General features: G+C 41.6%; 3 protein-coding genes across 7 annotated transcripts; 2 read left to right on the top strand and 1 right to left on the bottom strand.

The window, feature by feature from the left end:
• Window positions 1-2,896: 2,896 nt before the first annotated feature.
• On the top strand, window positions 2,897-17,727 carry LOC112260449 (laminin subunit gamma-2). The gene is made up of 22 exons (XM_024435563.2): window positions 2,897-3,190; window positions 4,575-4,748; window positions 4,951-5,071; window positions 5,261-5,385; window positions 5,486-5,617; window positions 7,994-8,183; window positions 9,976-10,088; window positions 10,353-10,568; window positions 10,829-11,005; window positions 11,184-11,399; window positions 11,547-11,683; window positions 12,678-12,834; window positions 13,090-13,295; window positions 13,440-13,519; window positions 13,611-13,748; window positions 13,895-14,039; window positions 14,499-14,645; window positions 14,897-15,011; window positions 15,425-15,621; window positions 15,871-16,032; window positions 16,209-16,308; window positions 16,507-17,727. The coding sequence occupies exons 1-22, from the start codon at window positions 3,064-3,066 to the stop codon at window positions 16,758-16,760; spliced, it is 3,429 nt and encodes a 1,142-aa protein (XP_024291331.1). The 5' UTR covers window positions 2,897-3,063; the 3' UTR covers window positions 16,761-17,727.
• Window positions 17,253-30,943, bottom strand: LOC112260450 (nicotinamide/nicotinic acid mononucleotide adenylyltransferase 2). Its single transcript, XM_024435564.2, has 11 exons — window positions 30,723-30,943; window positions 27,525-27,613; window positions 26,767-26,834; window positions 26,194-26,272; window positions 23,067-23,196; window positions 22,790-22,870; window positions 22,524-22,568; window positions 22,176-22,252; window positions 21,711-21,812; window positions 21,448-21,515; window positions 17,253-20,777 (listed from the first exon to the last, which is right to left on the bottom strand). The coding sequence occupies exons 1-11, from the start codon at window positions 30,805-30,807 to the stop codon at window positions 20,675-20,677; spliced, it is 927 nt and encodes a 308-aa protein (XP_024291332.1). The 5' UTR covers window positions 30,808-30,943; the 3' UTR covers window positions 17,253-20,674.
• Window positions 30,944-32,052: 1,109 nt separating this feature from the next.
• Window positions 32,053-59,996, top strand: LOC112260446 (protein SMG7-like). 5 transcript variants are annotated; one of them, XM_042328766.1, is made up of 25 exons: window positions 32,053-32,160; window positions 32,272-32,389; window positions 34,094-34,125; window positions 40,575-40,692; window positions 43,289-43,421; window positions 45,243-45,414; window positions 45,533-45,604; window positions 45,779-45,929; window positions 47,437-47,572; window positions 47,853-48,015; window positions 48,318-48,477; window positions 48,683-48,753; window positions 48,848-48,908; window positions 49,025-49,144; window positions 52,014-52,431; window positions 52,626-52,764; window positions 52,942-53,081; window positions 53,308-53,565; window positions 53,742-54,113; window positions 55,049-55,195; window positions 55,886-55,960; window positions 56,211-56,364; window positions 56,512-56,682; window positions 56,883-57,049; window positions 57,232-59,996. In XM_042328766.1, exons 2-25 carry the CDS (start codon window positions 32,364-32,366, stop codon window positions 57,343-57,345), a joined length of 3,570 nt encoding a protein of 1,189 aa, XP_042184700.1. In that variant the 5' UTR covers window positions 32,053-32,160; window positions 32,272-32,363; the 3' UTR covers window positions 57,346-59,996. The 5 variants fall into 5 exon arrangements, with proteins under 5 accessions (XP_042184700.1, XP_042184702.1, XP_042184701.1 ...); XM_042328768.1 differs by having other exon boundaries at window positions 34,091-34,125; window positions 53,754-54,113; XM_042328767.1 differs by having other exon boundaries at window positions 34,091-34,125; window positions 53,745-54,113.
• The last annotated feature ends 2,784 nt before the right edge of the window (window positions 59,997-62,780 follow it).

Genomic DNA, 62,780 nt, shown 5'->3' with positions numbered 1-62,780 from the left:
AGATGCAACACTTATTTTCAGCTGCTGCATTCATGATCCCCAAAAAAGATCCAGAAAAATCCCCTCGTTCACCCTCCAAATTAGTTAAGCAGCCAGATCTAGACTGCACATGTTCAGCAGTGTATTAGAAAAGTACATGGGTTACATTATTTCCTCTGAATTTCAATGTTGGGTTCACCGTATTGGTTTGTCACATGACTCGGAAGCTGATAGAGTGCTTCTGTTTTATACTTTTTAAGACACATTTAATTGAAGTGTTTTAGTTTGGAACAATGATGTTTGTGCTGCTGTTAATGCACTGTGTTAGCTGGATCCTGGAAATAACGTTAGCAGGTTAGCCCCGGGTAGTTCCGACTAGCTAGGTTACTGGGCTGTCACTGGCAAAGCTGTTTGCTCAAGTAGCCGGGACCGCTATTTCTGACTCGAGTATAAGCATGTCAGATTCAATTATTTCTGGTACCATCCCCAGGGTCTGGAGAGATACTCCCCCTTCGCATACTACCCCTTTACAAAGGTGGTGACCTGTGTGAATTAAATAATGATCGCCCCATTTTCAAACTCTCTTGCCTAGCAAAAATGAGAGTCCTTCGTAAATTCTTAACTTAGATCCCATTCTTAACTTAGATCCTAAATACGAAATGTATTCTAAATGTTCACCAGTCATGTTTTAGACCAGGTCATAGCACTATCTGCCTCTTCTTTGGTGGTTTGCTGGTTTGAAAAATGATTTAAAGGACAGAACACAGTGTGTATTTACTCATGGTATTAAGTCATGTTTTCTGGACATGACAAAGGGTGTCCCACAGGGATCGATTCTTGGTCCAGTTCTTTTCACTATTTACACAATATTGTTAATCTGTTAAATAAATATATATATATATATACTTTCACCTGTATGCAGATGACACTGTGGTGTATGCTATTGCCCCCACAGCTGACCAGGCTCTGTCAGAGCTTCAATTTTCCATTATTTGTTGAACTGAAATGGGTATCGTACTAAAAATGTATCTGCTTATTTGTGCATATGCACGTTGGAGGGTGCCCTCATTGATCGTGTCCTTGTTTATGAATATCTGGGCATCTGAATTGATAAAAAGCTCTTTCAAAAAGCATGTTGATGAATTAGTTAAGAAATTAAGAATTAAAATAGACTTCATTCTGGTTATTGACTATGGCAATATTGTCTATATGAATGCCGCTGTCACTGTATTGAAGCCATTGGACACAGTTTAGCGCATTTCGCATCATTGACTTGACACAGTCTTAATGTGTCACTGCACAGATAAGAAATGTCTAACTGCTTTCTTGTATGTGTCGTCTACATGTTTTCCTGTATTACAGCAAATCACTGCCACAGAGCTTCTGTGTGTTTGTGTGTCTATGAGCTGAGGGTGTGGTGTTGGCAGGGGCCTGTGCGTGTCGGGAATGGTGTGGCTTTTAGGGCGCGGTTGTGTCTGTGTGTGAGTATGAGTGTGTGTGTGTATGACTTGCATACACTGTGTCAGACAATGACATAAGGGTGTGGCAGCCATTTGCAAACAGTACTAAACTCATAGCCCTTAGGCACCTTTTTTCACTTATCAGGAATCTACTCATCGCTGATGGATGTGTCTATTGCTGTTTGTCTGGCCACACGTCTGATACCAAGGGTGTGGCTATAGAACAATGAAAGATACATTCAATGAATCTGTACAGTATTTCAATCATGGGTAACTTATTTCCAAGGAGGCAAAAGAAAAATATCAGATTGAATGAACAGGTGACTAAAAAAGTTGCCTTGTAAATTGAACAAATATGATTAAATACTGTATACAGTATGATGTGAAATTAGTTTTGAATTTGTCTTTCAGTTCTTTCACCTGTAACTGACTCATTCCTTTTTGTCGTGTTATTAGGCGTAATTGTTTTACAGAGTTTTCCCCAACCAAAGCCAAACAATACTGTCCATATGCTCAGACACAAAGTGGGTGAATCATTCTCATTGTGGATTGGTAAATAAACTGCCAACCATTTGAGGAGATGGGAAAGGCTATTATTACTTCAGGGAATGTTGTCTCTCCAAAGTGCTGTTGCTCAGGAACATATTCAGGTTTCAAAATAAAACAGACCCTCGCAGATTATAGACATTGGATTTAACAGTTCCCACATCTCTGTTATAAAATAGATTTTCTGACGTCAATGGGACTTCCTGGATTTAAAAAAACAATCAAGTTGAGCCATTTATTGAAAACCATTAAACACATTATTGAAGAAAAGTACAGGTTCAACTGTTGGTTTGTAGTAGGTGCCTCATGTTAGATTTAAGCAAAAAGGCCCAAGTGGGTGTGGTATATTGGCCATATACCACAAACTCCAGAGGTGCCTTAATGCTATTATCTACAGGTTATCAACTTAAATAAAACAGTAATCAAGTATTTTTGTGTCATATCTGTGGTATATTGCCTGATATACACATGGCTGAAATGCTCTATCAGCATCCAGGACCCAAGCAACCCGGTTTATAATTTGTTATATAGCAGCTTTTACAGGTTCTTTCTCAGGATGTTCTTGGCTACTCAGTTGTAATCATCAGCAGAACAATACCAAACTCCTTCATAATAATTGGCAACAATTACCTATGTCAGATATGTTGGTTTGAGATGATTAGAAATTATGCTTTTGCTGAAAAGGTGAAGATACACAAAAGCATTATAAGCGTTGATTCACATTCTGACATTGTCTTACAGAGTGTCTACTGAATTGTAAAGCGGACGTAAAAATGGATTTACAAACCCTGAGTGAGTGACTGTGTCTGTTTCATGCTGCATCAAACAACGCTCCCCTTTATTCACGTCCTGACAATTTCCACAATAGCGACACAGAGCCAGCCATTTCCTGTGAGAGAGTGAGCCCAGCCAGTGTGTTGGCTCTGAATCACAAGTGAGTAACCTTCCAGCTGAGAGACTGTGCCCGACGTGTCACAGCCTGCCACAGGGGAGGTGTTAAAAGAAGCTCACCTGGGTGTCTTGGGCAGAAGCATCAGGTGTAGCCGGCCTGATAAGCCCATTAGTTGATTCTACTTATATGAGACTATTGATGTACTTAATTCCTATTAGATTTTCTGCGACCATGAAGAGCAGTTGGATATTTCTGTGTGGACTTTCTCTTTGTACCTGGTTGTCTGTCCAAGGAACCTACAGCTATGGAGGATGTGAGTGTTTACTACCTTTTTATCTTTCCTCTCTGCTGGCTTTGAATAATTATTGGATTGTAATAAATATTGAATTGTAAAAAAAAAAAAAATCCTTAAATAGGTTGTTGCTTTCGAGTTGGGGACATGCATTTAGAATTATTTGACTTCTTTCAGACTCAGACGATAGGAGGTACCCTACAAAACACTATTGTAGCTAATTGGCCTACCTGCAGCATTTGTTGTATTCCTATATACCTGTATTTGTATATTCTGCCTCTGTAACTATAGCAGTAGATATCAAAATGGCACATTTCCTCTAATGATATTTAATACAGGTAAGCATTTAGGAGAAAGGGGTTTGTGTTTATAAGAAACATGATAATACTACAGAGCCTCTATAGTCTATGAAGGTCTCACAGTAGATCTTTATGTGAAAGTGGATATGTTTATATGTGGTACTCTCGGCGAAGAGAGTAAATCATCAACACTTTCTGATGTTACTTACTCTGTGGTGAGGTGATAAGGTGGGGCAGATATAGGTATTAAGTCCTGGAGCTGCTGAGCTGAGTGTTGTTAATCCTTTGGGCAACCATATCGACCTGGAGGCACTGAATCACTGCATTGCTGATGACTCTGTCCCTAAAGGCATCCTATTCCCTATGTTGTGCACTACTATGGGCCCTGCCCAATAGTAGTGCACTAAATAGGAATAGGGTGCCATTTGGGATGCAGGCAATGACTCATGTGGTAATGGGTAAAGTCTATCTCCTCTTAGGGCATGACGACTTTAGGTTCTGAGCTCTGTGTACCTTTCTATATTACCCAATCGACAAAAACAGCTACATGCAGCAGCCTGTCATTACCACAGGAACTCCTCAAAGTGATCATTTAGTGTGTGAAATGAGAACTTGATATCCTCAGGATAGGTTATGCTCGGGATCATGGTTGTCAAATATTTGTGGCAGTATGTGTTTGCTATGATGATAAAAACCATTACCGTATCAAACAAACAGACATTTGCTTGATTGCAAACATGGTGTTGGCCACAGTGGGAGTAATTAATATTATTGTGAGAATCTCTCATTTCTCATCACTTGGGTATAAGGTTTTATGAGATCTGGGCCTCTGACAGTAGTTTACATCACTGTGAGAAAAGACTGAGGCTGTGCTACTGCCAACCCCTCCTTAGATTGTATAAAGATGGTGGCCTACATAATAATACAATTCCCCATTTTATGTGACTGTCAAAGTGCAATAGCTAACTCTTCACGGTGTTCAAGAGACTTTATGAGGGGGGAAACTGCTTATCCCACAGGCTGATAAATATTCTCAAATGATTGTTTTTATGATTCTGTACACAGTGCTCACAAATGTCCAAACAATGTGTATGTCACCCCTGTAGCAGACATCTGTAAATGCAATGGAAAGTCACGTTATTGCTTGCCTGACTCTGGGGGCCTCCATTGTGTGGACTGCCAAGACAACACTGAGGGAAGGCATTGTGAGAGGTGCAAGGAGGGGTTCCACCACCAGAGGGCAGGAAACAGGTGTCTGCCGTGTAACTGCAGCCGTATAGGTGAGTGAACAGAACAGGAGGGAACATGGAATGATAACAATACCTGGGCCCATGTTCAAAAGTGTCTGCTGATCTAGGAACAGTTTCGCCTTTTCGATCATAATGAGTAAGATTACATGGAACAGATCCTAGTTCGGCACTCCTACTCTGAGACTTTATGAATACGGCACCTGATGTTTTGTGTCTATGTGGTTTCTTCCAGGTTCTGTAGGATCACACTGTGACAGTAGAGGACATTGCAGCTGTAGAATGGGAGCACAAGGGGATAAATGTGACCGATGCCCCAATGGAACACCTATCAGCTCAAATGGCTGTGCTAACAGGTAACATACATTTGACATTTCCTTACATTGTACTGTTTGGTAAGTACAAGAATGGAATTATAGGGGCATAAAATGAAAGGACTGAGAGGACTACTGCTGTATTGCCTTGCCTTTCGTGATTGAATTTTAGAATAAAGATGGACTAATTATTGACTAATTCAAATGTGTGTTCATGTTTTTCTTATGCAGTGGTCAGCTCACTGACAACTCAGTGACCGCTCAATCTCTACCTTGCTTTTGCTATGGACACTCGACCCAGTGCTCCCCAGCAAAGGGCTACTCAGTCCACACAATCACCTCAACATTCGACAATGGTAAGTTAACACCCATACTCTTGATCAGAACATAAAATAAACACCTGAAATATATTTAATTTTAAGTTATTTAAATGTGTGTGAATCTTCTGTTTTTCAGGGCCTGAGGGTTGGCGAGCGGCCACAGCTCATGGTGTGACCCCATCCCAAGTCCACTTCCGCTGGTCCCCCACTCACAAAGACGTTGAGGTCATCTCCAAAGACATCATGCCTGCTTACCTCTATGCCCCTGGTGAGTGCTGCTTTTCCTGCTCCCTGCTTTCAGCTCTTAGTCCTGACTTCTGTACCCTCTTATTTTTGGAGAAACTTTACCTTTCGTTTATATACAAAAGTATGTGGACACCCCTTCAAGTTAGTGGATTCGGCTATTTCAGCCACACCTGTTGCTGATAGGTGTATAGACTTCTGTACCCTTTTATTTTTGGAGAAACTTTACCTTTCGTTTATATACAAAAGTATGTGGACACCCCTTCAAATTAGTGGATTCGGCTATTTCAGCCACACCTGTTGTTGATAGGTGTATAGAATCGAGCACACAGCCATTTAATCTCCATAGACAAACATTGGCAGTAGAATGACATTACTGAAAGAGCTCAGTGACTTTCAACATGGCACGGTCATAGGATGCCACCCTTCCAACAAGTCAATTAGGCAAATTTCTGCCATGCTAGAGCCACCCTAAGCAACTATAAGTGCTGATATTGTGAAGTGGAAAAGTCTAGGCGCAACAACAACTCAGCTGCGTAGTGGTAGAACACAAGCTCACAAATAGGAACCGCCATGCGCTGAAGCCAGTAGCGCGTAAAAATCTTCTGTCCTCGGTTGCAACACTCCCTGCCGAGTTCTGAACTGCCTCTGGAAGCAAAGTGCCTCTGGAAGCAATGTCAGCACAAGAACTGTTCGTCAGGTTGCTTCATGAAATAGGTTTCCATGGCCGAGCAGCCTCGCTCAAGCCTAAGATCACCATGCGCAATGCCAAGCGTCGGCTGGAGTGGTGCTCGCCACCATTGGACACTGGAGCAGTGGAAATGTGTTCTCTGGAGTGATGAATCCCGCTTCATCATCTGACAGTCTGACGGACAAATCTGGGTTTGGCGCATGCCAGGAACACGCTACCTGCCCCAATGCATAGTGCCAAATGTAAAGTTTGGTGGATGAGGAATAATAGTCTCGGGCTGTTTTTCATGGTTTGGGCTAGGCCCCTTAGTTCCAGTGAAGGGAAATCTTAACACTACAGCATCCAATTACATTTTAGACGTTTCTGTGCTTCCAACTTTGTGGCAACAATTTGATGAAGGCCCATTCGCGTTTCAGCATGACAATGCCCCCGTGCACAGAGCGAGGTCCATACAGAAATGGTTTGTCGAGATCGGTGTTGAAGAACTTGTCTGGCCTGCACAGAGTCCTCAACCCCATCAAACACCTTTTGGATGAATTGGAATGCCGACTGCAAACCAGACCTAATCGCCCAACATCAGTGCCCAACCTCACTTTTGCTCTTGTGGCTGAATGAAAGCAAGTCCCCACAGCAATGTTCCAACATCTAGTGGAAAGCCTTCCCAGAAGAGTAGAGGCTGTTATAACAGCTAAGGGGGGACCAACTCCATATTAATGATTTTGGAATTAGATGTTTTGCTCATGTAGTGTATATGTTACATCACATGCTTCCACAATAATAACCCCCTAGAGTCAATGTCTGCGCCCCCACGGAAATCAAATTAGCATAATACAAAAATCCCCATAAGAATCTGCCAATTTAAGCTAGAGATATATATGTTTTGCATTGCATGCGTCTCAATTCAACGCATCCACCAATGTCCGCCTTCTGCATCTGCGGTGAAAGATGACAGAGCTAGAGCTATGTTTGTCAGACCATGAGACATCCCAAAAATGTGTCTGCTCACAAAATCATATGTAACGTTAGAACGGTTCTGCCTAAAAACTATTATGACCCCTGTATGGAAAGATGAGACTCCCATGAACACGATGGTGTTCTCGGTTTTGCTAAAAACCCCACAAGCATCTTGGGACTCGTGTGAAGTCGGTACAGCCGATCTGCCAATTTCTGTCTGAAAACCTACACACTAATATGACCCCTCTGTGGAAAGGTATGATTCTCACAAATACGTACATGTTGGTTGATTTGCTCTCGGAAGCCCACAGGCCTCACAAGACTCATCTGAAGTTCCCCTAGTACCAGTTGGAAACATTTATGGAAGCATACATAGAGACTGTTTAGTGGAATAAAATAGAGGGTTAAATACAAATGTTTCCTGATCTTTCTTCTATCCCTCAGTAATTGGACAGACACTTCAGAATAAACTTCCTTTTCATTATTGGGGGAGACAATCTGTTCCATGTTCCATGTAGTGAATCTGTCATTCAATGCGTTTGTATGTGCTAATAGCAGTAAAGCCGAATAACATGTTTAATAAGATAGATTTTTTATATCGATTTAAGACAAGGGGTCTTAAAATTCTAAATCAAATAGCTAAATGGTCCCCCTCCAGCTTAGACAGGGCATGGACTGTAATGGGTTTTAAGTCCCCATTCATCAATTATTATGTTTCTAAAAATTCTTGATCTTGTTCTATTTTGTGATGGCTAGACTCTTACCTGCGCAACCAGGAGCTGAGCTACGGTCAGAACATATCCTTCTCCCTGAGGCTGGACCGAGGGGTTCGCCACCCGTCCACGGCCGATGTGGTGCTGGAGGGATCTGGGCTGAGAGTGGCAGCTTCCCTGGGAGACCTGAGGACCATCGTCCCCTGTGGACAGAAGATCACCTACACATTCAGGTGGGAATCAGGCAGAGCATTGTAGTAGACAGATGAATAGTTCCTTCAGAATGTATTCACCATCCCTTCACTTTTTTTCACATTTTGTTGTGTTACAAAGTGGGATTTAAAATGGATTGAATTATCATTTGTTTTGCCCAACGATCTAATCAAAATACTCTGTAATATCAAAGTGTTTTTTAATTTTTTTAAATTCATGGAAAATTAAACACTAATATATCTTGATTAGATAAGTATTCAAGCCCCTGAGTCAATACATGTTACCATCACCTTTGGCAGCGATTACAGCTGTGAGTCTGGGAAAGTCTCTAAGAGATTTAACACCTGAACTGTACAATATTTGCACATTATTCTTTTAAAAAATTGTCAAGCTCTGTCAAGTTGGTTGTTGATCATTGCTAGACAGCCATTTTCAAGTCTTGCCATAGATTTTCAAGCTGATTTAAGTCAAAACGGTAAGTACGCCACTCAGGAACATGGTTTTTCAAATATTTTAATTTTGTAACAGGCTTCCTTCTTTTCACTCTGTCAATTAGATTAGTATTGTGGAGTAACTACAATGTTGTTAATCCATCCTCAGTTTTCTCCTATCACAGCTATTAAACTGTAACTCTTTTAAAAATCACCATTGGCCTCATGGTGAAATCACTGAGCGGCTTTCTTCCTCTCCGGCAACTGATTTAGGAAGGGCACCTGTATCTGCTAAGTGACTGTGTGCATTGATACACCATCCAAAGTGTAAAGTTAATAACTGCATCATGCTCAAAGGTATATGCAATGTCTGCTTTTTTTGTTTTATCCAACTAGGTGCCCTTCTTTGCAAACCATAGGAAAAACTCAGTTGTCTTTGTGGTTGAATCTGTGCTTGAAATTCACTGCTTGACTTACGGACGTTACAGTTAATTGTGTGTGTGGGATACAGAGATGAGGTAGTCATTTAAAAAGCACGTTAAACACTACAGTATTAACGCACACAAGCCGAGTCCATGCATCTTATTATGTGACCTGTTAAGCATATTCTTACTCCTGCACTTATTTAGGCCATAACAAAAGCGTTGAATACTTATTGACTGAAGACATTTCAGGTCTTCATTTTTTTAAATGAATTGATAAACATTTCAAAAAAACAAAAATCCACTTTAACATTATGGTCTATTATGTGTAGATCAGTGACACTCAAAATGTAACTGAACAAAATGTGAAAAAAAAGTCAAGTTGTGTACAACACACAGCTATGGAGGTACCAAGTGTACCGACTGATAGGAAGCAGTCCATCTCAGGGCAGATACAAACATAATTTGATCTGCAGGAGATAAGTATGCAGGCGTGAATAGTGAGATGGATGCCAAAGATAACAATTGAGAAACACATTATAGACCATTTCACATTGTGAATGTGGAGTGTGAAGGGGTCAATGTTTTTCTCACACTGATTGAATGTAAAAGCTTGATAACAGCTAGTAAGCCAGAGGGTCATCTGCTTGTCTGATCCAAATGGATTACAATTAAGGGGAAATGGCTGGTTGCCAAGCAGCTCATCTCTAATTGGTCAAATCCAATCCTGTCTCACAACAAACTGCACCATCGTGACCATAATAGTAGCCAAATACAGTAACACCACTGGTTTTTGCTTCCATCAAAATACGTTTCCATATTTATTCTCATATTCATGATAAGCAAAATATACAGTGTAACGATGAATAATTACAATAGCTACAATGTAATTACAGCAATAACCACAGTAGTAAGGACATGGTGGTGTAAACATTGCATGCTGTGTCTTTCATTCTCAGACTGGATGAGCAACGGAGCAGTAAATGGAGGCCCCTCCTGTCATCTTTCCAGTTTCAAAAACTCCTCCAGAATCTGACTGCCATCAAAATCCGTGGGACATTTGGGGAAAATGGTAAGTGTTTATTTTTGTATGACTCAGACTATGAGATTGGTTACTGTTTTGCATAAACGGATCCTTAGAGTCATTCCTTGGTCGTAAAAATAAGTGCTTTGGAACAGTTTTATATCGAGTTTATTTCAGTATTTGTATTTTTATTTTGTAATCTTTCTAAATAAATTGTCAAAAATGACACTGGTACACATCCTCAACACATTGCCTTCTCTTCATCTCTTGTCAATCCCTCAATTAAGCTCAATACCTTATTGTCCTTTGCAGGGCGCGGTTACCTTGACAATGTACGTATGGAGTCTGCACGTCAGGGGGCCGGTACCCCTGCTGCCTGGGTCCAGAACTGTAACTGCCCAGTGGGATACGAGGGACAGTTCTGTGAGAGGTGTGCGTCAGGGTATAAGAGAAGTTCTCCGAACAAAGGTCCATACAGCTCCTGTGAGCCCTGCAGCTGTAGAGGAGGAAGCTGTGACTCTGAAACAGGTTGATGACGTTTTAACTTTGTCCAAGTGTTACTGTATGTTTGTGTTAATATATTTTGTATTGTCGCTATTAATGATGAGATTTGGTTGATTTTCATCAGGACAAACCTCCTTTTGCAATATGCCATTCCCTGGATAGAAGTTCAAATCAATGCTTGAAATACAATGTTCATATAAAATGAAAATAATGTAATGCAGGACAAATCATGTCTTGTTGAAAGTGTGTGTGTGTGTCTGATTTTGTGTTGTGCCATTCCACAGGCGATTGCTACTCTGCAGATGAGACCCCTGGTCGCCAGACCTGCCAGCTGGGGTATTATAATGACCCTGCCCAGCCACGGTCCTGTCTGAAATGTCCCTGTCCCAATGGAGCTGCCTGCTCTGTGAGCCCAGGAACCGTGAAGGTCAAGTGTGACCTCTGTCCACCTGGCACCACTGGTGAGTCATTGTCACAAATCGTCAAAGTAGTGCACTATATAGGGAATAGGATGCCATTTGGGACACAGTCACAGACCATGGCTGTTAGATGGGATAGAGTACTAGGGCATTCATCATTCAATGTCAGCTATTTGCATATTTGATATTTCATATTGTACCTCTTCCTCACTCTCAATAGGCTCACTTTGCGACACCTGCCAGGATGGTTTCTATGGCAATCCCTTGGGGGAAAATGGCGTCCAGAGGCCTTGTCGGCGCTGCCGGTGCAACAGTGTCAGTAGCTGTGACCCGCAGACAGGGGAGTGCCTGAAATGTCTGAATCATACCACTGGCTTCTTCTGTGAGAGCTGTCTGGATGGATATCACCACAGCATGTCATCAGAGGCATGCAAACGTACGGACAGCACCTTGTTTGCTCCCCATATCCAGCTCGTTCACACGTAGACACAAGGCACATAGCTCCTCCTTTATATTCTAACAGTCAAATATTGTCTGCAATTTTCTATACATTTTAACAACTGTTTTTCCTTTTGCGTTCTAGCTTGTGGCTGCAATTCCCAGGGTTCTCTGTACAACAAATGCGGTGACCAGGGCCAGTGTTCATGCAGAGAAGGCTTTGAGGGTCTGAAGTGCCAGCGTTCTGCGTGTCCCTCCTGCTTCAACCCTGTCAAGACCAAGGTAAAAATCCACTGGGATGATTTGATCAATGTCTTCTTTTTCCATTCAGGTCCAACATGTCATTGTGCTCTCTCCAATTATTAAATGGCAGCACAGTATGCATCCCAAATGGCACTCTATTCCCTATATACAGACCTTGATCAAAAGTAGTACACTAGGCTATACTGTATAGGGAATAGGATTCCTTTTGAGATGCGGACACAATAACTGGACCAGAAATAAGGCTACAGGCTGGGGTATTTGTTCTGGCTTCACTGTGCTCACCTTGTCGCTGATTCAACATCCTTAAAGCTTAGTGGGAAAGAACGAAAGAATAGCTGTACAAGGATTTTGTTACGAGAGGAAGAGGTTTAGAGTGTCTTCATACAAGTTGTGATCTGGCATTAGTATTTTTGCAAGAACATTTCTTCATCAGGTCCTCTCAGTAAATATACTTCCTCTACCTGGGAGGGGAAAGTACTTGACAGGTAAATGAAATATTTGTGTGGGGTGTGTTCTCTCTGGCATTGCCTACTTATCCTGTGAACTAAGATGAATGGCACCCAATTCCATATATTGTATAGTGCACTAATGTCCACCAGAACGCAAGGGTCCTGGTCAAAAGTAGTGCACTAAATAGGGAACAGGGTGACATTTGGGGTGCTCCCTCCCCTCAGGCTGTAGTGTGGGAGGAGGAATTGAAAGGAGAACTAGTTGAAGTATTGAAACACAACAGTTAACCTATGAAGTTATTTCTCTTTCATAATGAATACCTTTGAGGGTTTGAATCTACTGCTCCATCTCACTCTTTGCCTCCAATTACATATTCTGAATGTACTATGTAGGCCTACAGTAAAGTAAGGTTTTTGTTAACCTTTAATTAATCTCACCAATCTAGACCAAAATATTGTGAGAGTGCTGGCCTCCAGCCAGCTATCTTTTCATCTATCACCAGAGAATAACCTTTCATAAGCTCTATTTAAGCTTTCCTATCGCATTGGGTCATGTGTCACAGGTGGAGGGGTACACTCGTAAACTGCGGGAGATAGAAACTCTGTTTACGGGGACGGAGAGTGGCAGTCTCCCAGTGAACGACGCCCAGATGGAGAGAGCCATCAGAGCAGCAGAGGACATAGTCACTGACTTGCAGAGAAATGCACAGACACTCTCTGGTAAGTATTTTATAATAGTTATACATCCTTGATACTTAAAGGATCAGAGGATCAGTCATTTTCTAATTAGTCAACATATGTCAATACCATTCAGGATGGTTACCAGGCTTCTGAAACATGGTGAAGCACCGTCCATGCACTGTGTCTCTGTCACACCCGAATGCATCTCACATTCAGTTTGTGAAGCTTTCGGTTTATATGTGAAGTGCAAAGATTTCCTGTTGGTGACTTTTCTTGTTTTGTTCTATTGAATAGAATCGGAGAAAGACTTACAGGCCCGGCTCTCAGACATCAGTACAACCCAGCTGAGTGAAGGCAGAGACATCCAGGCGATCTCCAACACCATCAACAACATAAAGCTGCAGGACCAGAGGTACCAACGACAGGTCTCTGATATCCAGACACTCATTCATGATGTGCGGCGCAAACTAGAAGAGGCCAGACTCAACATCAAACAAGCTGTGAGTTATATAGTAGTACAGTGGTATTCTACTTTTTTATCACTGATGTCATCAAATGAGGAGAGAGGAAGGGGATATGAATATGTCAATGTATGCGTGTTAGTGATCTGTTTCATTCGTGTTTACCTTCCACCCCGATGTTAGGAATTCCCTTTAAGTGATGCAGAAGTGGACACAGACAGCCTCTCTACTCTGGTTCAGAGAGCAACAGGCCTGGCTGAAAAGTGAGTACTGCACCCCTCCATGTCCCATTCATACAGACTGGAAAATCCCATGCCGTGCTCAGGATGACTCTATGTTGTAACTGTTTATTAGACATCAGAGCAAAGCGGCGACAGTGGAGAAGACAGCAAACAGTGCTCTTGCAGAGTCAGAGAAGTCCCTGGCACTCATGAGAACTGTCATGACAGGGGAAAACAAGATCAGAGAGCTTATCGGTGACCTCAAAACCAAGTAAGAAACTCATGTCAATCTCCTGTGAAAATACAGTAGACGATATGTCGTCTAAGACCAGCCATGTAATGTTCTGCATAATAACATCATTGATGAACCGTTGTTGTTATATTGATATTAGTTATATTTGGTTTTCCTCTGGTCAGGTATGATAAGAACTCAGCCCAGGTGAAGGCCATGGAGAGCCTGGCCACTCGCCTAAGCAGCTCTGCCCAAGATGAGAGCAGGATGGCGGCTGACACCCTGGAGCAGATATCCTCCCTGGATCTGAACATCCCTGGTCCTCTCAAGGTATTGAGCAGAACAGGCCTCTCAGCAGGCTCTTTTCTCTGGTCTCTATTTGGTGACTGCTCTCAGGTCAAGTCTTCCAAAATATCTTAAAAATCATAATAGGTAAATATTGATAGATATACAGTGTCTCCATCCTGGAAATGAGGGAGAGAAGGATTCCCCCACAATGTGCTTGTGTCCTAGAGAGCTGAAAAAAGCATTCAATTTCAACACCGTTCATTATGAAATCATTGTGTCTAACCATTGGCAACTGAACCTGTCTCATGGCATGTTTGTAAAGCTTGCTAATTTACATGTAAACATAACAAAGCAATTAACAATCGAGGACATGAGTCAGCAAAAAATGCAAAGAGGGGGATGAGATCTAATTAAACCCTGACTGGTGAGGAATCTAGTGCGTATGTAATTACACTTGCACAACTCGCTGAGTCTGAATGAGCTCCTGTTTTCTGGCAAAAGGACATTGACAGTGTGGTGGCTAAATTGGATGGCCTGAGTGAACAGGTGGAGGAAAACCTCACAGAGTACCAGGCGCTACAAGAGGAGACCCAAGAGGACAAGGCTGCAGTAGAGGACCTCCTGGCCCTAGGGAAGGCAGCTCAACAGGTACACTTGAGGCCTTTCACTATTCACTCATCAGCTTTCAGAAAACGTTCTGTGTAGGATTGGTAGTATATCATATCTCATATTCCAACTTCAAAGGTTTCTGAGAAATACTTTCCTGCAACGTGTGAAATTCACTGATAGATTATCCAACTGAAGTATTTCAATAGTGTATAATTAGCTAATGACTTCACTAACCCTTATAAATGGTAATAACTGGCACGATGTTGATTGTTGGTATTTCTCTCGTACAGGAATATTACCAGCTCCTTGCTAGAGCGAATGCAGCGAAGGCTGACACAGAACTGGCCCTGAAGGCCATCACAGACAACATTGATGGGGTGGATGATGCGCTGGAGATGCTCAGAGGTATAACTTTCACATTTCAATAGGTCTTATTCCAACTACAGCACAGTAGAAATATGAATAAACTACTAGCATATTATATGACAAGGCCGGCCCACATATTAGAAAGGCACAGACACACAGTAACTGTAATTATATCTGAGCTATATATTTCTCAGTTGAATCAATAATGACGTTCAACAGCACTACAGGCAGTTACAGCAGGTGTAAGTTAATCAATAACATTTTATTGTGTGTCCTTTGCACCGAATACAACGATTCTCTCATCTAAAAAGCACATTTATTGCGTAGTATCTAGAACATAGCAAATATATTTAAAACTGTATAACAAAAAAAGATATCTCGATACTGATACACTACAGATAAACCTGCCAGAAAAGACTGATGGTTATGTCTAAATCTCTTGTATCCTACAGGGTTTGACGGCCAGATCAGCAAGAACAAGGCTTTGGCAGACGAGGCCATAAAGAGACTCCCTGGCATAAATGCCACCATTCAGCAAGCTGTTGGCAACAACTCAGAGACCTTATTCATCATAGGCAGTGTGTCTGATGACTACAATGATGCACTGGGCACATTCAGCAGGCTGGAAGCTGTGGTCTCTCGACTGGAGGTACCCTAACTAACAGACTCTTTCCTTTCAATGGAAATATCCAACTGGGGTTCATATGCTAATCCACAGCTTGTGCATTTAGCTCGAGTCTCTAGAAGGAAAATGTCTGTTGGGAAAACAATGAGGTTAATGTTTCGAGTCACTTATGCACATGAGCCCATTCAATTCCAGACATGACCTATTCACAACCAAAATACTCGCATGGAAACTTCAAAATGAGCTCATTTGACTGTTTCTTGTTGTCCACAGGGAATGTCCGGCTCTTTACCAGTAGCTCCCGCTGATCTACTGAAGGACGCCACCAAGCTGAAAGGGGACGTGCAGGACCTGAAGACCCAGGCAGTAGCCACTGTTTCCAAAGTGGCGGCGGAGAGGGCCAATGCTGAGGGACAGAGAGACAAAGCTGCAGAGGTCCGTTTTAGTGTGATGCCCTCAGATATGATATGTTATACCTTAACAAACCTGTGTCAATATAACGGATTCATGTGAAACACTCCAGTACACACAAATGGTTCTTAAAATAAATACATTTTTCCAAATGAAAGGTCTGTAATATTTATAATGCTTTGCAATGTTCTTTCCCTCAGGCTTTAATGGGAGGAACGGGTGCCTACGTCAATGCCAAGCACACTAGAGAGGCAGTGGGAGAAACACTCCTGGTCATCAATAACCTCCTGAGCATGATCGGTAAATTCCCCCAACAACTACAATCAGCAAACTCAAACAAAACAAAACCACTTGTGTTTTGTCTAATTTCACTCACCGTCCTATCTTCATATTAATGTCATAAAAACACATATTTATGACATTATGATTTAAACTGGTGCTGACCATTGGTCTTCTCCTCTCCTCTCCACCCTTCCCCCTCTTCTCCTTTCCTAACAGGTAAGCCAGGCAGTGTGGACGAGGAGAGGCTTGGTGAGTTGGAGCAGTCCATCTCCAGTGCTCGTGACCAGGTCAACCAGCAGCTCCGGCCTCGGCTTCAGGACCTGGAGGAGAAGGAGGCCGGCCAGAGGGCCAGGTTGTCTGGCCTCAACCTAGATATTGATATGATCCTGGATGACATCAGGAACCTGGAGGACATCCACGCCAACATCCCTAAGGGCTGCTTCAACACCCCACCAATTGAGAAACCTTAATCACCCCTATTCAAAGATCTAATGTTCCGTCCCAAATGGCACCCTATTTCCTATATAGTGCTTAAGGGCCCAAAGGGCTCTGGTCAAAAGGTAATGCACTATATAGGGAGAAAGGCTCCATTTGGGATGCCTAATTGTTTGGAAAATAACTCTGAATGTGTTATGGTATTACGTGTTTTTACGTGTGAGAAAAATGTGTGTTAAACTAAATGTATTTATAACTGTCTGCAAAAAAATGTTTTCTGTGAAGTTTCAGACTCAAGAGAAGCAATATTTTCAGTGATCTAGGAAGTGTTGAAAACAATGTATTTTCTGTTGTATTCTGTAAAATAAACTGCAATATTTATTCATTTCTTAACAATACAAACCTGGTGCCACTTAATGCAACACAAACAAATTGAATGAATGTCAATTAACATGAATGTGTTTCATGTGTCCTTCTTTTGCTCTTCAACTGAGGGACTTACTAACAATGTAAGCAACTACAAAATATATATTGTTACACACTTGGTTTATTATGGAGGTATTAATAAACTCAGAGTAGATGTTATATTGTGTCAGTCCACAGTTGAAGACGAGAAAATACAAATAATTTCTAACCCAGCGCATATTACATAGGATTCCCCAAAAAATCATTTTCAGGACTCCTATCCAAATAAATCAATGAACAGAATAAAATCAAACATCTCTATCTATAAGTCATCTAAACCCACTCAGCTCGAATTAAAGCCGCAGGTTCTATGAAACCTTCTCTGAGACTATAGTATAGTAAAATCGGTCCATATTAACTAGGACCACGACGATGCTTATTTTTCATATCAGATTTCCCACTACATCTAGTTTATCTAAACCAGTCTTTGAAGAACACAAAGTAACTGATGTTGTGTATGTAAGGCGTATCCTGCTGAGATGTGTTTTGTAGAAAGACTCAAGGGATGCATGAATAAAGACCATCGACTTGAAGGGATATTGGGACCCAGTTCAGTTTGTACATAAAGTATTACATTTGTAGCACACATAAAGAAGCAGTGTTGTGAGTCTGGAGCATCTTACACAGTGTACTACTGACAGTATGTTTTGTAATCAGCTATGAAACTAGCAGACAGATTAGTCTGTAAAATAACATTACTTGCATCCTTTCTATAGCCTCCTGCTGTTTGCACTGGACTCTAAGTTCATTCTCAAATTAACCAGTCCTTCTGATCTCCATTCCACCCCTCAGATGTCCACAGACTAGCCCGTCTTTCCCAGTACACTACCATTTGACTATTTCCTTTTGCAATACATCCTTCTATTTTACTGTGATGTCTTACTAAGAGTCTTGAACCTCTCTATTTGTACCATTTCTACCACGATTGCCCTCAAATTAAATACTTCAGCTAAGCATATAATCATATTTCCCATTGATTGATTGTGGTCTATCAGATCTCCGAACAGTACTGTTTGTAGGTCCATCTGAACACAGACATTATGACTCAGCAACCACTCCTGGACCTGACTCCAAAAGCGAGCCACCGAAGCACAGCGCAAAAATAAATTATCTATTGATTCTATTTCTCAGTTGCAGTCTGCACAAGGCTGACTGTTCAATGCCCCTTATAGTGAACATTATTTTTGTGCCAAGAATTTTATATAATAGTTTAAATGGAAAAGAACACATTGTGTCAAGTGTTGTTTTATATATCAGTTCATAAACCCAATGCCGTGGTATTGAAACATCAAAAATCTGTTCCCAACTATCTTGAATTCTATGCGGTATAGTTGTCAAACCTCTCAAGCTTAAATAAAACGGATATACATTTTACGATTTATACTAGTCATTTTAAGCCATGCATGGTTTTTGATTGGCGGCAAACAAACTAATTTATCCTTTTCTCTTATGAGTTATTGCTCCATCCATTTTTAATGTGGGAGCTGCAATTTGGTTATACTTGTATATTGCGCCCACATCTCCATAGACCTTTGTTAATTGCTTGTGTGACAACATTTGACTGTCCTTATTTACAATGTCATTCATAAACACGATACCTTCCTTGTACATTTTCTCAAAAACAATGTTCCTTTCCTCTATCAGTACATTGGAGTTTAGCCATATTATTTTCTGTAATATTTGTTACGCCTCTTCTGGAGGATGAAATTGGAATTGGAACCAATTCTGTATGGCTTTTAAACAGGGTTCCATTTACAAGCATTTCGCTACACTCGCATTAACATCTGCTAACCATGTGTATGTGACCAATAACATTTGATTTGATTGTCAAATGGTTTGTTTTAATGGCAAAGAGCCCGCTTTTGAACATTGGATGTGCCTCTCTTAGTAGCCTACTCAAAAACCATTTTGGATCTAGATATAATTTTGATATAAAGGAGTCTTTAAGTGAGAGGTTTAATGCCTTAATATTAAATCATTTTAACCCTCCAACTCATGTTTGTTTTATAAATATGCCCGTTTTAATGTTTTCTGGCCATTCCAGATCCAATTAAATATGACTTTCGACACGACTTGAAAATTGTCTATTGATAGTCTTGCGTCATGTCAGACTTCCATGTTCTCCACAAGGCTGGAGAACGAGATTACTACATGGACAACTAGCACTTGTATGTCTATTTCTTTAAAATCATGAACCAGGAGATTTCCGGAAATAGTGGAATGCATTTTACTTTTGCTTCATCGGCTATTAAAATGGAATAACCTAATAATCTTAGCCAAATGGACACATAAAGCTACTGTAAATATGTATGCAAGATGCTTTGGTCACAATTAAAGACACTTATTAAACCAAAATGTGCGCACCTATTTACCCTTCCTTGCAGTAAGACTGTCTAAAGCAACGGTTACATACAATGCTCATTAAAATACACTGTCAAAAGCGTCTTGGCCCTGACCATGAGGAGTTTCAGTAAGAAACTACTGATCAAAGGCCACGTCCTTTGCAGTACAACATTAGAACACATTTATTTCAGATCGATGTTATTATGACAGAGTGTTATGTGCAAGGAGAGTGAGAGACTTGCATATGTGAACTCATCCCCAGGGCACATGAAATGCACTTCTATAGTTTCTGCTGTTGTTTTTTTCCTCTAAATGTAAAAGAATCTAGCTACATAGCACACGGTAAGAAACAGGTTCATTGCATTTGTTTTGGGAGGCGTGGTCATTTTCTCGGTGGCAAGCAGAAGAAACGTGTAAAAATCCTTTGCACACAAAAATAAATGAACGTTCAAATCATTCTCTTATGTGCAAACAGATGTACATCTTGCGTCAATGCCCACTGAAAACCAAACATTTAGGCATTGATGTGCAGTCGCAGGTACATTAATACAGATACTGTACATAAAGTAGACTTGGAGTGAACAGAAAATGAAGTGAGAGGTGGATACCCACTATATGTTTGTTTTTTTGCAAACACTTTCACAACATCTATCTACAAAGTGAGTAAGTACTCATGCCAAAACAGAAACATTCTAAGCATGCAGTCTAAAAACATACAGATTTGAAATCAACAGCAAAGGCCCAAATTCAATAGGTTACCATCTCTGCACCCTCTCTTAATGACACCAAGGTAGCATCCCAAATTGCACCCTATTCCCTATAAAGTGCACTATTGTTGACCGGGTCAAATGTAGTGCACAATAGGGAAAGTTGTGCTATTTGGGACACGCCCAAAACTCCATCCCCCCTCTCTATCCCGCCCGGCCGGCGCAGCCTACACAAAGTCAGTTGTGAAGGTGGTCCACACATACACACAGCTCTCAGGCACCTCGCTGTACATCCACAGGTCAGATGAGTCACCATGATACAGTAAGAAGGGATATGGATATCTTTAAATGGAAAAGCAGTAGCTCAAGAGGAGTATACGTTTCACATGAAAGACAGACAGGGACAATATGCCAGCAGGCCAAAGCAGTAGTTCCTATCCAGAAGCATTGATGTAGAGCTGACTCTGCAGGATGTAGTCGATGACTGGCTGGTTCAGGTAGTCCACTACATGGCCGTCACCATGCTGCAGGGCCAGTCTGAGGGAAGGGAACAGCCATAGAATTACAATGATTCTAATGTTCTACGGGAACAGCTTAGTTCATCTTCTAGGGGCGGTTTCTTGGACACAGACTAAGCCTAGTCCTGGACTAAAAAGCAAGCTTAATGGAGAATCTCCATTGAAATAGCCTTTTAGTCTACGACTAGGCAGAATCTGTGTTTGGGAAACTGCCCCCTAATGTTTAGCAAATGTTGTGGTTACACCCAAGAGACACTGAACAGCAACCAAAGTGGTACATTAAGAGACATCCATATTTGTGAAAAATAACCAAACTTTTCCAGGGTCCACAGTGAAAAATAGACAATAATAGAACAGTCCATAATTATTTCTTAAATATTCCTAATGGAGGCCCAAAGGATGGTAGATAAATTATAATTAAGCGATAAGGCCCGAGGAGGTGTGGTATATCGCCAATAAACCACAGCTGAGGGCTGTTCTTAAACACAACGCAACACGGAGTGCCTGGATATACAGTAGCCCTTAGCTGTGGTATATTGGCCATATACCACAAACCCCCAAGGTACCTTATTGCTATTATAAACTGGTTACCAACGTAATTAGAGCAGTAAAATACATGTTTTCTCATGCCCTTGGTCAGCCAATCAGCATTCAGAGCTCGAACCACCCAGCTTATAATTCACACTAACCTGCTCTTGGTTGAACTGACAATGGACATAGGGTGGTTGGCATCATCTTTTACGACAGTGATGTTATCCTGGAAATCACAAAGAGAGCATCTTTTACACATTATACAATTAATACATTAACATTTCTAATTATCTATGGTACAGAGTTGATTATATGTTAAGACATTAACATAATAAGCTTCTTACAGATTACATTATCAAGCTTATTGGTTTCCTACTTTTCACCAAGCTCATGACTCATACGCTCACAATGTAGTTATTACCTTGTACTTGCGCAGCACAGAGGAATGGTTCATTATCCTTTCTGTATCAACTCCGTCCCGAGGCACAACAACAATCCCAAAGTCTCCCACAATCACCTCCATCTGCAAACCATTTGTATGACACATTGCAGTATTTCCTCGCAATGCTAATGAAATGGGTGACTGTAATAGTTTTGGTAAAGTATCTTAGATGCAGCATTATGCTCATTAGGGTATTACATCATTTGCATTCATGCCTCTAAGTGGACACTGGATAGATTCAAATGTCGTCCTTATTTAAAACTATTCGTCTTGCAGTGTCTCCTTTGACCTCTACAGGTCTGCCTATGTCTGCTTTAATATAACTTTAGCGCATGCCAATAGGCAAGAATGTATTCTATGCAAAGTATGAACATAATTCTTCCGTGAATGACAGTCTCACAACAGACCTAAGAAGATGGGGAAGAGAAAGGACGAGGGGCTTACATCACTGTCTTTCCATAGGCCAGGGATGCAGAATGACTCCAGAAGATCACTGCCACATAGGAGCAAGATGCGCAACTCTGGACAATAGAGAGGAAGACAGAAATTAGACACCCAATAAACAAAGAGTTGGATAAGACAACTTCCTGTTCAATGATTTGTGAAGATTGTGATGATTTGATAATGAAGAAAGTTCTTATGGGTTGTTGAGTGAAAATCGAATGACATAAGCAAAAGCTTTTGTATTCTGACGATATACAGACTGTATGCAATATTACCTATACAATATTACCTATGCAATATTGGTAATACATAAATCTTATGGAGACATACAAAAGAGTGTTAACTCACCAATTTCCTCATATCGCATTGCAGTACCAAGGTTGGCATTTTCATCTTTTGAGATAAAATTAAAAAGATACAAGAAAATGTTATAATTTAATTCATCAATCATTGTGAACTCACATTGTGTTTACTTGATAGCTACCTAAACAAATAGCTAGCTAGAACAAAGTGTTAAGATAAATTCATTGAAAACAAAAGTTGTCCAGTAGGCATCTACAGAGGGAGCTAAGAAATGTATGTTTTTCAGGAAGTTGCTTGTGTAGCCTACTTACCTACAAAGGTGAAACGGTCCATGTGTGGACGAACACAGCAAATTTTACCCAAGCTCTCACTCATCTTCCCCCACAGCTTAACTGTTTAGGTATATGGAAGAAAACATCCAACATTTTCTAGCAGCAAATTACATCCATTGAAAAATATTTACAGACCAGACAATTCCTCTTTTCCATCAATCATACATTTTCAAGATATTAGACCTAGATTCTCATCCTAATCGAAATGGCATAAACGTTATCTCAAATACGTTTGTGTATGTACACCATCACTCACTGGCAGTGGGCTTGTTGTTCACTGTGTTGTGGTTCTGATAGATGGCAGTCTGAGTCTTATTCTGTGGTTGGCCGATCACTGGAGTTGTGGACGGTGTGTTCACATTGGATAGAATACACCCTGTGACTCTCTGTGGACAGGAAAACACCAGAATTTACATTTTCAGTCCCAGAGAATTGCATTTGAGCCAGCTTAGGTCAGCAGCACAAACAGATTGACTACATTCTGACGGAAGAATTGGATTTGTCACATACTACCAACATGATTGAAAAGTGTCAATCTGGTAGGTTTGTAGCAAAAAGATACACATCAAAGAAACATGACGCGTATGTGTATACATTATGTTCAATTGGGGGAAGATTAGTGTCACAATATTGATGCCTACAAACAAAGCTCTCTCTCTCGCTCACTCTCGCTCTCTCTCTCTGCCTCCTCTTTATTCCCTCTCCTCTTCTCTCTCTCCCTCCCTTCTTTCACCCCTCCACCACCCCCCCTTCTCTCTCTCCCTCTCTCTCCCCCACCTTTTCTCTCCCTCCTCTTCATCTCTCTTCTCTCCCCCTCCATTCTTCTCGTTCTCTTTCTCTCCCTCCCTCTATCGCTCTATCTCTCTATTCACCAACCCTCTCCATCGCTCCATCCCTCCCTCTATTTGCCTTCCTCTGTCTCTCGCTCTGTTTATCCCCTCTCTCTCTCTCTCCCTTCTCTCTTTCTCTCTCTCTCTCTTGTCTCTTTCCCTACCCCCGACTCCCCCCCTCTCTCCCCCTCTCTATCTCTCGCCTCTTTCCCTATCCCTCAACTCTCTCTCTCTTTCTCCCTTCTCTCTCTCTCTCTCTCTCTCTCACTCTCTCTCCCCCGACTCGCTTTCTCCTCTCTCTCTCTCTTTCTCTCACCCCTCTCTCTCTATTCTCTAATCCCCTCTCCATCTCCCCCTTCTCTCTCTTCCTCCCTCCTACTCTTTCTCTCTATTTGCCTCCTTATCTCTCTCTACCTCTTCTTTATCCCACCTCCTTAACTTCTCTCTCCATCCCCCTTCTTTCATCCCCCTCTCTCTCTCTTTCTCTCTTCTCTCTCCCACCTCCACCTCTCGCTCCTCTCTCCCACCTCCACAGACTAGATATTGACACATAGATATTGACACATAAGTCAATACATTGCATTCAAGGCAAAGAAGTTGGTGATAAATTAGAAATGTGTAATTTGGTGAAAGACAGGCAGACTGACAGACAGACTTATACACTCACAGGCAGATAGACCCTCTGGTACTGCAAGACCATTGTGTCCAATGAAGGTCAAAAAAGTTGTTCTGCCCCTGAGCAAGGCAGTTAACCCACTGTTCCCTGGGTGCCGAAGATGTGGATGTCGGTTAAGGCAGCCCCCAGCACCTCTCTGATTCAGAGGGGTTGGGTTAAATGCGGAAGACACATTTCAGTTGAATACATTCAGCTCGACTGACTAGGTATCCCCTTTCCCCTTTCCCCAATTTAGTAACTTCCTATAATAGCAGGACGCTGAAATTCAATATACGGCCTCCTGGGGTCACTTGCGCCAGTTTAAATGCCCCAGTTTCAAGCTTTGACATTAAGAACTGACTGTTTTACAGAGGACGGAATGCAGTATTTTTGTGTAACTACAGGGTGAGTATCAAGGACCATCTTGAGGATGAATTAAGCCACTCCCATTGCCATAGGAAGCTGAACCTCATCACGAGGCATCCCTGTAAGGTCGCGATCGGTTGTCTGCAAGGATGGTTAGCTAGCTCTATCACAGTCCACGGGGGCATCATGGTTATGTAATGGCTGAACGTAATGTTTTTTTATGGTAAAAAGCTGTGTTCTCTGTGGGGCGAAGTTTTCACTGTGAAGAGTTTCACATGGTCAGGTGTAGGCTTGTGTTCATCAGGAGTGTCTGCTGAACTATCCCAGATGTGAATTGTGTTTCTAGCCTCAATCAATCTAACAATGTCAATCAAAAGCACCTTAACTCTAGGAATTGTACACATTTGTGACCGGGCGACTGTTATGACCCGGCATATGAAATTTGAAGTAAATGGGCACAAAATTATTTTTTACCTCCATTGGACACAATGTTCTTGCAATACTAGATATACTGTCTGTGAGTGTGTCTGTCTGTCTTTCACCAAATGACACATTTCAAATTTAGCACCAACTTTCTTGCTATATAGAGGGGGGATTATAGAATAGAGATAGATAGAGTTGAAAGGAAAGCGAGAGAGAGAATGAGGGAGAGAAGAGGGAGAATGAGAGAGATAGAAGACAAAAAGAGAGAGAGGGAGGGAAGGGGAGTGGGTGGAGGGGGGAAATAAGGGGGAGGGGTGAGAAGAAAAGGAAAGGGGATAAAGATGAGGCAGAGGGAGGCAAAGAAAGGGAGGGAGGGAAACCAACAGACATGAACGCAATTGACTTATGTGTCAACTACTTGCTTTCAATCTTATTGAAAGTAATGTATTCCCTTAGGCATCAAGACCCTGAAGCTTATCTCGAGGCTTCAATATTGTGACACTAATCTCCCCCCCCGCCCATTGAATGCAATGTATTCACTTAGGCATCGTGTATATGATGCTTATCCCGAGGCATCAATACCATGACACTAATTTTCCCCCCATTAAATGCAATGTATTCACTTAGGCATCATTTATCTGATGTTTAACTCTAGGCATCAATATTGTGACACTAATTCCCCCAGTGAATGCAATGTATTCACATAAACCAGATTTACGCTTTTCTGCTGATACCAGGCTTATACTACAGTAGATGTTCGAAAATAACGTAATATTTAGTTGCCTTTTAAACAATCCCAGCATACAGTAAAGGTACAGGTCATTTATAAAAGCAGTTCAAATTGCTCTTAGTCCTTATACATACTTCCACTACGCATGTCAACTAGCCAGTGGGCCGTGCATTAATTCAACATCTATGAATAAATTCCATACACAGTAGCTAAGTCTGATGCATTTAGTGTAGGCTACCTTGAACTCTCTTCTCTCTGAACTACCACATATTTGATCAAATTGCTCTAGATATTGTCCTTCAGTGCCAAATGTACAGCTCATGCAATACAGTGTGGTCTGAGTAACCGTAGCCAGTCATTATTCCATGGCCTGGCTTACCTTCATGAGGTCACGATGATGCTCCAGCACGCTGCACGTAGTCTGCCATGTGTCCTGGTAGCACTCCCAGGGATCCACTCTGCAGGAAAATGACACATAATAGATGAACAGCTGTGTACTCCTGGGCCTGTATTCATAAAGTGTCTCAGAGAAGAAGTCCTGATCTAGGATCAGGTCCCCCTGTCCATGCATCATAATCTAAAAGGCAAACTGATCCTAGATCAGCACTCCTACTCACGCTTTATGAATACGGGTACTGATCTCTATCCTTCTCATTAGCAGGATAATAGGACTGATGATATTGCACATCTGCTAAATACCTCACACACTGTGTTTTGTTAATGACATTGCCAGAAACACATCCTGTCTCAAGGGGCTAATAGAGGCCATTCAAGATACTTACTGCCAATCAAGATTCACTTGGACTGCATCCCAAATGGCACCCTATTCCCTAGTACACAACTTTTGTCTAGGGCCCATAGGGTTCTGGTCAAAAGTAGTGCACAATGTAGGGAATAGGGTGCCATTTGGACGCAGTCTTGTTGTTCTGATCGGATATATCCACTGACTCACCTGATCCAGTCAGAGGACTGGACTGCCAGTTGACACATGGTGAGACGATGTCTGCTGGGGACCAGACCCTGTGAACACACAGGGGATCGATAAGCTGCTGACATTGTGTTCGTTGTGTGTATCCCAAATCGCACCCTATTCCCTTTATAGTGCAATATTTGGGGAATAAGGTGCCATTTGTGATGCAGGCATTGTGTTCATTCTCTCTATTGTGTGCCTCTGCATGGTAATCAACTGGTTTTACATGTTTTATCTATGAGGAACATATATTTGTGTAAAATGGCTGAAGATGACATTCTATAGCTGATGTCAATAATTTGTGCAACCACAACAATGATAACATACTAATCCAATCCTCATTTGTGCTAGAGACACAATGATGAAAAAAATGTGCAGAAGATTCATGATCTGACTGAAACAGCATTTCTCTTACATTTATTATTCATGTTTTCTGTTTCTTATAGAGAGAGAAACTGGGACAAGCTTTTAATTTATTCCAGAAATGGCTAGGGAGAATAGATGACGATAGAATTAGAGGTGGCTTATATAATCTGAATGCAGCAACAACACCTACACAGGAGGACCACCCAAAGCAATCACTCATTCATAAAAATAACCCCAGTTAATTTTCTCTACATTGCACTCCTGTCACTCATATCAGACAATTGGTTGAGGTGGTTGTTTGTTAGCTAATCAAACAAATCCCTTCGTAGATACCAAACAAAGCAGTCTGTGAATATACTGTAAGAAGTTCGTACCGGTTTGCCATAGGAGTCATGTACAGGAGAGATGATGCCCCCAATCACAATGAACTTCCCTGTTTTGTGCAGGTATTCTTTGGCTTTCTCTGTGAAGCAGATGCAGTACATACTTGTCAACATACTTAATATAGTTCATAGTGTGCACAACATTACAGTTTTAATCAGCTAACCTATGTCTTATTGTCTGCCATCAGCTAAATGTTTCCATTTCTGTCATGAGAAGTTTGGTCACTGAATTTCTGCTTATAATAAACAGTCTATAACAGTGTTGTCATTCATTCATTCATAAATTGTTTTCCATAGGGCACTATTGTGAATGAACCTGATGTGTTGCTGAATATTTTGCTTAGTTACAGTACAAAAAGAAATTAACCCTGACTCGCCAGTGGATCCGTGCAAATTACAATTTTTACAGTTCATCTCCAGGGAAACAGATCAAGGAATTCCAGACGCCTTTTTCAGCCTTTTTGAAGTTGATTGATGAGGACTTTTTGTTTCGACCACTGAGTAAGCATTCATCTATTCATTATGTTGTTGTTGTGGAGTTACTGCCTGCATGCCACCAATAGAGAAACTCATTGTTTCAGCCCTCTTCAAGCCTGTATGTGAATGTGGAAACCTACTGGAGCCTACGTGTTGCAAGTCATCAGCTCAGTTCAAAGTGTGTGATGTACAGTGCCTGTGTAAATTGACCAGAGCCATTATAGATGTAGAGTCATAAACATCAATATGATTGGAAAATGCATTATTTATTAAGGAAGAGAGGGTAAACTCTTAGAAAAGAAGGTGCTATTTAGAAAAGGGTAATTTGGCTGTCCCCATAGGAGAACCCTTTGAAGAACCCTTTTTGGATCCAGGAAGAACCATTGTGGTTCCCTTTACACAGAGGGTTCTACATGAAAGCCAAAAGGGTTCTACCTGGAACCCAAAATGGTTCTGCTATGGGGACAGCCAAAGAACCCTTTAGGAACCCTTTTTTTGTGTATGCGATAGAAAGTTAAGATCATGGGAACACTAGTGTATGATTTGAGGAGAGTGTTAATGAGAAAATAAAAAAATAGAATAGTTTGGGGTTGTGCATCAAAGCGGATGGTGTGGGGCAAATAATGAACTAAAGGAATGAGTTCCAAATGGCACCCTATATAGTGCATTACTTTTGAAAGTACATTCTTAGAAAAAAGGGTTCCAGTTTTGGTTGCAGGTAGAATCATTTTGGGGTCCATGTAGACCACTCTGTGAAAAGGTTTCTACATGGAACCCAAAAGTGTTCTACCTGGAAACAACAAGGGTAATTCAAAGGGTTCTCCTATGGGGACAGCCAAAGAACCCTTTTAGATTCTAGAAAGAAAAAAAGGTGCTAAGAGTGTAGTGCACTATATATGGAATAGGGTGCCATTTGGAACATAGGCAAGGGTTCTACTAGTGAAGATATGCGACTTTGAATGAGGTATTAATGAGCTACATGCCCCCACCATTACCGTCTCAAGAGAAGAATCGCAATCCAATGACTTACAACATAGATGAAACTGAATCTGTATCGAAAATGTATGATGATCTGACACCATCCACAAGTTTTTATATTCTGTAGTCTTAGTCCATGATACATGCATTTGTCTGTGAGCTTCTTCACATTCTGTTGTTTCATGTAATCCCTTTATGACTCAGAAGGGCTCACTGGGGTAGTTTTCATTCCACTCATGTGCAGCTAGAGTACTTTCTTTTTTCTATAACAGCCACTGCAAGGCATGCAGAGAGGTGGTTTGGAAAATAGGTCATGGAAAAAGTGATGCTTTTTCCCTCTGCCTCATGATATTCCAGGTTCACTCACTACTGCTGCAGCATAATCATTTCACTCACTCTATTCTAATGACTATCTCTTAGGATTTAGTCATTTTCAGGGTACTAGCCTATGGTGCATCCTCGTATTCCTGATTTTGGATGGCAGTAATTTTAACTAACTTTTATATAAATTGTTTGCCTCCGTTAGAGGTGCATTCATTTTTTATAGCATATTGACATTACTATATATTGATGGGCAAGATAGCTTATGTGTATTATAAAATACAATACTTTACTAGTTCTACTGTGATTGTTTTCATCAATATACTGATGCATTTGGCTGACTGTTGTAATGTGATCTCCCTAATTGTAGCATTGTGCCATTACTAAATTGTGTGTAGAATCAGTCATGTTTCAGGTAACAAGAAAACCCTAATATTTTCCTACGTGATAAGCCATGATGAAATAGTCCACAGTTATTTAATTGATTAAATGTCCGTTGAAAACTGACAACAGTTAAGGCAAAGACAACAATGGCTTGCCTTCATTAACTATTCAAATTGTATGTCAGCAGTAAAATAACATTAAAAAGAAGGGATGTACAGGACAACAATAAAGTCAAAAAGGAGAAAATATTTAGTCATGAGATATAGATTTGCCTGTGTTTTCTTGCCATTTTGCTGCATTTCCATTCATTTGTGAATACCTGTTGTGTTTTAGCTCATTATTTTACATTTTTTTGTATGCTATTGTGATTTGAGATACAATTTCTCATTCATTATGAGTGACGCAGTATCTGCTAGCAGGCAACCAACGCTCAAACATGCTGAATAGGCCCCTTGTGTCCAGTGGCTCAACATCCGTATACATGCTACATTTAAATCTCAAACTAGCCTAGCCTGCTCTTTCAAGTCTATTTGCTGTCGGTTTCAGGGCTGGTCGGCCTATGCAGCATATACCTACGTAGGGCTACACTGAAATGATACATACTGTGCGCTCAATATAGCTGTATAGGATAATATAAACCTGTAGATTTAATGGTTCTGTTGTTAATTAATGTCATTCATACGTGGTGTTCAGAAACAGAGAGTGAAATAAATACCCCCCAACTGAAATTACAATGATTACACCATTAACTTAATTCTGACATAATCACATTTCCGTCACTGAGGCCGTAGCCCATTTCAGCACCTCCCTCATGGACAGCGAATACCAATAAAAGTCTATGGCAAAACACCAACCCAACAACACCACGCAATTCTGACATTATAATGCTGATATATAGGTTAATTTCCATGCTAACCTTCTGTAGACTGCTAAACGCCTTGTCATTTTTAAACATATCTCCTACCCACAACATCTGGAGAACAAAACATATCTTTAAAATATACAGAAGAGCGCGTAGGTAATGCTTACCAAACATATGAATGTGTCCTTTAGTGATGGGGTTAAAACTTCCACATGACAGCAATATAACGTGCGTTTTAGTGTTCTCCGTCATGATATGACTGGATATTCGTTTTTTTCTGCAACTAACGATTTGTTCTCCTTTGTTTTGCTATTAGCGACAGCAGAGAGAGAGGCAAGGTTCATTTGGATGCGGCAGTATCCCAGTCTCCTCGCAGGATACAGAGCGTCACTGCCCTCTATATTAAAGGCACAGGATCAAAGGCACTCACAGTACAGGAAATACAATTTAAACAATAGATAAGCCACATACGTTGGCTTTTATTATACACTTCGTGCGGCAAATAAATCAGAATGAATAATATATACAAATATTGGTAATAAAACTTTAAAAGTATTTACAAGAAAAACCAGACAAGATTACCAGCACTTTCTGGCCTGAGCTCTTCCAAATGTATCACTGTTTTTATTGTCCGTGTCCTATTTCAACACGTCTAGATGAAGGAGATGTGTCACCACCTACTGAATGTGCTGAACTAAAATACTCTTCGCTTTTGTCAGAATATTTGTATTACTAATTGAGTTATGTTAATGGTGGTTATATACTGAAATCATACTTTTTGATCTCATAGTCGCAGTTTAGCCTCCCTGTGTGTGAGCGTAGGCTACCGTTTTCTCTGTAAAGAGGTCTGGTCTTGGGCGCCCTGGTGGTGTGCTTGGCTCATAACAGCAGTGTAGCTGGTTCAAACCCAATTCTGGCTATTCCGAATTCTATTTGCCCCTTAATTGCTACACTAGTGGCGAAGGTGGGGGATAATCCCGCTGCCTTTGTTGGAAGTAGCCCTGTTTGTGTTGGCGTTGGATTGTGCAGTATTGCAAACCCCCTGTTGTAAACGAGCATAGCTATATTTGCTAAGAGGTCTGGATCTTTAATGCAGTGATACATAAAAAAATGGGCTCAGCTTGTGGAATGGAACTGTACATTGTCTGGGTGATTCCATTCTAGTAGCAAATTAATTTGAATAATTGTTCTTAACCTGACCAAAGCAATGAGGTCAGACTGTATATATTATTATAAACTGGGTGGTTTGAGCCCTGAATGCTGATTGGCTGACAGCCGTGGTATATCAGAATGTATACCAGGGGTATGACAAAACATGTATTTTTACTGCTCTAAAGACGTTGGTAACCAGTTTATAATAGCTATAAGGCACCTCGGGGGTTTGTGGTATATGGCGAACGGCTGTATCCAGGAACTCCGCATTGCTTGATGTGTAAGAACAGCCCTTAGCCGTGGTATATTCGCCATCTACCACGCCCCTTCGGACCTCGTTGCTTAATTGAAGATCAGAGTGTGTGGATGAGAAAGTGAGACATCCCACTCGCTTGTGTTCTCTGGTTCAAATAGAGACAATGAACTAAGCAGATCAGACACAGCTGCCACCACGTAAGCAGACCCAAATTATGAGAACTTTTTCAATGGTAAAACGCGTGAGTGGGACATCTTAATTTATCCTCTATCTTTGCTATGGCACCCTCTATCTTCGTGTGTACACAGGGCCGGTGGCTCTGCTAGTGACGAACAATATGGCGCCGGGAGTAGCTCTTGCTTCTGGACCAATCGTTGTCTAAAGTCCCTTATCGGGCAGGATGAACCAATGCGGCCAATATTTAAGGTGAATGTGAAATTGGTTATTTATTAATTAATTAAATGGTGTTGTTTCTTACCTACCGCGTCAAATCGTATTTGTGCTATCGCCGTAATTTTGCATGCTAGCTTAGTTAGCTAGCAACGCACAACAAGAAGCCAAGCATGTTCGAAAAGTGTGACTGAGTAGGGCCAGTTATTTAGCTAGGTATCTAACTGTAGATAGCTATGGCTGTTTGTTACCGCTGGCCACTGTATACAGTTAACGTTAGTTAGCTTGGATGGCTAGCTAACTTTAAATTACAAGCTAAACTAGTTTGATACGTTAACAGGTTTGCGAACCATAATAACCACCGTGGGCATTTTCCTAGCGAAATAAAAAGCTAACGTTTGTCATGTGTCGTGAACAAAATTAATACGTAGATAATTAATTTACTGGTTAACTACGTAACTAGCTAGTTCTTGAGCGCGTTAACTAACTCGCCTAATAATGTCAAACTGGTTTAACCATAACATTACACAGCGCCCCTGCCCTTTTTGGTAGATAGCATTAGCTAGTTAGCCTACCGTGCTGGTCATGTCTTTTCTAGTTGGTTTATAATGTAGGTCTGACTGAGTCCGGATATCTACCATTAGCTAAATTGGATAACAAACACATTCTGAGGTTTCGACCATTCGTGATTTTTGGAAGCAAGCTACTGTTTCCAGCAAGTCACTGCAGTGAACCTTTCTGTCCACATTAACGTTACTTGCTAACAATATTCAAAACATGGCTAGCTAAATGGGCCTTATCATTTGTAAAACGCTAGGTGACGTTAGCTACCTTCCCATCTGAGTGTTATTGGATTAACTATACAGATGATTTAAATCAAAGAAGTAAAGGCAGTAAGCCAAATATAACCAAAGATGCCCCTTCTCTAGTCCATGGTATAGCTAACGTAGCCACAATCGTTGGCTGTCGCAAGATGACATTTGGTAAACATTACATTCAAGTTAGGCCTGTTTGAGCGCGAGCTTGCTAGATTGACACTTCACTGTGCATGTCTAACGAAATGAAACTAATAATTTTCTGTTTTAATGAACATATGCAGCTACTTTATTTCCGAGGGAAATAGAGAATATTTGGTTGCTCATATCGGGATGTCATAACAAATCGTGCTTTGGCAAGCAAACCAACAGAAACACTGCACCTGCCACGCTGGTAGCGCGAGCCCTGTCTATTATTTTTTTCGTAGTCCAATCAATGAGCTACATGGTGGAAGATATCAGGCTAACAACGACAGTAACGTCAATATATGGCCAATTTGGATTATTTTACGAAATACCAATTTATCATTTGAAAGCGTAGCAATCAATAAAGCTGTGTTTGAGTCTATTGGCACAATGGAATTCGCTATAGTGAGAGGTAGGCTATTGCATAAATTGTCCTTTTATGTTTCCGAGCAAATAGTGCTGTTACCATTTGCACTCATTGGGTAAAAACTACAGCAAATCTCTTTCCAGCATGTCAAAAGAATACAATCTCCTGTTGCATGTTTTGATTACATTGAGCAGTCAGTGGCAGCGGACACACTTTAATCCCCTTTAGTTTTGATTTGTTATTTTTAAATGTGCAGTACGGTGCTTTGTTTACTACTGGTCTTAATTTCATATGGTGTATGCTATGCATAAAGGTAGGGTGTGGGTCTGTATTGATTGACTTAGCTTCTTCTGTTTGTTTATACCCAAGCAGGCAGGCAGAGGCCCTGAAGGCTGACATGACAGGTATGTTTCACACCTCACCTTTGTGGTTCCTTCTTTGTTTTAACCCACAACCCCTTATTACTAGACACTATGCATTGTGGACGATATTGTTTTTGCTGATATTATGGTCTCTTATTAATTTTGATCTTGAAAGATTTTCCTTTTCTTTAATGTTTTGGAAGTTGATAATCCCCAGACCTGGGACAGACACTGCATATTCCTTTATCATATAAAAAAAGATGTGTCCGTATATATATTTTACCAGGTAAGTTGACTGAGAACATTCTCATTTACAGCAATGACCCAGGGAATAGTTAAAGGGGATGAATGAGCCAATTGGACCTGGGGATGATTAGGTGGCCATGTTGGTTTGAGGGCCAGATTGGGAATTTAGCCAGGACACGGGTTAACACTCCTACTCTTACGATAAGTGCCATGTGATCTTTAATGACCACAGAGTCAGGACACCTGTTTAATGTCCCATCCGAAAGACTGCACCATACACAGGGCAATGTCCCCAATTACTGCCCTGGGGCATTGTTATATTTTATTTTAAATCAGAGGAGAGTGCCTCCTCCATCACCACTTCCAGCCTTATCTTTTCCTAGACCATGTTGCTTTGTGCATAATAGATAAGTTAACCAGTATATTGGTGTTGAGATCAATGCTGTAGAGGCAGCAGTGGACTTAGGAGATGAGAAAAAAGCCCTTGCCTTATTTGTCTAAGAAAAGTGAGGAGCTGGGAAACACTAACTTATTTAGGTCTATAATCAATAGCCTAACTGTTAAATGTGCCTGGCTTTCATAAGTCATCCATATATATCTTCATAAATAAGACAGATCATGCTTCTGTTGTCTTTTAAGAGTTGCTTTTTTAGTAGCCTACTTATTCCGTGAGAACCAAGCCTCACGCAACTACAGGTGGGATAAACAATTTCATAAATTTGCCTGTTTTTAGTCTTTGCTATGCTGTATTATTTAGTGTTTACACCAAACCCTCCTTTTTCTTGATACCCTCATTGTTTATAATAATAAACAAGTAATGTCATTATCATTAATAGGCTTAGTGTAGCAGCCTTGTATAACCACCATCAAGGTTATAGGCTATAGGCCTAAGAGCGCGGCCTGTTTAGTCTTAATACCGTAACTTACTTAGGCCTATATCTTCATAGTTATGTAGGTTACTGTATCAATCATTTGTTCATGTCATCACACATCATATGAGTCATTCATGATTTGAAATGCAACTAAGCATTTTAGTTTTAAAATAAAATGACAAAGCGACACTTGAATAATTAGCATAAACAATAAATAAACCGTTTCATTTTGGAAATTGTATTCACAAATGCATGTGACTGCTTTTAGTCTTTGTTGTAATAAAGGCTTAAAAAATGTCTCTGGTAGGATTCTAATTTATTTTGTTTACGTTGTTCCAAACGGACAAAAATGATATTGTAGTCTAACAGCACCGGTTTGGCACACATAATATGCATGCAGCGTTTGCTCCTTACCTTTCTTGATCTCCAGTATTTTCCACAATTTGTCAAATTTATGCCACACATCAGACTTCGCCTTTACCTCCTAAGCAACCAGTAAACGTTCCCCCGTTTTGAGTTTATTTGTTACGTCCTCTGCATACATTTTGCTTTCATGTGTGTTCGGAGTTTGTTATAACCTATTTATTGATGTGATTATGATATGCTATAGGTCAGGCCCTATTGGTGACATGCATGCGATGTGTCATGTAAAGAGTGCAAGGGTTGAGGGAATAGGGAATGTCATTCCTTAACAAATTAGGGATTTCGGTAACAGATGGCTTTAATTATGTTCCATCATTAGCAACACGGACAGTGCAATAAAAACTGATGTTCTGTGATGTCACTGCAGCAGGGAGGAGAGAGTGAGAACGGGTGCTAGACACAGTCACTCGTTGCAATTTTTTTTTAGAAGGTGCAGTAATACAGGCTCAATCAATCAATCAATCAATTGGAACTCATCTGATGGCATCGGCGTTTACCCCAGCCGTCACCGGTTTCATTAATAAGTGCAAGAAGTCATCCCCACACTGACCGTACATACATAAGCCAACATCCGCACTGAGCTAAAGGCTACAGCTGCCACTTTCAAGGATCGTGCCACTAACCCGGACAGGTATAAGAAATCCCGCTATGTCCCCTCAAACAGGCAAAGCGTCAATATAGGACTAAGATCGAATCCTTCTACACCAACTCTGGCACTCGTCAAATGTGGCAGGGCTTGCAAACTATCATGGGGAAAAATCATGGGAGCCGCTAGCTGCCCAGTGACGCGGCTCTGCCAGACGAGCTAAATGCCTTCTATGCAGGCTTCGAGGCAAGCAACACTACACCATGCCTGAGCGCACCAGCTGTTACGGACGAGTGGGATCACGCTCTTCGTAGCTGACGTGAGTAAGACCGTTTTTAAACAGGTTAACATTCACAAGGCTGCAGGGCCAGAAGGATTACCAGGACACATACTTGGAGAATGCGCTGACCAGCTGGCAAGTGTCTTCATGGACATTTTAAACCTCTTCCTGATCCAGTCTGTAATACCTGTTTCAAGCTGATCACCTTACTGCCTGTGCCCAAGAATGTTCAGGCAACCTGTCTAATTGACTATTGTCCCATAGCACTCACCTTCTGAAACATTCAGAATATTTTCATTTATATATTAACCTACCTAAAGGTTTCTGGCAAGGAACACAAGCATGTTCACCTTTTCTGGCTTTAATAGAGTGGGGTAACAATATTGCCTACTGTAGGCCTATTGAAGACACGTTCACACGGAACACTTTTTGCACAGATGCAGAGGTATTTGACGGTAAAGTTGGCCAAGAGTGGAATGCGACCCTCATTCCCTCTCCACCATGCCAGTGGGTCATCGTCTCCTGATTTACATGTGTTTACATAAAATGTGAGCTCTGCTTTGGCAGGCTGTTGCCCACCGAGTGTGACTGTTTGCTTTGCTCTCCCAAGAAGACTGCAGTGATGTCTTCTATGGTGAACATGCACACTCGATCTCAGTTGAAATTGTCCAAAATCACCATTGAAAGAGTCTCGTATCACACTGTAGGCCTACAATGTTTGGTTCCAAATCACCATACAAGGTTATCGGTACCAGATATCACCATATGATAGGTTTATATTTATTTCCGCACAAGAAAATACAATGATGTTAAGATTTCCATTGTACTCTAGTGATTAGACTCTTTTCAGATTGTTTACTGCATTGGTAACACTCCAGCCCCGGATGCAAAAAGGAAATGTCTCTGGTATTAAGTTTAATTCAATCAGAGAAAAGCGGTGAAATTGGGAGTTGAAAATGGAGAAGAGGGCCAGAAAAGTAATGTTTGGTGAAGTGGTAAAAGAGGATGATAGCAGTGCCGGTTATGTGTGATGGTTGTGGGGCGCTATACAAATTCGACAGTCACAAAACAGGGACTTCAAATAGATATATGGCACGTCAAGAGAACTCTTGCCTACTGTTCAGATGATTAATTGGAAACTGAAGGTTTAACTCCTGCAGAATTAAGCATTTATTTCAGTTACGTTATAAATCATACTGTATGTAGGCACAATTTTGACTTGTGTAGAAAATGGTTACTTTCAGCATCTTGAGAGAATGCAAATGCAATTAGATACTGTCTTTATCAGCATCAAAAGCTGCCTTTTGCAATCAGATGAAATATGCATCCAAGCCAAACTGAAATCTTATCAGAAACATGTCTCATTTTCACTGCTTTCTATTTCCTTACAAAGGGTCAAACAAATTTTGCACAGAATTGTAATTTTTTGTTATTGCATTTTGTCCCCGGTCCCTAAATGTCTTTGCTCCGCGAAGAAGCAGAGGTGATGGAGAGAACTTTACAGCTGTTAACTGCATTAATTCTATTGATTTGAGTTTCTAGTTAGCAAGGGTTTATTTAGTTTTCGAAATCTTGAGCAACATATGACCGAAGAGAAGCTGCATGTATCTAATTATAGACAAGTTGACTAACAGCTTACCAAAATGTCAGAAATTATAAGCAGAAATATACTGTATCTAAATGAGGAAAAAATAAAACTGCACCTATGGTCAAAATCGTTTTGCTGTTTCTGACTGTAGCCTACAGCGTATTTTCTACATTAGCAGGTTAGGCTCTAGTGCAGGCCTCAGGTACAGGATGGCACCAGGAACGCACAATCCCTCCATCAGTGCTCACTGTCCACAATAGGCTGGACTGAGGGCTTGTTGTAAGGCAGGTCCTCACCAGACATCACCATCAGCAACATCGCCTATGGGCACAAACCCACCGTTGTTGGACCAGACAGGACTGGCAAAAAGTGCTCTTCACTGACGAGTCGCGGTTTTGTCTCACCGGGGTGATGGTCGGATTTGCGTTTATTGTCAAAGGAATGAGTGTTACACCGAGGCCTGTACTCTGGAGCGGGATTGATGTGGTGGGTCCGTCATGGTCTGGGGCGGTGTGTCACAGCATCATTGGCCTGACCTTGTTGTCATTGCAGGCAATCTCAATGCTGTGTGCCACAGGGAAGACATCCTCCTCCCTCATGTGGTACTCTTCCTGCAGGCTCATCCTGACATGACCCTCCAGCATGACAATGCCACCAGCCATACTGCTCTTTCTGTGCGTGATTTCCTGCAAGACAGGAATGTCAGTGATCTGCCATGGCCAGCGACGAGCCCGGATCTCAATCCCATTGAGCATGTCTGGGACCTGTTGGATCAGAGGGTGAGGGCTAGGGCCACCCCCCCCTTCCCCACAGAAATGTCCAGGAACTTGCAGGTGCCTTGGTGGAAGAATGGGGTAACATCTCACAGCCAGAACTGGCAAATCTGGTGCAGTCCATGAGGAGGAGATGCACTGCAGTACTTAATGCAGCTGGTGGCCACACCAGATACTGACTGACTTTTGATTTTGACCCCCCCTTTTGTTCAGGGACACTATTCCATTTCTGTTAGTCACATGTCTGTGGAACTTGTTCAGTTTGTCTCAGTTGTTGAATCTTATGTTCATAGAAATATTTACACATGTTAAGTTTGAATTTTTTATTTATTTTTTTGATGAGTTTAGTTTGTCGGGGTAGCTTTTTAGTTAACTATCTGCATAGACCCTTTTTGAGCTAACTTTTTTTTAAATCATCACATGCGCTGCTACTGTTTACTGTCATGTTATTCCTATTTATGTGTACATACTGTCTACCTCAATTACTTCGTACCCCTGCACATATTCTTGTTACTGGTATCCCTTTTATATAGCCATAGCCACCATTCTGTATACTTCTGGCCCTTTTTTGGACACTGTGTTAACAACCCTCCAGACGAGCTTCAATGTCATACAACTCTCTTTCCGTGGCCTCCAATTGCTCTTAAATACAAGTAAAACTAAATGCATGCTCTTCAACCGATCGCTACCTGCCCGTCCAACATCACTACTCTGGACGGTTCTGACTTAGAATATGTGGACAACTACAAATACCTAGGTGTCTGGTTAGACTGTAATCTCTCCTTCCAGACCCACATTAAGCATCTTCAATCCAAAGTAAAATTTAGAATTGGCTTCCTATTTCGCAACAAAGCATCCTTCACTCATGCTGCCAAACATACCCTTGTAAAACTCACCATCCTACCGATCCTCGACTTCGGCGATGTCATTTACAAAATAGCCTCCAATACCCTACTCAACAAATTGGATGCAGTCTATCACAGTGCCATCCGTTTTGTCACCAAAGCCCCATACACTATCCACCATTGTGACCTGTACGCTCTCGTTGGCTGGCCCTCGCTTCATACTCATCACCAAACCCACTGGCTCCAGGTCATCTACAAGACCCTGTTAGGTAAAGTCCCCCCTTATCTCAGCTCGCTGGTCACCATAGCAGCACCCACCTGTAGCACGCGCTCCAGCAGGTATATCTCTCTGGTCACCCCCAAAACCATTTCTTCCTTTGGCCGCCTCTCCTTCCAGTTCTCTGCTGCCAGTGACTGGAACGAACTACAAAAATCTCAAACTGGAAACGCTCATCTCCCTCACTAGCTTTAAGCACCAGCTGTCAGAGCAGCTCACAGATTACTGCACCTGTACATAGCCGATCTATAATTTAGCCCAGACAACTACCAACTACATGTTTGTTTTACTGCATGTGTTGATGTATGTGTCGAACTGCTTTGATTTATCTTGGCCAGGTCGCAATTCTAAATGAGAACTTGTTCTCAACTTGCCTACCTGGTTAAATAAAGGTGAAATAAAATAAATAAATTGCCAAGTTAGCGTTATTCATTGTATCTATTGTTACGTGTTTTACTTTTCTATTTCTCTGCATTGTTGGGAAGGACGTGTAATTAAGCATTTCACTACTAGTCCACACCTGTTTTTATGAAGAACGTGATGAATAAAATTAGATTTAATCCACCAGAAGGAGTGCCCATAATGTCCTCCTTTCCCCTAGATTCTAAGCTTGGCGCAGCAGAGGTCTGGACTTCAAGGCAGGCTCTTCAGGACTTGTACCAGAAGATGCTGGTGACTGACCTGGAGTATGCTTTGGACAAGAAAGTGGAGCAAGATCTGTAAGTCCCAGTCTACATTAAATTGGTAATGTAATTAAACATATTAAGCAGCCTACTACTATCACTACTCTTGCTAGGTCTAGGGATCTTAGCCTCACTTCGTAACAATAAGATGGTCCTAATTTTATAATGGGGAAACAATGTTTTGCTGTCTTTCTGAAGGTCACAGAATTATGTTATGTATTCCTGTTTCATTGAGTGTTTTGACCTTACATAAACATACTCTTTAGTCCAATAGTTATCACTCTAGTTGTTGTTATCACATTCCAGGCTGTATCACATCCGGCCGTTATTGGGAGTCCCAAAGGGCATTGTCCGGGTTTGGCTGGCGTAGGCGATCATTGTAAATAAAAAATGTGTTCCTGACTTGCCTAATTAAATAAAAGAAAGTTGTTGAATGACCTTAACTGGATTTTACATTTGTAAGGTTGCAAGATGACTGTAAAGAAAGTAGATTAGTAATAACCAGAAGTGTGGACTCAAGTCACTTGACTTGGACTCGAGTCACAAATTTGATGACATGAGACTATTTGATAGAAAATAAAATAACTTGGTACGCAACATTGACTTGAGACCAATGTTCCCTCTAAACTGCGCGCTGCTCACCCGGAGCTGCTGTGCAGAAGAAATATCAGCCCCCGCAGAGGAGCACTGTCAGCGTTTCCATTTACTGTTGGAATTGTGATCGGATCAATGCAATATTAGCCACTTTCAATGCAACATAAAGAAACTATGAAATACTTAGTATGCAAAACGTAACTATGCAAGATATTTTTGTCGTAGACCGAACACATCGGCGAAGGAATCTATTGATTTGACATGCATGACTCGGGGCCTGTACTCTACGCAGACCGGTGCGCCATAACCAATCAGAGCTGCAGTAGGCCAGGCGTCACGTCTGGAGGAAACCTGGCACCATCCCTACGGTGAAGCATGGTGGTGGCAGCATCAGGATCGAGGGAAAGATGAACAGAGCATAGTACAGAGAGATCCTTGACACAATCCTGCTCCAGAGCGCTCAGGACCTCAGACTGGGGGCGACGGTTCAACTTCCAACAAGACTACGACCCTAAGCACACAGCCAAGACAATGCAGGAGTGGCTTCAGGACGAGTCTCTGAATGTCCTTGAGTGGCCCAGCCAGAGCCCGGACTTGAACCCAATTGAACATCTCTGGAGAGACCTGAAAATAGCTGTGCAGCAACGCTCCCCATTCAACTTAACAGAGCTTGAGAGGATCTGCAGAGAAGAATGGGAGTAACTCCCCAAATACAGGTGTGCTAGGCGTGTAGCGTCATACCCAAGAAGACTCGAGGCTGTAATCGCTGCCAAAGTTGCTTCAACGAAGTACTGAGTAAAGGGTTTGAATACTTATGTTAATGTGATTTCCGTATTTATACATTTCCAAAAATTAATTAATTTGTTTTTGCTTTGTTGTATGGGGTATTGTGTGTAGATTGATGAGGGGAAAAAATCTAATCCATTTTAGAAGGCTGTAACATAACTTTGGAAAAAGTCAGGGTCTGAGTACTTTGCAAAATGCACTGTACATACCATTTTTATATACCTTTTGTTTTTTATCAGGTTTCTAGCATAGGCCTACGGTATTGCACAAATTATTGTTTAAAAAAACATACAATCTTCAGAAACAAAAATTGTAAGTCTGTTTGTTGACCAATGACCATTCATCAGCGTGAGCGCAAATCCATAAAACCCAGTAGGATTATGTTTTATATTATCCATTTAAACATTATGTAAAAGATAAGAAATCTACTACGGACACTTATTTGCCAGAACAGTGACGCTAAGCTACCTGCCAAGTTCATTGATCATTTTCATATAGCCTGGTGGCTACTGGTTATGTCTGAAGATAGTTGTAACATTGCACTGCCTTCAATATTATGTGATGAATGTTACATTCTGGAGAAATTAAGATATTGTTGATGATGATAGGGGCTACCCGGGGGAGGTGTCAAAACGTTTGAGGATCACGGAGCTAGCGACTGGATTGCTGCACAGCTATAGCATTGGATGCAACTGCATTATGAGATTGTAGGGAGAGAGGATTGCCACATGCAGCTCCAAAAATGTTTTGCTCATCAAGAATGTGAACTGTTTACTTTGCAGGCTCTCCAGCAATGGGTCATCGAGCAACAATTACTACTAGCATAGGCGTACTGGTCTTTTGATTTGAAATTGCTTATTTACTTAACCATTTGGAATTTGTTATTAATTATTACTTGATCAAAATATTTTGTAGACAATGAAAAGGGCTGTCTGGTAGTCTCAGTAGACAAAGATTGTTTTATTGACAGGACTTGGAAAAACGTGTGACTTGACTTGCTCTTAGAATGCTCGACATGGACTTGACTCGAGACTTGACCCGGTCTACTTAAGACTTGGACCTTGTGGCTTAAGACTTGCTTGTGACTCGAAAAGTAGTGACTTGGTCCCACCTCTGGTAATAACTGTGAAGTGAGTAAATTTGATCTCAAGCACAATACAACTATTGTACTGTTGGAAGTAGATGTATTATCATCAGCTGTTTGACTCTGAAACAAGAAAGTATACTTTGATTTTCTCACCTCATTTTTCAGCTGGAATCATGCTTTTAAGAATCAAATAACAACACTACAGAGTCAAGCCAAGAACAGAGCCAACCCCAATAGAAGTGAGGTGCAGGCCAATCTGTCCTTGTTTCTCGAAGCAGCTAGTGGATTTTACACACAAGTAAGTTGCAACTAGAATGTAGGTTAACGTTTTTGAAGAATCTTAGGTTTTGGCCGAACCTTATTTGCCAGCTCTGCAGATATACAGTTGAAGTCGGAAGTTTACATACTTAGGTTGGAGTCATTTAAAACTCGTTTTTTTTAAACCACACCACAAACTTCTTGTTAACCGACTTGCCAAAGCTATAGTTTGTTAGGACATCTACTTTGTGCATGACACTAGTCATTTTCCCAACAATTGTTTACAGAGATTATTTCACATAACTCACTGTATCACAATTCCAATGGGTCAGAAGTTTACATATACTAAGTTGACTGTGCCTTTAAACAGCTTGCAATATTCCAGAAAATGATGTCATGGTTTTAGAAGCTTCTGATAGGCTAATTGACATCATTTGAGTCAATAGGAAGTGTACCTGTGGATGTATTTCAAGGCCTACCTTCAAACTCTGTGCCTCTTTGCTTGACATCATGAGAAAATCAAAAGAAAGCAGCCAAGAACTTGTAGACCTCCAAGTCTGGTTCATCCTTGGGAGCAATTTCCAAACGCCTGAAGGTACCACGTTCATCTGTACAAACAATAGTATGCAAGTATGAACACCATGTGACCACGCAGCCATCATACTGCTCAGGAAGGAGACGCGTTCTGTCTCTTAGAGATGAACGTACTTTGGTGCGAAAAGTGCTAATCAATCCCAAAACAACAACAAAGGACCTTGTGAAGATGCTGGAGGAAACGGGTACAAAAGTATCTATATCCACAGTACGTGTCCTATATCGACATAACCTGAAAGGCCGCTCAGCAAGGAAGAAGCCACTGCTCCAAAACCTCCATTAAAAAGCCAGACTACGGTTTGCAACTGCACATGGAGAAATGTCCTCTAGTCTGATGAAACAAAAATAGAACTGTTTGGCCATAATGACCATTGTTATGTTTGGAGGAAAAAGGGGGAGGCTTGCAAGCCGAAGAACACCATCCCAACCGTGAAGCACGGGGTGGCAGCATCATGTTGTGGGGGTGCTTTGCTGCAGGAGTGACTGGTGCACTTCACAAAATGGATAGCATCATGAGGTAGGAAAATTGTGGATATATTGGAGCAACATCTCAAGACATCAGTCAGGAAGTTAAAGCTTGGTCGCAAATGGGTCTTCCAAATGGCCAATGACCCCAAGCATACTTCCAAAGTTGTGGCAAAATGGCTTAAGGACAACAAAGTCATGGTATTGGAGTGGCCATCACAAACCCTGACCTCAATCCCATAGAAAATTGTGGGCAGAACTGAAAAAGCGCGTGCGAGCAAGGAGGCCTACAAACCTGACTCTGTTACACCAGCTCTGTCAGGAGGAATGGGCCAAAATTCACGCAACTTATTGTGGGAAGCTTGTGGAAGTCTACCCAAAACGTTGACCCAAGATAAAGAATTTAAAAGGCAATGCTACCAAATACTAATTGAGTGTATGTTAACTTCTGACCCACTGGGAATGTGATGAAAGAAATAAAATCTGAAATAAATTCTCTACTATTATTCTAACATTTCACATTCTTAAAATAAAGTGGTGATCCTAACTGACCTAAAGCAGGGCATTTTTACTAGGATTAAATGTTATGAATTGTAAAACAGAGTTTAAATGTATTTGGCTTAGGTATATGTAAACTTCCAACTTCAACTGTATGTCTAGAATTTATTAAGTAAGCAGTTCATCATATTGACACATATGTTAATCAGAATACAAATGATGCTGGATATTTTTGAATCTCAATGTCGAAATGACAGAAGCAAAACCCGTGAACTCTTAGTAACTTGACCCTTTCCTCTAACAGTTACTACAGGAGCTGTGTACCGTGTTCAACGTGGATTTGCCGTGTCGTGTGAAATCATCTCAGCTTGGAATTATCAGCAATAAACAGACCAACCCCAGCACCATTGTAAAACCCCAACCTAGCTCTTGCTCTTATATCTGCCAGCATTGTCTTGTCCACCTTGGCGACATTGGTGAGTCTTCACATTACAAAATAATTTCACTGGGCAGATCATTTTGAGGTCAATATTTTATCAGGCTCCCAATCAGTGCTTTGAGCAGTTTTTCTTATCTCCTTTCCCCCCCTTCAAGCACGATATCGCAACCAAACCAGCCAGGCAGAGTCCTATTACAGACATGCAGCTCAACTTGTCCCCTCAAATGGTAAGTACTTACAAAGGTTTTAATGTACAGTATTTGTTTACTGGTACACAGAGCATCAATGTACTTCTTTGCAACTTCCAAAATTTCACCTGATAAGAAAATAATTTCAGCATATGAAATCTTTTGTTAACCTGATAATTTCACTGATGTCCCAATGTCTTTCTCCTTCAACAGGTCAGCCTTACAATCAGCTGGCCATCCTGGCCTCCTCTAAAGGGGACCACCTCACAACGATATTCTACTACTGCAGGAGCATCGCCGTCAAGTTCCCTTTCCCTGCAGCCTCCACCAACCTGCAGAAAGCTCTCACTAAAGCTATTGAAAGGTATCATTGAGTTTTTATTGTAGCCTCATTTCAACCACTCTTTTCACAAGGTGTTATGCTTAGCTGTGTTTATTTTCCCACCTTTATCAACCATCATTTGGGAAGGGACTAATGAGTGTGATGTCCTTAACAGGGGTTTATCAGCCAGCTGGTTTACAGTAGGGATGGGCATTGGGACTTTTTTGACTGTTTTGAGTATTCACAGAATGTTTTTCTGAGCACTCGAATGAAAATAAGTCTATTTTTAGAATACAAGGCCTGCACTGGAAAATATTTGGTGCAGTTATCTATATTCCAACAGTGTGCAACAATGCCTAATTTATCGTAACATTACAGAAAATAAATCCTAATAGCTACATTTCCATATATATTTAATAAACTACTATTGCCATTTTAAAGAAACTCTACCCACAAACAATATTTGGTATTTGTTTTATTAGTCCATTGTTGATATAGTCCCAAAATGTTTTGGATGTCAGTCACGTTTTCAATATATGTAACTTTCCAAATGCAGGAAGTAGCATATCTTGAAGATGTGATTGGGGACATGCAAAACATATCCTTTTAAGATTAGTTCATTGAAACCAACTGGTTATATTATATCATGGAACACAATCTTCAAAAATGCATTAACCTCCGCAGTGGTGCTTGCTTGTAGAAGCTGATGGCTGTGGAATGGCATAACCTTGTTGTGTTAATTTAGCAGACAAGATGCTCTTTCCCGAGCCCTTATCACAGTCAAGACACACCTGTTATAGTAAAAATACATGATGTAATATAACAGAATATTTTTCCAAGTGAATAAAGCTGCCAGTGCGTAGTGATGTGCATCTCGTGTCTGGAACACTTCTTAAGAGTCATCATTTGAAATGGAGTTGATATACTCCATTGATATACAAAGCCTCGGCTAACCAATTCTAAATGGCACTGCCAGTTAGCAAAGTAGCCTAAGCAGAAAAAAGACAGAACAATTATTCCAAAACTGCATCTTGTTGTTGGAACATATTTCCCTACTTTAATCAACAAGTCCATTTAGAATTTCTGAAACTGTCATTTGGCAAGAGATCTAGCTTGTGCGCGACGTTTTCTTAGGCATTTATTACTGTAGGACTAACGAGCTTGTGCGTGGACTTTGCACGCGTGTGTAGAGGGAGCGGTCGAAACGCTATTGAGTGAGCGACATGGAGGGGAAAGGGCATTTAGCGAGAGTGGTGCTTTGTTTTTGTTGTGCCACACAAATGCACATGCACAAATGTAACACTAAAGTCAAAGCAAATTAATGTGGTCTTCAAGACATTTGGGCAGCCACAGCACATTCCAAATAGTTTTGCAGTATTTTTTAAAAACATTTTCTCTGGTTAAAGACCGAGTTTTGACGTCCGTTCAAATACTTTTTGATACTTTTCAAATACTCAATTACTCAAGTCCATCCCTAGTTTACAGTGTGTGGACTTGAGAGAGGAGTTGAACTTGTTGTATACATGCTTAATCCCAGTCTTATCTTCAGCCACGATGAGGTCAAAACAAAGTGGAGTATGTCAGATTTCATCAAGGCCTTCATCAAGTTCCACGGTCACGTTTACCTGAGCAAGAGTTTGGAGAAACTCAACAACCTGAGGGAGAAGCTGGAAGAGCAGTTTCAGGTAAAAATTTCAACTTAAAAGTAAAGTTTAAATCCTTTGACGGTGAACTAAGGATAGAGCCATCTTGGATATGTACTTCTCTATGAAAGTCTTTGCATTACTGCACTTAACAAGCTATGGGCTGGTTTCCCAGACACGGATTAAGCCTGTACTGGACTGAAAAGCTTTCTCAATGGAGATTCTCCACTGAAATAGCTTTTTAGTCCAGGACGTGGCTTAATCTGTGTCTGAAGCTACCCCAATTCCATATATTTAAAATAGCTTAAACATGGTTTTGCAGAGGCTGATTCGACAGAAAGCCTTCAGCTCCCAGCAGCTGGTCCACATCACGATTATCAACCTGTTTGAGCTGCACCATCTGAGGGACTTTGGCAACGAAGCAGATGACCAGAGCTTCAGCTCCGATGAGCAAATCGGCTGGTTCCAACTTCTCGGCCTCTTCAGTATGTCCCCAACTCCAATTGTTTCTCTATGTATGAGACGATTCACCTTGTGGTTGACATGCCTGTTCGTGGTTATGAAGTTTTTAGTTTGTTACTTTCTATGTTTAAAAATCTGGAAGTACTGACAATGGATTTGATAACATGCATCTTAGATGTAATTGTATTAACTGCAAGGCCCAGCTAGCAGATTGTCTCAAACGCTTTTCTCAACCTCATAGTCTATCAGATGTCACCACTCTTTATCGAATTAGAATGACAGAATTGGATTTACTTGTGGTATTTTATTGCCCTCTTCCTTTCAGTGTCATTTCTGGGTATCATGTGTAGCCAAGCATTACTGAATAAGAACCGAGGAGAGGAGATCATGGGAGAATGCCCACTGCCGGCCATCAAGGTGTCTCTGGACTGGCTCAAACTGCGATCCACTGTTTTTCAGGACAGTGCTGTGAACAAACGACAGTAGTATGTTTTTCACTTTCTATGTCAACATTTGCCCTCCAGGTGTCATATTTTAGTTTGATACGTTCTGCTTCTCTGGTGTTGTAGCGTATTCTATTGTTTACTCATTTTTGGACCCTTTCTTTTAGATCTTAGCAATAGCAGGAATACTTGTGTTTTTGTATTATCTGCGTTTTAGTTAAAAGATTTTGCTCTTATTTCACCTCAGTGTTTGGCCTTGGCTGGTGTCCATTCTGAACAGTTTCCAACCGAAGGAAGATGATGTTTCCTGTGCATCAGGTAATGCCCATTTGAAATCTCTGCTTTGATACTCATTCTTGGTTAGAGCTCTAATTTAGTTGATTGTCTCTAATGTCCCTTATCTGTTTTCCAGTGACTCCACTTCCAGAGGAGTTTGAACTGCAGGGGTTTCTGGCTCTCCGGCCAGCTCTACGGTACTTGCATTACTTACCCTTTTGTCTCAGCCTGTCCTCCATATAGGTTGTGTGCATAGGATGTTCCATGTTCTCTTGTATTAACCCTGGTCTGTTTTGGTATACCCCTTTCCCAGGATCCTTGACTTCACTAAAGGCCACCAGGGCGTTGCTGTGGACAAGGAGGGTCTGCCAGTCCGTGCCCGTCACCAGAGGCTCATCAGTCTAGGGAAATGGGTGGCAGACAACCAACCAGGGTGAGTCTTCAACTCTCTACCCACTACTGTTTAAAAGACTTATTATGAACTACCACATCATACCACCATTATAAAAAATGTTTTAATCTTTGAATAATGGCCTGCTTTTCAAAGATGCAACAGTCTCTCTTTACCTTCGCACTACTGACTTATTAGGCATTTTCACACTGCCCCTTAGCCCTGGGCTAAGGAAGATTTTAGCCCCAAGGCCAAGTGAGTGTCCAGACTTGTCCAGACTTGCTCATTCTAAAATGAGCTAGCACCAACCTTAGCCCAGGGCTAGCTGGCCCTGCTCTGGAGCAGGGTGAGCACTGACTTTTTGGGGCTAGCCCCAGAAACATGGTGCCAAAATAGCCAGTGTGAAACAGGGTCAAGAACAACGCATAGAATTTTCACTGTCCAATCACAAAAGCTGCACTTTCATATAATTTGCATATGCCTGTGATGCGTTCTGCACAGTATTTTAATAAGTACATGTATACTATTTCATCCTCATGTGGATAAAAAATAAAATAATAATAATTAGTGAAAGAACATTGGTTCCTATGGCTAACAAAAATGGTTGCTATGCAGGCTGGCTAACTGCAGGATTTTTGGAGTCTACTTCGCCTCCTGTGGTTCGACTCCCAAAACACTCTGAAACGGCTGCGTACACACCACCTCGTTATTTGAGTCCTACTAGGAAGACATTTGCATTCAGGAGGACTGACATGAGTATGATCTTGCCCTATTGCTCAGCAACCTAGCCCATAAAAAGCCTATTTTGTTTGAATATAGGTGATGTGTAGGAACTAGAATATTTAAGTGATATTTTGTATTATCCCAGAGGAGTAATCACACAGGATCTGTTCTTCCAAACTGCACCTTGTAATTGTTAATTTATTCACTTTTTTTAATTGTTGCCGTGAATATATTTCAACGTCATGTCTAGACTATATAATATGCTACACTGGTAACTTGTGCTTGGCTGCCAAAGGTGTCCCCATAATATTTAAATTGATGAAGTGTGATCCTAATAATTATTTTAGGGATCCATGGTAGACGTCCTTCCTGCTGAATCATATTTGCACTTGACTGTTTATGAATGAGAAAATAAACTGGCCATTTCCAAAAAGTTTAGCTGGGATTCCCTGCTTTGCGATCTATTGCCTAGGACGGCGATCTAAAACCGACAACGGAAAATCATTTCCTCCGTTGCAAAAATATAAAATCTTTGGAGACGAGCAGTCGATTCCTAGCAGAATCGATGCTTGACACCCAGAAATGGGAGTCGACACCGGGAGTTGATGGGTTGAATGTCAACTCCCCACCACTACACTTAGCTAGCCAACTGAAGGCAGTCAAACTCTACAGCTGGAAGGGCAGCAAAGCAAACACTCTATTTTTGTCTCTTATCATAACTTTTCTATTGACATTTAATTGGATATAGTTATCCATGATGATAATATTGTTGCATGATTTGATTTGGATGAGAAAAGTTGATGTCTCATCCATGCACAGCATTCGCTGTATATGGGCGATATCGCATGTCAGAAGTGACAGATTATTTCCCGAGGTCGGACAGGCAGATTATCATGAAATGATTGGCTAGAAGCAAAATAATGAGGAAGTAATATGTTTAATAAATACCTTATTAACATTGGTCACGTGTTTGTCCGTAAGCCCATGGCTTTGGAATACAAGTGTGACTCCTCAGCCCATGGCTGAAGCTTAGCCCTGGGTTAATAATAGTGGTGCACGACTCCATGATTTTTGGAGTCGATTCTGACTCCTGTGGTTAGAGTCGACCGAGTGAACTCTTGCTCGACTCCCAAAACGCATGCGCACTCACCACCTCATTCTTCCCGGAAGGTAGCCTGGAGGTAGCCTAGTGGTTAGAGCGTTAGACTAGTAACCGGAAGGTTGCAAGATCGAATCCCTGAGCTGACAAGGACAAAATCTGTCGTTATGCCGCTGAACAAGGCAGTTAACCCACTGGTCCTAAGCCGTCATTGAAAGTAAGAATGTGTTCTTAACTGACTTGCCTAGTTAAATAAGAAAGTAAATAAAATTGCGGAGTCCTACTAGGAAGACAACATTTGCGTTCTAGAGGACTGACATGAGTATGATCTTGCCCTATTGCTCATCAACTTAGCCTATAAAAGGCCAACTTTGTTTGAATATAGGTGATGTGTAGGAATTGGTATACTTTAATATACTTTTGGTTAATTTACAATGCTTTGCTAGGCAAGACATTGCGAGATGCAGATAACCTAGATATACGCACGGTTTCGTCTGTCTACCTGCCCCGATCCTCTCTCCCTCGCTGGCTCGCCTGCTCTTTCTCCTTGCTATGCAAAACGCTAGTGTGTGTTTGGTCTGTTGCGTGTAGAATAGCTCAGCCTACTTTAGTTAACTTTCCCGAGACATTTCCTACATCTTTTGATTATCGATGCACAGTTCTGTCTGCATGGTGGCCTGGCTGTGCCCCTCTCATTTCTTTCTCTCCCTCGCTCGCTCTTTCTTTGCTGTGAAAGATGCGAGAGTTTGTTCTCGAAGTAGACTATGACAACTAGTTTCCTCCATTGAGGAAAATACATAATCTTAAGAGTCAATTCCTAGTCGATTGACGCTTGACAACCAGAAATTGGAGTCGACTGCCAAGGAATTGATTATTTTAGAGTCGACTCCCCACCTCTAGTTAACAAATGCTTGTGTAAACGCAGGATAAGCTAGTCTAAGATAGCCCAAAACTAAGAACAATGCAGTGTGAAAAGACCGATTATGAACTAAACTACCACATGTGCCAATATGTCAGTAGTTTCCATCTTACTTGAATAGCCTACAAAATGCAACAGTATGTGACAATGCCTGTGGCTGTGTATTCCAGGCTGATTCAGTACAAGTTCAGCGACAGTCTGCTGTTGTTCATCACTGACATTGAGGAGCTGACAATTGAGGAGCCCCAGGAGAAGGATGCCCCTGTGCTCCAGGAGTCCTCCAATGGAGAGCAGACTCCCAACGAGGGCAACATGGGTCTGAAGTCAGTCCTATCCATGGGCAAGACCCAGAACAGTGTGTTGGAGATCGGCGAGAGACCCGTAGTGACTTTCAAGGAGAACATCAAGCCCCAGGAGCAGAGCAGGGAGCCCAGCCGCAACCAGCACCATAAGGATGCAGGGAAGGAACGGAGGGACTTCGGCAAAGGTAACGGAGCGCTGGGAAAAGGAGAGCAGAAGAGGGATGGCAAGAGGAAGAGTGAGGTGAAGAAGAACAGCCATGAGAAGGCTGCAGATGCAGGGAAACAGGTAGAACGAATGCGTTGTTTTTCTTTCTAAAGGTGGGATTTATTCTGTGATTGTATGTATGCATCCCAAATGACACCCTATTCCCTATATCGTGCTTTACTTTTGACCAGAGCCCTATGGGATCTATTTAGGACGCAGGAATGTTTACTGGAGTTTTTACTACCTACTGACCCATAGTTTGTGTCTCGGTGCAGGTGAAAGCCCAGCCGGAGATGAGGACACCCGTGTCTGAGGCCCGGAAGACTCCAGTCACTCAGACCCAGACTACCTGCTCCTCCCAGTTCATCCCCATCCACCACCCGGGAGCCTTCCCTCCCCTGCCCAGCCGACCAGGTACCAGCACCACCTTTCACAGTGATCACATACCTAGATTAAACAGTTTTACACTTAAAAGATGTTTAGATCTAAGAGTAGCGAATAACCCTCTCTATTTTATGTGTAAACTGTTTGCAGTTCAATTGTATTCTGCCATTTAAATTCATTAAACTAACTTGATGTTGAACTTTTCAGGTTTCCCTTCTCCGTCTTATGTGATCCCTCCTCCTGTGGCGTTCTCCATGAACCCTGGCTTCACCTTCTCTACAGGCATGTCTGTCTCCGGGCCATTCCTACAGCCGGTCTCCCACCCTCAGCAGCCTGGCGCCCAGCAGGTAAAGGGAGAGATTCTGCTCAACTCTAAGGGCAAGATTCCCAGACACAGATTAATCCTAATCCTGGACTCAAAAGCATTTTCATTGGAGAATCTGTAGGCTGAATTTGTCTGGGAAACCAGTCCTATATCCTCTTATGTAAGCAAATGAAAGTGTTTTTTTGGTTCCAAGCAATCACACAAAAAAATTAATGACAACTTTTTTTTATTTTTATGGGACCTACCAGGTCCAGGTCCAGGCTGGGAAGCCGTCGCACATTCCATACAGCCAGCAGAGGCCAGCAGGGCCGGGGGCCATGAACCAGGGGCCCCCCCAGGGCCAACAGGGTCCTCCCCAGCAGCAGCCCTCCCAGGCCCAGCAGTCCATGCAGCAGTCGGTGCAGCTTCAGGCTCTGGCCCAACAACAACAGCAGCAGTCGCCCACTAAGCCTGTGCAGCCAGTACAGCTGGGCAAAAGCCCACCTCACCATCCAGGGATGCATCAGGTAAATTATAAATCACAGTAGTTCTGGACTGGAAAGATACAGCGTCATTCAGGAAAATGTGATATTTACAGGAGTACTATTGTTCTACTGTAAAGTGTGTTGTGATTTATAAATGCACTTCAAAGAAATGCACGAGCTTGTCTATTATAGAGGGGTCCTGTTTTCCTCCTAACCAGCAGTACATGCAGGTTGACCAGGCTGGCCAGATGTGGGGCCAGCACCAGGGGCAGCCCACCATGCAGAAGATGCAGGCCATGCAGGTGCCTGTCAAGCAGCCCTACTATGGCATGCCACCCCAGGACTCCCTGAAGCTTTTCGAGCAACACCCTGTGCAAACTGTTGGGCAAATGCCCATGCAGCCACAGCAGCAGAACAGCATGGACAAGAAGATGAAGTACCCGGATGTGAAAATGCAGGATTTTTACTGGGAGCTTCCCTACCGCATGGGGGATAACAGACAGACGGTGGTGGAGAGGATGGGCAAGCGGCCGCCCCCAGGGGTCTTCCACCCAGACCAGGACAACGCACCCAGAGGACCTCCCTTTGAGGTGAGTGGTTGAACTCAACCATAGATATAGAACACAAGATAGATTATATACTAGGCTGATATTATCTGTCATTAACCACCTAGAACTAGCAATGTGAATTGGGGAGTTAGGACTCTTTCTCTATCTTGTTCTTCCTAACACTTCTTTAGCGTGTTTGGATATGGATGGTATTTAATTGTCACATGTTATTGGAATGTTTGTGTAGGTAACTTGACTCTAAATGTAAGCAAACCTATTGGATGGGAGTCCGTTGGGTCTGTGGCTTCCTCCCTCAGAGAAACGGATAAAAATGTGCTTTGAAGTCCTGGGGTTTGTGGCAGATACTGCCAGTCTAATGGTATGTAGGCTATGGAAAGTCCAGCTGTAAGTCTAAGATTCTACCATTCCTGTCTGGAACCCATGATAGAGGAGGTTCACTATGTAGGATTATATGATCTGTTATTGGACTGAGCAGACTGGTTGTTAGAGTAGCCAATTGGGAGCCATGTTATGCAATACATAATGCTCTGCCATCACATTGATTTTGGTACTAGAGCAGGCTCCTCCCACCTTCTGTTTTGGCCTCATTTGCTCATTTTCATGGTGATTGACTTGTATAGGAAGGAAATTGAATGTTGAAATAATATATGGTTGTATGATCAGTCACCAGACTGCGATATTAGTTTCAAATATTGTTATGATTGTAACAACTCAAATTGGAATGTATGGGCTTATATGGCACAATCATTCCTTTGGTAACCTAGCTTGAGGACAGAGCTTGGTTTAACGTTGTCTATATCTTTGGAAAGCTAGGCCTATCTTTTTACTACCTTTACTGGCTCCTCTTTGCCACCTTTGAGCTTTATCTTTGAAAAAAGTATCCCTTTGCCAACCTATTTCTTACTGGCTTACCTATGTTTCTTTCCCCCCTCCTTTTTGCTTCATTCTCTCACTAGGACAACAAGAGCTCCCCTCTTCTGCCTCCAGACCTTTTAAAAAGTCTATCAAATTTTGAGGAGGAAGAGCTGGTCTTTACTAAGCCTCATGGTTTCTACCAGGCCTTGGCGAGTCCTCTTAGCACTGCTCCAGGAAGAAACCTATTTGTATGTAGTCTACTTCGCTTAACGTAATCCTCCTGGTTTAACCAACATGTTAAACATCAGGGACCGTATTCAGAAAGTGTGCTGATCAGTTATGAGTAAGATTACATGGACAGGGGTGGACCTGATCCTAGATCAGCCGTCCTACTCTGAGACACTTTCTGAATGCAGGCCCTGATTCACCTTCACAAAGTATTTGATGTGAGTAGGATAATTGAGTTGCAGGGAGATAAGGCTCATACTTTGTATAAGAGGGCACTATATGTAAATATGGTTTCCAGGCTAGTGTTGATATAATTGGTTGGTTTTGTTCCCTCTTCTATGTTAACAGAAGTCAACCCAATATTTGTTTGACTTGTCAGAACAGTCATTGTGCTTTTGGAAGATGAGGCTAAATGTTTGTTGCATGACTCCTGTAAAATGTTGTAGGCTAAGCCTACAATGTACACTAAGATACGTTGTTGTACATGATCAGGTTGAACATATACTGTAACTGGGATTAAATGAGACATTATCCAACATATTGCGTACATTCCATCTCTATCAGTATTCATAGCAAACATACGAACACCTGAGGAGTCGACTAGGAAAATATGCTGATGGAATAAATGACATTTATCAGAAGGCGATTACTAAACACAACATTCTATCTGATAACATTTTCCCAATCTTCTCCTGTATTTGTCAAATTAGTCCAGAATGGAGAGTGGTGCTGAGGTGATGGGCCAGTCGTCTTCTCTCATGCCCTTATCTGGGTTTCCAATTCAGGTCAGTATGCATGCATGGGAGAATCTGCTCTTCAAAGGCCTGCCGCCAGACGTATTTTGACTGCTTTGTGCAGGAAAGAATGTAGACTGCATCTCACAGGCAGTGGTTTGATTAAGGTCTCACAGAGCTTCTGTAATGATGTTTGCTCTTAAATCCCAGTTGCGTTTGAAATACCAAATTTTTAATGTTGTAAACCGAAGGCGAGTGACTGACATTTGGTATGACTGAAAGCTATGTTTTTTTTGTTTAGGAGAGTTCCTATCAAAACAGCATTTTCAGCCAGGCGTATGGGAAAAACATGTCTCCCAACCCCAAGCCTGATGCTCCCATGCTGCACCAGGAACCTTCTCTGTACTCCCTGTTTGAAGGAACTCCATGGTCCCCGTCCCTTCCCGCCAGCTCAGGTACTTGCCTCCATAAACATCACAACAGCCCCCCTGTTAATGTTAAATCACACGCTTAGCATCTGAAAGGGTCGCTATTTCAATATAATCCTATTGAAAAGCATTTAATAATTTATATGTAATGATATTTCCCCATTTCCATAACAGATCACTCTACACCAGCAAGCCAGTCCCCTCACTCTTCCAACCCAAGCAGTTTACCATCTTCCCCACCCACACACAACCACGGCTCCATCCCCTTCTCTAACTTCGGCCCCATAGGAACGCCCGACAGCCGAGACAGGAGGATGGTCGACCGCTGGAAGTTGGAAAAAACTGGTCAGTCAACTTATTTATTTATTTATATATTTCTAGCCCTCCCCTCAATCACTTACACCCACTGAAGTATTTAAATGTCATTTTTAATGTTAGCATTGATTCATTTTCACTTTTGTATAATGACAGACTTTTTTTACACTTTTTGAAGTAATTGTTAAGTCATGGTATTTTATATAATGAAAACCTCTGTTTTTGTCCAGGAGCTGTGAGTGGGTTTGGTTTGGACTACCTGCCTGCTGTGTCATCCTCTACAGATCACCGAGCCCCCGAGAACAGCTGGCACCAGGGAAACGCCCCCAGCAGCTCCTGGGCGGCCCAGGAGTCGCCCATGGAAGACTCCTCCACTGTGCTCCTTGACAGTCTGAAGGTACCATACGATACACGCAAACAGAATGGCATGCAATGTCCCTTTTGATTGCCACTAATATTACAATACTATTGTAGCTACTTGATACTAGTTTAGATGTGTAAGGTTTAGCTACTGTTAGTTACTCTAGACTAGTTGAATAGATGTGTCATACGATATTCTTCGATCTCTGTTCTCCCCAGTCCATCTGGTCCAGCTCAATGATGCAGCCGGGGCCGTCGGCTTTGGAGCAGCTCCTCATGCAGCAGAAGCAGAAGCAGCAGAGGGGCCACGGCACCATGAACCCTCCACACTGAAGGGCCTGCAGTCAGAAGCACTTGTGTGATGAAGTAAAAAAATAAAAACACGCTCCAAATCGGAATTACCGGCATATGGAGGCTGGGGAAGGTGAAACGATTTCCCAACAGGCTCAAAACACTCCTCGGCTGACGAGGAGGAACGGTACAAGTCTTCTCTCGCGCTCTCTCTGTGCCTCGCATGGCAACGAGGGCGTGCAAGCACCACCTACTCCACCTCGCTGCTGAGCACGAAGCTACTGCGGGGTCCAGTTTGTAGGATTCTTACGTTGAGGAAACTGAACCTCTGACAGCCAGTCACCATGCTCAACACCTGAATTCCTCTGGAGAGTGTGGGAATAAATGACCATCCTTCAGTCCATTTCTCTTGGATTCCATCTGGTCTCCTCTGAAAGCTCCTTGTGCTGCTTTTGGTGTGGATTTACTACTACTCTGTCTCGACTTACCTACTGTACAAGATAGGAGAATAAAGTTGGTGCAGGGTGTTTTTGGGAAGGCAAGGTGGGCCTAAAACGGTAGACGTGGTGGGGAAAAAAGACTGAGATCTTACTGAATTCTTGACTAAATTGTATTTCTTGGACTAAGAAACAGGATGAAGATGGACTATGTAGCTGGGGAATGAATGAATGGAGTTGTTCTAGCTATATTGCCGCAGATGGTAAGATGTGGGGGTAAAAGCGTGCCTGTCTTTCTGTGCACAGAATCGTTTGAAAATAGATGCGAATTTTCCAGTTTGCTAATTGGACTGCAGATTGTTGCTTTCTGTAAATGTTTTCTAAGGGGGGAGGTGCATCTCCAGGTCAGTTGAGGATGATGGGAATGCTTTAAAAGCTCACCACAATGTTAGCTCAACAACAAATGGAGAAAGGGATGAGAAAATAGATGTAGGGATAGTATTATTAGCTCTAATAGATTGCAATTATTAGAAATACTGTATTTTGTGATTTGTTCGTAACAGTTTTAGCTTTATGAAATATTGGGTAACTGTCCAATAGTTTACTGCTTATGGGGGAAGTCTATATTTATATGTTCCTCGTTTCCCTTGCTTCTTTCCCTTCACTCAACTTTCTTTGAGGTGTTATGTAACTCTAGCTTACCTGCGTAGTTGTTTTCGTTTGTTCATGTTCTGCCTTTTTAATAGTTTTAAGCATCTTTATTGGCTCTCATTGTGCCTGATAAGTTTTTTTTTACTCTTATTACTATCATGGTTGGCACTGTCTTGTAATTGAAACAAGCAAACGGGTCCAGCAAAGCTGCTGGTTCAGCAATATGGTGCACAAGCCGAGCCAGGTGGACAGACAGTGGGCTGGGGGACAGAGGGCAGGACAGGCGACGAAATCCCTGACTCCCCTACATGGCTCAGAATAGGGGAGAAAGATTGATTTATGGTAACCTCTTTGCAACCACTACTATTATCACAAAAGTAATTGCTTCATCCTCTAGGATAGTGGTAATCGTCATATTATACCCCGGGGACTGGCTCGCATGGTTTTCTTGTCTAAAGTCGTAGGTCAGCTTTTTACATAGCTATTGTGTAACTAACTGAACTAGTTGTTTGGGTATTAGGTTCCTGTCACTTGGGGGTACGCCAGTGTGAATCTGTTATTGGCTAAGTTCCTCTGATGTCATGACAAACGCCGTAGCCAGATAATGACTGTTTCCTCCCAAATAATGGAATCCCTGAAGCACTGAGCGACAATCAGCAGACTCAAGAGGTTCTCCAGGGGCCAGTCTTTGGGGCATAGCTCTAAATTGTCAGTTGAGTCTAGGGGTCACTGTTGGATAAGATTAGAAATGTGATGACTATATGCAGTGGTTCCCTCTTTATGGTTTAGGCAGCATAAAGCATTTTGTATTTAAAAGGTATACGAAGACTGAATCTTTTATGGGGGGGGGTGTTTTTATTTTCATGTAGAGAACATTTTATTAAAGCCAACTTTAAATGTCTATTTTCTGTGCTTTTCCTGTTGCATTAAAATTGTATTTAAAAAAAAATAGACTGAATCTTGGGACAAATTTGTCCTGAAATGCTTACAAAAAAAACCTTATTTAGCACATCAAACCAAGAGTGGAACTGTGGCCCTGTTTTCTCTCCTTTATCTGCTCATTCTAAGGGGTTCTGATTTTAAATGTGTGGTTGGATCATCATGAATGGTGTTTCTCAGTGGTGTTGAGCTTAACCAGTTCTTGCTGTCTAGATGGGCGGTAGAGGGAGTAACGGGTAGAATGTTGGAAACGCCCTGCTCTGGGCATTCTGCCATTTACTACATTGTTAATGTGGACTCGCATCTCTGCCCCATCCTTAATACATTGGTTTCACCGCAGCAAGATGTGTGGAAGAGAACCCTGCACTTTGGGCAGGTGTAACATTCCATACTACAACAGTCCTGTGGGACATTACAGGCACTGAAAAATGACCAACCAACAACATTAAGCACTGTGTCCCAGTTTAAGTTAATTGCCTAGGAGAGAATCACTGATACTGCATGAGGATTTGGAATTCAGAATGCTTCACTTGTTATGGGGAGGGAAGGGGGGTTCATTCAGAAATAGGCTTGTGTTCTAGGTTTTTTGTCTTTTGTCTTTCTGTAGACATTCAGAAACGGTAGAAGCAGCTATGTCTTGAAATAAAGTAAACCATGTTCTCCCTATCTATTCACTGAACTGTATTTTTTTGTTGACTATCGTAGGCCTACTCAAAGTATGGTTTCTCAAAGTATTATGATATTTTGTGTACCATTTTTCCTACAGCTCGCAATTCCGCACAAATAGTTTAGCATTGAGAGATTTAAATGGCAAACATGACTGGTGTTTTGTATCATTTTTGTCAATGCTATCAAAAGGATCTGTGTGAAAAGGTTCTGTCTCCCTCCCCACCACTCTCAGGAAACCCCAGTGGTTTCAGGTTAGCTTGCCACATGCACAAGTCACCTGTTTAGTCTCTCTCATCAATACAACAAACGATTGAAGAGTTTTTGCTGAGGGGTATTTCAGTGTGTGGACTACCACATTGATTCAAACTAGTTATGTTCCTGAACAAAAACCAATACAACTGGTCAGCAGTGCTGGTCCTAGCCACATGCACATGTATTCAAGCATGAATAGCGTGCTATTCACCTGAGGTAATCCCCCCCCCGCATCCCTTTACTTGGTGGAAACTGTGAATAAGATGAAGCGAACATGCAATTTCCACTTGGAACCGATATCTACTTGGTTTTTTTCTGTGCTGTAAATTACAACTTGATAAGAGCTAGGTAAATGAGTAATGATTTTGGATAAGGAAATAGTAAATATAAATTACACTTATTTTACCTTATCATTGGAGACGTGAAACCAGTCATACAGTATGGCAGCAAACCGAAGCAAATAGACAATGTTCCCACCGTAAATTTTATGAAATGCTGTGCCATTATGCATAATTTAAATTGTACAGCGCAGAACAAGCCGTTAGTTTGAACCCAATGCATGATGCAGTACTTAGCCATGTCATTGCACAGTTCCATAGTTAGTGCAAGCGATATACAGTTGAAGTCGGAAGTTTACATACACCTTAGCCAAATACATTTAAACTCAGTTTTTCCCAATTCTTGACGTTTAATCCTAGTAAAAATTCCCTGTCTTAGGTCAGTTAGGATCACCACTTTATTTTAAGAATGTGAAATGTCAGAATAATAGAGAATTTATTTCAGATTTTATTTCTTTCATCACATTCCCAGTGGGTCAGAAGTTAACACACTCAATTAGTATTTGGTAGAATTGCCTTTAAATTCTTTATCTTGGGTCAAACATTTCGGGTAGCCTTCCACAAGCTTCCCACTAAGTTGGGTGAATTTTGGACCAATTCTCCTGACAGAGCTGGTGTAACTGAGTTAGGTTTGTAGGCCTCCTTGCTCGCACGCGCTTTTTCAGTTCTGCCCACAACTTTTCTATGGGATTGAGGTCAGGGCTTTGTGACGGCCACTCCAATACCTTAACTTTGTTGTCCTTAAGCCATTTTGCTAAAACATTGGAAGTATGCTTGGGGTCATTGTCCATTTGGAAGACCCATTTGTGACCAAGCTTTAACTTCCTGACTGATGACTTGATGTTTCTTCAATATATACACATTTTCCTCCCTCATGATGCCATCTTTTTTGAAGTGCACCAGTCCCTCCTGCAGGAAAGCACCCCCACAACGTGATGCTGCTACCCCTGTGCTTCACGGTTGGGATGGTGTTCTTCGGCTTGCAAGCTTCCACCTTTTTCCACCAAACATAACAATGGTCATTATGGCCAAACAGTTCTATTTTTTTTTTCATCAGACCATCTTTCCAAAAAGTATGATCTTTGTCCATGTGCAGTTGCAAACTGTCGTCTGGCTTTTTTATGGCAGTTTTGGAGTAGTGGCTTCTTCCTTGCTGAGCGGCCTTTCAGGTTATGTTGATATAGGACTTGTTTTACTGTGGGATATAGATACTGTAGTACCTGTTTCCTCCAGCATCTTCACAAGGTCCTTTGCTGTTGTTCTGGGATTGATTTGCACTTTTCACACCAAAGTCGTCTTTGTGAGCGGTATGACTGCTGCGTGGTCCCATGGTGTTCATACTTGCGTACCATTGTTTGTACAGATGAACATGGTACCTTCAGGCGTTTGGAAATTGCTCCCAAGGATGAGCCAGACTTGTGGAGGTCTACCATTTCTTTTCTGAGGTCTTAGCTGATTTCTTTTGATTTTTGCCATGATATCCAGAAGAGAGGCACTGAGTTTGAAGGTAGGCCTTGAAATACATCCACAGGTACACCTCCAATTCACTCAATTGATGTCAATTAGCCTATCAGAAGTTTCTAAAGCCATGACATTTTCTGGAATTTTCCAAGCTGTTTAAAGGCACAGTCAACTTAGTGTATGTAATCTTCTGACCGACTGTAATTGTGATTAAGTGAAATAATCTGTCTGTTAACATTGCAATTAATGTCCTAACTGACCTGCCAAAACTATAGTTTGTTAATTTAACAAGATGTGTGGAGTGGTTGAAACACTGAGGTTGGAGTCATTAAAACTCATTTATGTAAACTTCCGACTTCAATTGTATGAAGGTGTATAGCCTACTATTGTACACTATTCTCCCTATAGTTCTATAAACACTGATCTTCCAACATTAGGGATGGGTCGACATTGACATCATGGGTATCTGGAGTAAAATGGGGTAGGGTCATGCTTTTCTTTACAATTTCAGTCAACGGAGGCTTTAGTATTTTTTTTTAAATGTAGTCCATGGGAGGGTCATGTCCTTTGTAATTGAGGAAATTGATTATATTTCTCAGTTTTAGAATGAGTTAACCTTCATCTCTGATTCTCCGCTGGGAGCGCAATATCAAGGGCGCCTATAGGCTATTTAGGCTATGGACCATTTGATTGAGACCACACTATCTACAGTGCATTTGGTAAGTATTTA

Source organism: Oncorhynchus tshawytscha, linkage group LG10, assembly GCF_018296145.1.
Source record: "Oncorhynchus tshawytscha isolate Ot180627B linkage group LG10, Otsh_v2.0, whole genome shotgun sequence".
Taxonomy (NCBI): domain Eukaryota; kingdom Metazoa; phylum Chordata; class Actinopteri; order Salmoniformes; family Salmonidae; genus Oncorhynchus; species Oncorhynchus tshawytscha.
The sequence above is the reverse complement of the archived record's forward strand: the minus strand, read 5'-3'. Positions and strand labels throughout refer to the sequence as shown.

What these genes read in the sequence shown, in the direction of transcription:
- LOC112260450 (XM_024435564.2), bottom strand. Translation starts at nt 30,807, where the DNA reads ATGACGGAGAACACTAAAACGCACGTTATATTGCTGTCATGTGGAAGT. An exon ending in GAACAACAAGCCCACTGCCA is followed by an intron (nt 22,871 to 23,066) that starts GTGAGTGATGGT and finishes ATACCTAAACAG; the next exon opens with TTAAGCTGTGGGGGAAGATG. An exon ending in GCCTATGGAAAGACAGTGAT is followed by an intron (nt 21,813 to 22,175) that starts GTAAGCCCCTCG and finishes AATGGTTTGCAG; the next exon opens with ATGGAGGTGATTGTGGGAGA.
- LOC112260449 (XM_024435563.2), top strand. Translation starts at nt 3,064, where the DNA reads ATGAGACTATTGATGTACTTAATTCCTATTAGATTTTCTGCGACCATG. An exon ending in CACCTCAACATTCGACAATG is followed by an intron (nt 5,386 to 5,485) that starts GTAAGTTAACAC and finishes TCTGTTTTTCAG; the next exon opens with GGCCTGAGGGTTGGCGAGCG. An exon ending in AGAGAGACAAAGCTGCAGAG is followed by an intron (nt 16,033 to 16,208) that starts GTCCGTTTTAGT and finishes TCTTTCCCTCAG; the next exon opens with GCTTTAATGGGAGGAACGGG.
- LOC112260446 (XM_042328765.1), top strand. Translation starts at nt 32,364, where the DNA reads ATGAACCAATGCGGCCAATATTTAAG. An exon ending in TGATGTTTCCTGTGCATCAG is followed by an intron (nt 48,754 to 48,847) that starts GTAATGCCCATT and finishes TCTGTTTTCCAG; the next exon opens with TGACTCCACTTCCAGAGGAG. An exon ending in GTCCCTTCCCGCCAGCTCAG is followed by an intron (nt 56,365 to 56,511) that starts GTACTTGCCTCC and finishes TTTCCATAACAG; the next exon opens with ATCACTCTACACCAGCAAGC.